General features: G+C 44.2%; 3 protein-coding genes across 11 annotated transcripts in view; 1 reads left to right on the top strand and 2 right to left on the bottom strand.

The window, feature by feature from the left end:
• The window catches only part of ets1 (v-ets avian erythroblastosis virus E26 oncogene homolog 1), a 33,972-nt gene extending 25,059 nt beyond the window's left edge, over positions 1-8,913 (bottom strand). Inside the window, exons 1-2 of one of the 3 annotated variants that reach the window (XM_084020412.1) lie at positions 8,781-8,913; positions 5,810-5,957 (exon numbers count right to left, since the gene is read on the bottom strand). In XM_084020412.1, the coding sequence (XP_083876538.1) occupies positions 5,810-5,957; positions 8,781-8,849 (217 nt within the window). In that variant the 5' untranslated portion in view covers positions 8,850-8,913. The remainder of the gene's footprint in view (positions 1-5,809; positions 5,958-8,780) is intronic. The other 2 variants (XM_084020411.1, XM_084020410.1) reach the window with 2 other exon arrangements.
• Positions 8,914-22,677: 13,764 nt separating this feature from the next.
• fli1 (Fli-1 proto-oncogene, ETS transcription factor) lies at positions 22,678-54,466 on the top strand. 7 transcript variants are annotated; one of them, XM_084020404.1, is made up of 10 exons: positions 22,678-22,865; positions 24,627-24,738; positions 34,001-34,212; positions 34,598-34,749; positions 35,719-35,922; positions 42,411-42,479; positions 49,970-50,029; positions 50,792-50,851; positions 51,040-51,087; positions 51,209-54,466. In XM_084020404.1, exons 2-10 carry the CDS (start codon positions 24,673-24,675, stop codon positions 51,736-51,738), a joined length of 1,401 nt encoding a protein of 466 aa, XP_083876530.1. In that variant the 5' UTR covers positions 22,678-22,865; positions 24,627-24,672; the 3' UTR covers positions 51,739-54,466. The 7 variants fall into 7 exon arrangements, with proteins under 7 accessions (XP_083876530.1, XP_083876532.1, XP_083876529.1 ...); XM_084020406.1 differs by having other exon boundaries at positions 24,627-24,711; XM_084020403.1 differs by having other exon boundaries at positions 22,684-22,865; positions 34,595-34,749.
• Positions 54,467-56,219: 1,753 nt separating this feature from the next.
• LOC311020072 (ATP-sensitive inward rectifier potassium channel 1-like) lies at positions 56,220-60,455 on the bottom strand. Its single transcript, XM_084019875.1, has 2 exons — positions 60,316-60,455; positions 56,220-58,168 (listed from the first exon to the last, which is right to left on the bottom strand). The coding sequence occupies exon 2, from the start codon at positions 58,148-58,150 to the stop codon at positions 57,029-57,031; it is 1,122 nt and encodes a 373-aa protein (XP_083876001.1). The 5' UTR covers positions 58,151-58,168; positions 60,316-60,455; the 3' UTR covers positions 56,220-57,028.
• Positions 60,456-63,256: the final 2,801 nt, after the last annotated feature.

Here is a 63,256-nt window from a genome sequence, read left to right on the forward strand (position 1 = left end):
AAGCTCCCTCTCTCTCCTCGCTGTCTGCGGCTCGCTGGCACATCTGTGTTGTCTGCCTGTCTGTGATCCCTCGACGTAGTCGCTGCACCTGCTACTTTTCACCGAGCTAACTGAAAGGTTATTTGATTTAGAGCGACCCATACAGCTGTCGAGTGATGTTTGACTTTGATGCCCTCGCAGCAAGTCGCAAGAGTTTTTTTAGATTTCGACGCTGCGCTTTCTTTCATATTCGCTCCGAAATGATGACTTAGCAACGACAAAAGTGAGAAAACATCTCAGACAATGAATGTGGCCTGACAGGCTCGGTACTTTGTGCGAATTGACAGCATTTAGCGTGTAATCAATCTCATTTACAGACACTCACGCACACACTCAGATGGGTGACGGACAAACGCACACACACACACACGAACACACATATAGAGAGAGACAGCAGACAGTAAAACAGTGGGGTCCTTGTGGCCTCTGTCTAGTAGCTCAGTCTCAGCTCTATCTGTGGTGGATGATGTCTGAAGGTGCCAGAGGCTGGATGCACTCCTGCTGAGATCAGAGGGTTAGCTGGGACAGGAGTGGTGTATCCCATGTGTGTGTGTGTGTGTGTGTGTGTGTGTGCGCTCTGCTAAATTGTGTAAGTGCACTGGGAAAGTAGCGGGGCCTCCCCGAACAAAGGCTCAGCTCTTTTCTGAACAATTAGCTTCGCTAAAAAGGACATCTCTTCCTCCATTAGCGGCACCACGTGCCCCCCATCACTCCATTGTGCAGATAATTCAATTATCCCCACCCCCCTCTGAGTCTCTCTGCCTCCCAGACCTCCCTCTTCTCGTCTTGCCCCCCCCCCCCCCCCCCCCTCCCCGCTACCACCACGCTCTCAGATAAAGCTCCACTCGTCCCTGTAGCTGAGAGGAAAGAACACATCAGTCTGCGGTTTTAATTCCTTTCTCATTGAATAAATGAAGGTTGCGCATCACAGTAAGTAGCAACACTCAAAAGATCAGTTCACTCTGAAAAGATAATTCTCTGGCTATGGTAACGCAGCAGCTGCTTGTTACACTCCATCAACTGTTGAATAAACACTCTTTCTATTGAATCACAATAGGGAAGGATTGACCGTCACCTACTACCGGATGGACGCGAACCGAGTGAACGACGAACGCACGTCGGAAGGCAAAGTACGAGGTGTTCACTCTTCCCGGCACCGGTGTACACTCATTGCAGTTAACAGTGTGTGAATATTGCTACGCTCACAGTACAGACATTAAACACAATGGGAGGCCTCTCTTAGGATTCATTAAAGCGCCACCTTTCCCGATGAGCCGGCATCTGTTGCATCACCGCCCGTCAGCGATTGCATGTGTTTCAGAACTGCATGTTCTCCAACTGAAGTGGTCTGAAATTAGTCACCGCACCACCAAGAGGAAGTGAGCGCACGAACCCTTCCCAGAAGTAAAACTCACAGAACTTTAGGAAAAGAGAGAAGTTTGCCCGGTGGGTATTTGGATGCTGCCTTTAGAGCAGAGCATCTTTAGCAAGGAATGTACGGGGGGTTTCTCGTCTGTCTTGGCCAAAACGTTGCACTTGAACACACTGCGAAGAGTTCTAACTGTCATTCTGCGCCTGCATGAGAGGAAATAACTCCCCGCATCAGCAGGTGGCGTTAGCCTGTATTCATACAAAAATGGAAAACTGAAGACCTAAAACTGCAGCATTTGTCCATTTTCACACCTTTAGCCAATAGTTATGTATTGGAATATAAAGACAAGATGAGGAGCCTTCTGTGTTTGCCCTCTAGTCTTGATTCATTTCCTCGCTTCCATTTCTCTTCTTGTGCCCTGATTTGCCGATCGGGGTGATTTTTCTCTTACCCACGGCCTCCGGTTTCATCCATGCCCAATCGGCCGAAGCGCTGCCAACAGGCAGACTAGTGCCACTCACCGCACAAACTAGCGACACAAATGGTGGCCGACTGACTTTCTGGTCTGTGAGGTCAAGAATTCATTTAGAAAATCATTCTTTAAAAACAAAAAAAAAAAGAGATTCGCAAAAAAAACCATTCTTATAGTTGAATAGTTAAGCAGCAAGCAGTACTTTGAGTTATGCTGTGGACATTCCAGAGTCTCTACCGTAAATGTCAACGCACAATGCAACCACTTCTCAGAAGTCTAATGTGGAAACTCATAACAGTTCACATTTCTAAAAATACCTCGGCCTTTGCACACATGTACAGTGTAGTAGTAACCGATTACCTCGTTCCTCTGTTTATTGCTGAACACGTCTTGCCTCAGAACTGTCATCGCACTATGTGGTTTTAAATCTAGGACCATGGCAACGGTGTGGCCCATTCCTCCACAGTTGTCTGCCGCTTTTCCGTGTTTCCACTCTTGTTTTGTTTTATTGTCGGAGGGGGAAGTGTGCGGCGGTCTGATTAGCATCACTGTTTCCTCCTTTCCCATAACCCCCCAGACCCCCGCAGGCTGCCTGTTTACTTTTTGTTATAAAAAATGGGCCTGCGCCCGTGAGGACGTGCCCCTCATCAGAGACGAGGACCCCCCCTCCCCCAAGGCTCCACATCCCAGATCCTCCTCCCCCTCCCCTCATCGCCTCTCCTCCCACCAACCCCAGTCTCAGTCCTGTGACTTATCCCTCTCCTTATCCGTCTTCTCTCCTCAAACTGTATTCCGCCCACTCCTCCTCCCTGCTTCCCAGCCCGTCCCCCTCCTCTTCCAACCGTCCAGCTGTCAAATCACATCAAATAAAACAGAGGCCAATGGTCCCTGAGTGCCTGATCACAGCTGTGTCTGCGTGTACTAAATGGGAGGGCATGTTTAAATGTACAGTGAACTCATGAGTGCCTGGGAGTGGACATGTGTGTTTGTGTGTGTGTGTGTGTGTTTGTAAGTTTTTACTGAATGGGAGGATGCTGTAATACAATACACACCAGAGTGCAGGGTGTGAATTTAATGAATGAATATGCGGAGTGTGCATCACTGCAGGATGTTGGTGGAGTGCGTATGCATGTGTGTGATATCTGCGCCTGGATTTCACTGAGAACGTACACACACACACACACACACACACACACACACATATTTATAGTGACTGTGCACAATGGGAGTTTACAACAGGCTCCCGTGGTGTGAGTGTTGGATAGTGAAGAGGAGTTGGGTTAGTGTAAACACCACTATGGCATGGCTGTTGTCAGGAAGCCGTGTGTGTGACATTGGGCTCTGGGCCAAACATGCAATGGTCCTTTAACATCCAACATCCCCGCCTCACATCTGCTCCCTACCATTTCTTTCTCACACTAGCACATTTCATAACCCCCAATCGGTTCACGAAGAAGTGACTCAAGCTGAAAAAAGCTGATGTAACTTACCCACTTTAAAAGTTCAATAAAATATTATGTCAACCCCCCAAATCCAAAACGGCGGATTTGAGTTTGTGAGAAAGTTAAGAACGTTGTCAACTTAGATTACTTAAATGTGGTGCTTAAAAACATTTTTGTAGCTTAATCTTATCTTGATCGCCTTGTAAATATTGTGCTCGGACAGTATTTTGAAATGTCTGATTAATCTTGTTAGAATTTCAATTTCAGTCTTATTTCACAGAAAACATAAGCACTATTTGCAGGATAAATACATATCAAATAGAAATGCGTGAATGGGAGAAAGCTACAAACAATAATCAGAATCTGTACCTCCCTTTGGCTTTACGGAGCTTTACAGTGAGTTTCAGCTCATTGCTTAGCTGCTCTCATAGCATCATTTTCGGCTACAGCAGGGAGCTGCTCTCAACGAAAAAAGCTCTAAACTCACCCACTGTGCACCAACTGCTCGGCACCAACATGTAGACATACACAGTTAACATAGTCGGTGAACATAGTGGAGCATGGAGCAATTCAAAAGCCAGATATATCCCTCAGCAGTTGGTGGAAGCCAAAACGGAGCCAAAAGAGAGCAAATGCTGAATTTAAATTTGCTTACAATTGCCTGAAACGCGACTCCATATGAATGATGATTCCTCCATGTGTAAATAAGAAACTAACATAAGTAAATGTTGTGTTCACAACTTGATTGCCTCCAATTGACCAAAAAATCACTTAATGCAGCTTTAAGGAATATAATAAGGCTATTTCTTCCTTATTTACACATATTTGTTTTCATAAATACATTGTTGCTGATGAGTTTAACATTAACAACCAAACAGCATAAACTCAGCATGTCCCTACTTCTGAAATCATCATTATATTCCATTATATTTCAGCATTTTTGATTAACTCAAATGTGTCCTTGATTATACATTAAATGCTTGTCCGCTGTTAGTGAGGAAAATAATCATAATTAAAAACTGGCACGACCTCAGAGGTAAAAAAAAAAAAAAAAGAGAATGGTATGCATATGTGACTTCAAAGAAGAAATCTGTGAGGTACCAAATCACTTCCACAGCAGGAGGAAGCTTACATAGCCGGGCCCCAGTCTCTAATTATATACAAATTGAATGAGCGTTCTAAAATTGCAAGTGTAAAAAATATTCAAAGGGGAGCCATATTTCCAGTTTGACAGAAATTAGTCAAACCAACGGCTGCAGGGTGAGCGCAGACTCATAGCGATGTATAACGGTAGCACACAAAAAACCTCAGCCGCTCTGTATGACACCACCAACAAGAGCTAAATGACTCTAACAACATCTCCAGGTGGCTAGCATGCTCTCAGACCTGTGCTCTGCATAGTGTAGGATTTCAGAGGAGAATGAGAAAAAAAAGGTCAACGCTCGGTCATTTTTTTCCACTCAGCAATGTTTATGTCAACGGTTTAGCGCTGGGAGCAATGAAGTGAGGGCTCCAAAGGAGTGTGTCTCTGGCAACAAACATCAGCAAATCCCATCAAATCCTGACTCCCTCGCTCTCTCTCACACACACACACACACACACACACACACACACACACAATATACATATGCACACTCAGGCCCCTTCCACCTCTCCAGGGACCAAACCAGAAGCTTGGGAAAAAGATGGCCGCCCTTTGGCCCCCACTGTCTTGCCCCCTGCATCCAGCTCAGGGAGGTGACGGAAGAAAGCCTGTGCCCCCCAGCACCCCTACCCTACTCCCGTGGCGTGCGTCCCAGTTCGCCGGCATCAATCACTTTTGAGAAGGAGAGGAGGCCAGAGTCATGCACAGGCAAATGCACTGGAAGGAATGTTCCAGTTTAAAATAAAACTTGTATGAAAAAAAAAAAAATGTCCTCAGAAGAGAAAAGAGGGAGGGCGAGACAGAGAGAGAGAGAGAGAGAGAGAGAGAGAGAGAGAGAGAGAGAGAGAGAGAATTGAGAAGGGTTATCTGGTAAAGGCATTGCCCTCAGGGTCAGCATGGCCAACATCCCTTGTGCAGCAGACGTAGAACAACACGCCAAGTGGAGGCTGCATGTGTGTGTGTTTGTGTGTGTTTGTGTGTGTGTCTGTGTGTGTGTTCTAAAAACGTTTAAACGCGTGCGTCAACACCGCAGACGCAGATGCTAGAGTGTAAATGATCGGCCATTTAGCATTCCAGTTAACACAAAGTCTTTTCTTTTTTTTTTTTTGCTCTCAGTTGTTTATTGAAAATGAGCTATCAACTGTCATCCAATCGTTATATATTGAAACATGTACAATATGAGCAAAAGGAAGGTAACGTTTTATTCTTTTATTTTATACAGATAATATATTTCTTTACAAATCCAATACACACGATAGTATTAGCAGTGGCTGAATGTGCATTTTTGCCTCTTCTTCCAGTACCTCGCACCATATTTGAGGTCTGTGTCCATGTCTTACCTGTAGGGCACAAGTCGTGTCCGTTGGGCACCTCCTGCAGGGGTATATCCTGGGCGTAAAGGGGCTGTGATGGGTAGTACTGCTGCTGAGGGTGGACCACACCTGGGAGGTGGGGGTGAGGGCCCACGGCCACCCCTCCACCATGCCTCTGGAGACAGACAACACACAGAACGGTTAAGCCGGAATGTAACGGACTGCATGGCTACAGTGAATTCATTCTGTATATTTTAACACTGTTGATTTACTTCAGTGTGCTTGGTTTTCACTGCTTCAGTTGAAGAGGAGTCTTAACCAATAACACTAATTGATGTGCCTGGGGATATATTGCAAGATGAAGCTGAAAACAACAGATCAAACTGTGGCTTTGGCCGACAGCGTAACCTTGGATTTTGCTAACAACATTTTTTTTCTTCATTGTTTTCCCGCAGTGATAACCCTCCGGCGGCTAAATTTGACTCATTCAGTTTATCTTTTGCCGTGTTGATTTATCCTGCTTATCACAGAAATGTTCACGTAAGAGGCTGCAGCGAAAGGGAAGTCTAAAGTCAGCACTTGGCAGGGCAGCCAGAAGAGATATGAAATTCTGTGTGGATACAAGAGATAGTAGGGTGGAAGATAGCCACTTGGCCATTTTTAGTATATCAAAGCCTCCATTTGACAACAAACAAGGAACTCAATAGATATTGTTGGGAGCTTCTGTTTGAGAGCGGTGTGAACAGGGGATTGGTGTTTTCTCACAAGAGTGTGTAACGTATACAAGATCTTCTAAGTTAAGTGTGTTTTTAATAAAATACTTAAAAAAATATATTTGTAATGTGCACAAAAGTATACATCATATGTGTAACTGACAGACTGGCTACCAGAGTGACTGCCAATCTGATAAGGAGCCCCCTGTTTAAGCGCTGCAGCATTTATCAGTAGCCGGCCAGCTTTATGGATGGCAAACATGTCCAGTGGATCAGGGAGGCCAGTTTACGAGGTTCTTTAGAGGTTTACGTGGGACGCTGCCTCCTCCTATCAGTCCAGTCGGCAAGGGGGGAGAAATTAGATAGGCGTTGAGGGAACCACGTGGATTAGACAGAGACATGGATAATAGTGGAGATAACATCGACACACCACCATACCGTATGATTAGTTCAAGTGTGGAATCCTTTTCCATGTAGTCCAGGATATAGTCTACGACAACAACCTCGACGGGGGCTTGTATGCCTTTTCAATTTCAACTAGTAAACAAAACCACAAAAACATCCGTATTCTCCATTTTTGTTTGTATCTTGTGTCAATAATAGATCGATATTTGCATGATATTGAGTGAACTCTCACACTTTTTTTTGACTAAAGAGTGTCATTCTTTCTATTTCATAACCATTTAACCAGTTTTGCAATATAGGAAAATACAACCTGCTTCAAACAAATAATGAATATTTAAATTTTGCACACATGCATTGTCCCAAGCATAGTCGTGCATGCATTGATTCACATTAATTCAGTCATTCCTTCATTCATGTTTTTTCTCCTTTTATTTAAATAAGAATTAAGTAAGTAAGAAGGAGCTGCAGCGTCGACAGTTAGCAGACAGGTGTAATTAAATGCACCTGTGTCTTAAAAGGAAAAGCCCGGGGGTAATTGATAACGTGTTATGCGTGTTGAATCCTTTGAACGGCTCAGAATCGTTATGGAACTGAGCTGCCGTTAGTGTCGTTAGTGACACCTGTGCTTTTTCCCCTGCAATCTCCGTAGCACTGCATCACTATACGGCACGCTATGTGTTCTTAGACTGTATTATTAGAAGAAATCTGAAGGTTTGACCTCACGCCATTCTGCTGAAGATGTGTTACTCCAGTATGGAAACTGTGCTGTAAAATATCTTATAAACAAAGATCAACTTTGCAGTGAGGTGGCTTCTGGCATTTTCTGTTTAATTGCTCATCGGCTGCTTGAAAGCCCTGATTTTTTTTTCTCTCCATTGTTTTCTGCATAGTCTTTGTGAAGCATATAAAGCACTGTCAATCACTAAACCGTAATAACAATAAAACACGTTGGGTCCTGCTGCTGTTGGCTATAATAATTCATGTAAATGTAAGAGAATAGAGCAAGAGAAGTGATCCAGGTTCACCTTTGACCAAGTCTGCCCTGGTATACAGTAGCCTCATTTCCAAAGGCAAGCCCCACCACCTGAGCCAATTAGGACGCAGGGAGCTGTATCCTTCTATGTTTTCTATCAGGTCGGGGTGGGGTTGCCATTTGCATATAACCCCGGTCTCTTATACTAATGTGCCGGCACTCTGCATACAAATGGAGGCATTTATTTTGCCGCTCCTTGGCCTTCACCCTTCGAAACGCTCATCTGACAGGAATCCCAATGTTCCCGGCAACCACCGTCTCTGACTCTGTGTTCGGCTCCCTCATTTGGAAAGCGTTTAGAGCGACGGCGCCCTTGCAAACAGACTGCTGCGCGAAGCGGCTCGGCTGAAAAAAGCATTATTCGGCGGGGATGGTCTGACTCCAACTTGATCGGTTAGTGGCAAGGTTGGAGGCCAGCAGGTCCCCGATATTTACAATATCACTCGCTAAAGAGAAGTGCATGTTGGCGGCGTTGGTGGTTGCGCAACGCAGCAGAGTTCACGAGGGCGATTTCGCAGCCTTGCAGGGAGAAAAAAAATTGTCTTGATCAACAGTTCTGTTTCCTAATGTTTGACGAAATCGCAAGGAACAGCGTGTACAGATACAGGCGTAACTCTGGTGGACCACGCTCAACAGGAAAAAGCTTAAGATAGAGCGTGTTCCCCGTGAGGTGATGGAATCCAGAGTTGCACACACTCGTACTGCTCATACGCTCCTGCACACATTCCTGCAGCTAACACACACACACACACACACACACACACACACAAAAGTCATTCCTGGCTGGCTGTGTGCCAGGTAGCTGAGGCAGCCTTAACATGGAGGTAATTTACGAGGGAGGTCTTACCATTGCGCCCAGACGGTCACAGGGGTGAAGAGCCGGGTAGGAAGAAACTGGATCCACGTAGTAAGTCATGACGGACGCTGTGGACAGGAGAAGCAGGGCCTGCTGAAGGGATCAACACTGCAAACAGACGGGGCAGGGAGGAGCAACCTATCTATCACAAGCTGTTTACACTTCGTGTGCAAGTGTGTGTGTGTGGTATATACTACATGTGTGTGTGTAGGTGTGTGAGAGACAGAGGGGGGAGAAGGAGGGAGAGGGAAGGGGGTCAAAAAGAGAAAGAGAGGGCAGAGTGAGACATTTGAGCTGGGTTTCAATAACCCGCAGCATCGATTTCCACAGTTTACAATTGTGGTTTGGGGCTTCTTTCTTTTTTGAAAACACGTCATCCCATCCAATCTTTATCTGATTTAGGTTCTGGAGCTCACAGGAGTGTTGGTGTTTCTTTTAAATCAAACATTGCTGAGTTTGAGGTGGAAAAAGAGGATTTGAGCTGAAGCAAATCCATCCATCTAAAAACTAACAATTTCCATCACTTCTCTCCCAACATATCACTCCCTTCTCCTTATGCAAAAAAAAAAAACCTGCCTCCTCCTCTTCTCATCTGCCTCACCTCTTCCTCCCCCTCTTTTTTCTCCTCCTCTTCTCCTTCCCCTTCCTCCCCTCCTACACACTTTGCTTATCACTTAGCATGGTTTACTTGAAGCAGCATCAACAAAAGAGAGTGGAAAACCGAGCTGGAGGATTACATTTGAGGAGGAATGGTGTGTATGGGCAGTGGCAGGTCCCATCCTCCTCACATTCATATGTTAAGCAATTTGGCAAAGCTAGTTTGTGGCAGCTGCTGACAGACTGAGGGGAAGATGCGTCTGCTGCTCAATGCTTGCAGATGTTCATCAGCTCAAACTGATTCAGATGCTCTTGTTCCAGAAAAAAAAAGAAAGAAAAAAGAAAGTGCCCTGACACAAAGTGGATAATGTGCAAATCAGTTCTGTCATTCAAATGCATGCAGCACCTTTAGTCTTGTACTTAAATAACATAGTGGGGTGAAAACAGTTTTTTTTTTAAATCAATGCTGCATAAAAGTGATAAGCATTCATTTGACTCTAATTCTTCATTTTGGTATATAAATAGATCCTATTCATACATCATATTTCCAAGACTCAAGCCCATAATAAATTGAAAAATATTGGAGTCAAGTTCATTTTAAAACGATTTATAAAAAAGTACATTCAATTCTGCTGCAAGCAAACACGTTTAACGTGAAAAGATATTAAACGCGCGTCTCATGAAAAAAAAAAAAAAAAAAAAAAAAAAAAAGAATTCCCGACGGGAGAAACAGAAACTTTTTTTTTTAAAGGCACTTTTTCAGCCTGATGCATCAAAGGACATCACACACAGCTGATTCAGAGTTCATTTCGCTACTATAAAACTTTCCACTTACCGACCGCGGTGTGAGAAGTTCCCCCTGTAGACCGGGAGCAGCTGAGTGTGACAGCTGAGCGGTGGACTGCAGAGATGCTGTACCTGCTCAGCAGCGAGTCCCGCAGAAGAAGGAGCGCCGTGCACACTTTAAGCCCCGCCCTCAATCACACGGTGATCCTCTCCCAAAATGCTCCCTTCCTCCGCGAGCGTTTTTTGGACTCCTCGTGCACATGTGGTTTCCACATGCGGCACAGGTGTAAACTTGTGGAGAGTTTGAACAACTTCACTGTGATATCTCCCCCTCCCCTAAAACCACGTGGGAGAATTGATCCAAAATCAATCATCCGTCAATCGTCTTGGATGTGAGACAATGAACTGATTCAATTATTTAAATAACCCTGGAGTCGAATTAAGCTTGTTTGTTTTGCTTTAGTCTCCCAAAAAGGAAAAATAGCAGGAAAGAGGCAGGAAAACATGACACGGCGAGGGTGCTGTGATGGTTCATAACAATGGCTGATCTTCCTGTCATGTTGTCATCGGAACAAACAAACAATAAAGTAACATCTGTGCGTGTGTGTGTGTCACACAACTGTTTAAAACACTTTTTTTTTTTTTTTTGGACACTCGCGTCAATCACTTGTATCAGTCGAGCCTCAGATGGGTTTGGTAAATATCTCCGGGTTTATTGTCCCTGCATGGTGGACCTCCGAAATCTGGCGTTCCAACGAGACCGAAGCCAACCATTTGAAGAAGTAGTTTGCCGTTGAATCAATTTGTTTCAGGTCTTGCCAGAATGCGCCTGAGGAACATCTGCTTCTTGAATATGTATTTACTGTACATCACTGACCGCCATATCATCCTCCCAAACCCAACCGACATGCCGATGCGTGTGGGACGCTGATTAAAGCTATGACAGAAACGTTGACCACTCTTCTGCGAAATGAGAAGTCCCCCCCCTCCCCTTGTACAGTGCAAGATCTACATCCAGCTGCTCTGATGGAGGCTGGTGATAACCAAGTAAGAGCGTGCAGATTTATCTATTTGCCTATTTGTCGCTTTATTTGTTTATTTATTTTCCACGCTGCAAGGTCACAGGCTTTCCACCCCGTTGCTACCTAATAGCATAGAGTGCAGTCTCTCTCTCTCTCTCTCTCTCTCTCTCTCTCTCTCTCTCTCTCTCTATCAGCTTAACACTCAACACTTGCGAGTCATCTGAAACACCTTGTGACTCCATGATAATTCCGTGACCCCCAGTGCAGCATTTGTTTGAATTAGAAAGTGCACGGTTCAATCCTCCTGACAGCCACTGCTCTTAACAGTAAATCTTAAAAGTCTTGGGCTAAGGAGGCATGTGTGTGTGTGTATATGTGTGTATATGTGTGTAAGTGAAGAGCTGAGGAGGGAGGAGGGGGAGGGGTCAAGTCCAAGGTGAGAGGCGTGAAGAAGTACCATAAGGGGCTCAGTGGCAGGCAGCCTGCATTTTCTCAAGACCGCGTCTGAATCCCTTCGCGTTCTGTGGGCCTCAGCGCCCCAGGGGCCCCCAGGGGACACAGATGGGCAACACGTCGAGGGCAAAAGGCGAGGCCATGACTTATTGCTATGTGGAGAGAAAAGCACGGGACGAGCCCCAGCGATGGGACCCCAAATTGAATAAAAAGCGGGGATGAATGCGATCCAGATCCTCGGCTGATGCCCCCGCAATGCTGTTTCAATTAGCCGGCTCACCGGTTCAAAGGCGAGCCCCCCGATACACTTCTGCTCTGCATGAAGCCACTATCATCCCGCTGCCCCCATCGCCTTTCACCTCCCCCATTACGGTACCACATTTTTGCGATCAGGGCCTCCGTCCATGTGCCGACTGGTGCTCATGTTTCGCATTATACAGATAGTGAACGCCTTGCCACCACTGCCAGTAAAAGCCATTAGTCAAGAGACCTGCAGGGGTTTATGGCCCATCTCTCGCTTGGTGAAGTCTTACAGTTGTTCTTGCATCTACACCAGCATCTGATCTGGGTTCTTCTCTACATGGATATCGGAAATCTTGCAAATAATGCTAAGTTGACACGATGCCGCATTCCTCACCTAAGACCGAATCTTGAACCGTATATAACTAAGACTCTGAAAGGGCGACGGGAAGGCTTCCTGACAGGTTCATTCTCTTCCCTTCAAAGATACAGTATCTGGAGTCACGCAGGGGTCATGTTATCCTTACCATCTGTTGAGAAGTGACGATCCCAGCATGCACTTCTGGATTCAAACCCAATTTTAAGATTTTCTGGAACGTCTCTGAAAAACACTTAGAGATGAATCATTCGAGGCTAATGGTTTGTCAATGAGCAAATACGCTTTGAGACACAAGTTCCACAAACTAAATGTTTTGGAGATGAAACATGAGGGAATAACAAATGGGCCTTGTCCTGTCGGACCTCGCGTCGCCTTCGGGACGTTGATTGATTTCTGTCATCCGAATGCTTTATTTAAATCAGTGCACCGAACCCACGGCGCTGTCTCTCCTCCGCTGGCTTCCTGCAACTCCAGACTGTGAAATCCTTTTGTCTCATTTTTCTCATTTTGGATCTTCCAAAGATAGCGCTGACAGGTGATATTAATGGTCTTTTATTAGCATCGTCCTGATTGCTACGGATTTTTTGGAAGCGAGAAATAGAGAGAAAGAGTGTAAAAAAAAAAAAGAGAAATGAAAAGAGAGAATATGGAAGTTCTCCGCCCACCGCTTCTCACAGGAGATCGCCTCTCTCTTTGATAGCCTGCCCGAATCTGTTCCCCCCATAGAAACTGCCCTGCAGATGTTGTTGCTGTACACGGACTACAAAGAAGGAGCCCTTTATGAGGAGAACATCTATTTTGGGCCGCAGTGTTTCCGAAGCCGTGGCGCTCAGCGAGAGACGCGCAGGCCTAATCTATGTGCCGCTGAAAACTCTGTTTTATTCCCTGCCCGTGATATTTTTAGATTAAAGCCCACTCCTAATGAATAAAGTGAGGATGTAATATTTTATGACAGTATCAATATGCCATCGCCGCGGTGGTCTTGGGCCCGATAGAGCCTGCGTTGCTATTGGCATCGGCAGAGAGAAAGTGTGTGTGTGTGTGTGGTGGGGGGATATGAGGCGGTAACCTCTGTGAAATAAAGAACATGGGAAGGCCTTTGTGTCAAGCCTGACTAGATTCATTTAGGAGTGCATGTGACGACGGATCTCACCCTCGTCCACAGAACCGTGACTTTTTTGTTGCGCTGTTGACTGCGAGGCAAAAGGTCTTTGGGGCAATATTAGCTTTTGATATTATCTTTAATTAAAGCACCGATCCCTCAGCCAAGTTGTCCAAACAATTCTAAATAGGCCCTGTAAATCAGACAAACATCCTCAATATTTGATGGGTCAAGAGTGTGCACTACAGCCTCCAGATGGTTTGTGTTTCTCAAGCGTTTCACGAGGGATGGTACGGGACAGCGCTCTTCTGTTCCGAGTGTGCCTCCCGACAGAACAAGTTCCTGCGAGCCACATGCCGAGTCGTTGGGTTCCTGCCCGGGTCGCTCTCTCTTTCCTCATCCGTCTCCTCTTGTGCGTGGGTTGATCCGTAGGCTACGTGCGCGCATGTACTGCAGCTTTTGTCAGTCAATGCCCGTGACCGACCGACGCCACTATCGAAAGTAACGCTGCACATTTTTAGCCTTTGGTGAAGCAGAGTGCGGATTTGCATGTCTTTTACATCACACTTCAAAGACTGGAGGGAACAAGTGTCCTTTTCAAGCCGAACGCCGTCTTAAATGAGTGCAAAGTCAACGTGGCTTGGCAAAAACAACGCCCTTACGCTGATCTTTTATGGGGAAATAAAAAGAAGGGGAAAAAAGATGAGTCTAGTAAGATGAAAGGAAAAAGCAGGGCGAGGAGGGAGGGAGAGAACGAGATGCTGAGTCCAACGGTTGATAAGCTGCTGGACTGGCGCCACCCCCCCCACACACACACACACACACACCCCACCCAGTGGCCAGCTTGACCCTCTCCCCTCCCCACCACCCACACACACACACACACACACACACACACACACACACCACCACCACTCCAGTGGCGTCTACCGCTCGCTATTCCTCTTCATTAGTGTTCCAGAACGAGATGCTTGTCATGTAATTAGCAGAGGAGGTTTTCTGAATGCCTGCGTAACAAACACTCATTAGACAAGTGAGAGAAGGCTAGAGAGAGAGAGAGAGAGGGAGAAAGATGGGAGACAGAGAGGGAGAGAAACATGACAGAAACAAAGAGTTGATAGCAGCAGGACAAATAGAAACTGACACCACGAGGGGTGATATTTTGGACCAACTAGTGGCATGAGTGGCAACTAATCGGTCTGGACAAAATTCTAAAAATTTACCTCAGTTACTGCCATCCCCATTAATAGTCATGCACCCTGCAACAGGCATGTAGACCAACCACCCAGTTTCCTTGCAGCGTCAAACATACTGATCAGTCAGAAAGGTGAATACCCCCACACCCCCCCTCCCTGATTAAAAGGCACAACGTGGGATACTTAATTAATATGAGTTCATCTCATGCGAGTCGTAATTATGGACCTGGTTGAGCCCTTGTTGCGTTTCAGGATTCTCCTGGCCACTTGTTGGGAGACGGCGGTATCATTAGCTCCTCTCCATCCCCATTGTGTTCACACTGATAACGACATCAGCGCGCTAGTAGGACCTGTCGGCTTTGTTCAGTGCATCCAGGCTGTGATGAGGCGTGAGGTTCAGGCAGCTTATCAGGGCGATGAGAGGAGAGAAGGAGCTGCCTGTCAGTGGCTGGTTCTCGACAGAGTCTGTCTTGTGTCCCGTGTCTGGTCTTAAATACTTCTATTATAACACCTCCCAACCTGTAATGCTTTTTAAAAAAACAAAAAAAAAAAACACCAGGTGACAGGTGAGGTGCAACAAGTTTGACGAATACTCAACAAAAAAATACACTTTTCTTTTATCTGTATTACGGAGTTTTGTGTACTATCCTGATGTGAGGGCCCAGACAATCTGGAGCTACAATTATGGAACAAGGATTTATTTATCTGACCCATGTCTACACATCACCTGTATCCTGAGCGGATTCTGGCTAAATGAAGCCCACAGAGATCCACCTCTGCCTCAGTCATCTGGAGAATGAAACAGTCTGTGTACGTGACCATGGAAAGATGATTTATCTACGAGCATGCATGCATTTGTATTAGGATTAGATTGCATGGATAGTATTCTGTACACACGTATTATTTAATGTAACCAGCATGTTTTAAAGCCTTGCGATTCCATTGAACAAATGTAGTATTTTCGCATGCATGCTGTGTTGGTTGGATCACTCTTAATGAGAAGAAACAGCAGGATGGAGATGGATAACCTCCTTCAAGCAGCTCTTCACTGTTCTCCTCAGTTTCACAACAACAACACTTCCTTGTTCCAAACTCACATGTGACTGAAATAACCAATCAGAAGTTCGGGGGACTATTTAAAAAAAAAATGCTGGTCAAAAAATGTAATAATTAACTTTGAAAACATTATGAATACATTAAACTTAAATATATTCTAAGCCTTACATGTCCTCCTCTCTCTCTTTTCACACGAGGAGCAACAAGTAACTTCTAATGAAGAGAACATAGCAACGGTCTCATTTCAGAACATAGTCCCATATGTATCTCTCTTAACGTCTGCTGGAGCGTTCAAACAGTGAGTCCAAGAAGTTGATGATGCAAAGGTGCACTGGAAGGTCTGAGGGATGATCGTAAAATAGAACAGGGACTCCGGGAGAGCCCACATCAGATCCAAAGAACTCCAATATGTCGAGTGCGGGCACAGTCCCTGCTCCATGCAGCAGAAGCCAGGCCTGACTGAAGTGCCCGGGTCTGGTTCCACTCTCCAGGAGGTAGATGAAGATGGCAGATTAGAGCTCTCTGGTGATGGGCACTCTGCTTGCAACACACACTGCATGTAACATGGATAGCAAGTGGCACAGTCGCTTTGTCAATGCTGTTTTTTTTTTTTTTCTAAATGTTTCTAAATTGAAAATAGACACGGTTGGCACAGCAAAAGCAGGTGTAGGCACACCGGTTGTAATGAATGAGCTGGCAAAGAGGAGGCGAAAGCGGGGCATTTTTATTCTTCAAGGCTGGATGAGAGTTTCAGAAATCTTTCTTACAATGGTTGAAAAAAAGAGTCAGCGTGAGTTTGCCATCATGTAAAACAGTATTTCTCTGCAGCCGTGTCAGGAATTTTTGTCAGGTCAGGTCCAAGCTGGTGTCCGAATTTCTCCCCGTACTGTACTGCATTACATTTTGGTGGGAAGGCAAGGGAGTATTTCGGCCCAAAAGCCATAAAGTTTGGACTAAATCATAGTCTTTCTGGCTCAGGAAGGATGCACATAAATGCAGTGTAGGGAGGCCTTCACTGCAGATAAATCTGCCTCAGGTGAGGTCATCGTCTCCACTGCCATGTCAAAGTGTGGGGACCAACTCCTGGAGGATTCAGCTCCATGCCCGTTAAATACAGGTGGAAGATCAGTGTTCTTTGTTGTCTGGGAGCAGTCTGCAGCATATCGTACGTTCTGAAAGAGAAACCTGAATCTGCACTATAACTAATAACCACAGCAAATTGCTTATATTTCCCAAGTTAGTCAGCAGGTGAGCACCCCCATCATGCCCTCAGCAAATTTGATTCAAGACATGCAAGACAAATGGTATTTCCAAAAGAGAGTGTTTACCGAGTGCACTGGGATAACCGAGTCCCCGACTGGGGTTCTCTCCCCTCTAATACTCCCACTCCCTCTCTCCCTCCATCTTTGTCTCTCACACATGCACAAGAAGCCACGCAATCTCTGGCCCATGTCTCCAAGCTTTCACTCCTAGTCTCATGCGCTGATTCCAATTTCCAACCGCCCACACCTCACTCACCCCCTACTCCCACTCCCACCTCTTACTGTGCAGAAACGGGGTTATTTTTAGCACTCGGTTGATGGTTCAAGGATGTTAAGTCCATATTGTGCCATGGATTTTCAGGGAGGAAACAGGCTGTTTCTCTTTTTGCCCCCTAACCTCCACTTCATTTCCTTCGCTGCATCCTCTCTTTCCTCCTCAGAAGCCCTCTCTGTAAAACTCTTTTTCTCTCATAGCAGAGCCTGGGCCTCTCTCTAACCGCCCGACCGTCAACGAAACCCCGCCAGGCCCTCGCCTCCCTCCCTCACACCTACACAATTCTCTCATTTTCTCATTCTCTTTCTCGTCTTCGTTCTCTCTCTGACTTGCAGAGAGGTGTTTTTCTTCCCTCTAAATGCAATCTGGACCTGTCACCATTTAGACTGCTCACCCACTCTGTTGTCTGTCTGCGGATGGGAGATGCTTTCATTACGGCACCTCACAGTAACAGAGGCTTACATTATACAGTTTGAGTTTACAGAACATCCACAAAAACAACATTCTCAGACAACACTCCTATACAATATTTAGACGTCCAGACAATAGATGTCGATACTCTGGTGTTGTACACATGTCACTACCGGAAAACAATCTTAGAGATCAACATCTAACTTCTTAGACAATATAGTATTTTGTGTCACTTGTGAAATGTGAGATAACTTTAAGTTGAAAGGTGCAAGTCTTCCAACTCAAAGGTTTGTTACTTGTTGAGAAAAGTTTCAGCCTGAGGTGACAGACTGCTGCTATCACCCTCGTTTCACAGCTCAACTCTGCCCTCTATCACTGGATATCTGCAATGCAGGTACGCTACATATCAAACTATCATTTTTTTAGCAGTAGCACTTTTAAAATAAAAAAGAAATCCTGAAATGCTACATTTGTTCATTTCCTGTCATTTTGCCAAGTCATTTCTCTAAACCTACTTTTTTTTTTTTTCTTTCTTAAAGCTGACATGTTGAGGTCTTCTGTCAGAACGCAATCAGGGAGCTGGCACGGCCACCTACCGGCTTCTGTGCGTTTTTTCGCCAGCCGTCTCAAATAGCCCTCCACCATATGTTAACACTTTACTCCCCAAATACCCATGATGACAGCGTTGCTCTGTCTCTTTAAGACCCGGCGTGGAATGCTGCGGTTTTGCCTAGGCGTTTGGGGTAGTGCCCTCACCCACACATAAACACAACCCTAAAAAGTGACTGTGACTCACTCTCCTTCTCGCTGTCCCTCTCTTTCATTCTCAGATGCCTCGCTATCCTTCGTCCGCCCGTGTGACGACGTTTCTTGCATTGTTTGTTGTTGTTGTTTTTTGCGACCTGTGCTTTTCATTTTGCTTCACTTGAGGGTTTTCAAAGAAAACAATGTCCTGCCCTCGTCTGGCTGGCACTGTTTCAGAGCACAGCAGCGTGTGTTTCCTGTTTTACATGTTTGTTTGTGCCACAGGTGAAAATGGGGGAGGGTGCTGTTGTCTTTGGCCTCAATAACCCCACAGCTCGGGGTGGGAAGCAAACATATTGCAGATATGCATATACAGTATTGTCTTCGGATAAACACAAGTAAAGGTATCCCTTCCTTAAATACTTTAAGACATTCTTTTTAAATATTGAATGAGAAATTAGTGAATCATCACTGCTTATTGATAATGTCTCCCATTCCAAAAAAAAAGGATGCCAAAGTCCTCAACGAGTCGCTTCTAGCTTGATCCAGAGAGCCCTCCAGTGGTGAGAGTTGGCAGCAGCTTTCCTATGAATAGGATCAATAGGCAAGCTCCCTTTATTAGATCCAGATTTGACCGTCTGAAGGCACAGATGAATGATTTTTGTAGTCTGGTGAGCAGCCCACATCGAGTTCAGCCTGTCAGACATGTCTGGGGGGACGTGGGGGAGGAAAAGAGAGACGCGGGCCTCAAAAGCCTTGAGAATGCGGGACAGGGGTAAACCCTAAACCTGAGAGCTCAGCCTGGGCTCGCAGCCTTCCAGGGAACAACACTTTTCTTATTGAGCCAGTGGGCCAGACCCAAATGAGAGGTGACAGCATATTCATTTCACTCAGTGTTTTTCTTTAAGGGCTTTTTAAAATGCTGCTGAATGATGAGCGGTCAGTGGATTTATAGTTCGGGGGATGATTTAGGCTCTCTAAATGGCAATGCTTTCCTCCTGCTTGCCCTGCTTCTTTTTTTTTTTCCACAGGAGCAGTCATTTTCAGAGGCTTTATTACAGCCTCATGATGTTCATGTAGAGATGACCCCCCCCCCCCCAACCATGGCAACCAAGATTGATTTAAAATGGAAAGCGAGCACCTTGTTTCCCCCATGCCCAGTCTGGGATAGAAGCAGGGTGTGTCCACACTTACTGCTGAATCGACAGAAGATAAGTGGTCAGGGAAATCCATGCGTACACCCTCGGAGAGAACATTCACAGTGTTTTGTGGCGTCGTGAAAAGTGATTATACACGGACACAACACGCCGTAGACGCACGCCAGACGCTGACCCAAAATGCATTCTGCCCTCCCTTTTTGATTAGGCGCATACCAGAACATATTATATGTAACGACAACATGCGTTTCGTCTCGACACCACATGTCTCTCCGCAAATACGCACCCTCCCAAAGCCTTCATCTCAGCACAAACTCCCGGAGGGCAGGAATACCAAAGACTAAAAGGGGATGAGGTCACACAGTGGATGCATCAGTGCTTTGCTCTTGACCTGATGAGTGGCAACACACATCGGGAGGCATTGGGAGGTCGTTAATTTATAGGGATGCTATTACCTTCATAAATGCTCGCCCCATAAAACGACTGCCTCGCTTTAATTTAATACTTCCCCTTGCAAATTATCACGGCACACACAAGTGGGCTGCAGTCTGCGCTCGGCGTGGGCTGTTTTCAGTGGACAAATTCTTTGGATCTGGTTGTTAACATCTTGTAAAGTTGGGGCAAACTGTCACAACTCTTTTCCAATCTCTGTTTTATCGCAAACAAAAGCAGCTGTAGCCGTAGCATCATTGCAGTTTCTCTAAATGCAGTCCTTTTAGCGTGGGTAACCTGATCTCCTGTTTCTCCATTAGGCCTCTGTTCAAAAAAATAATAATACAAATATTGAGAACTTCCACTCTTTTAGAACATGAGCCGCACATGCTATTTCATGTCTGGCCCATGAGCGCCTCGGAGCTGGCGTGAAACGATTTGATACTCTGCCCTGCCTTTCCCTGGTGCCACACTGCCATTTTCTCCGTCCCAGAGGAGCACAAAATAAGAGAGAAAGAAAGAAAGAATGAAAGGGCTGGAATGGGACCGATCTCCATCTCCACGATCATCTCTCGGTAGCCCCTTCAACTAAATAAATAACTCATTACAGTTCAGAGCAAGGAGCTTCATTTACTCCAGGCCGATGTAATCGCAGATGTCTCTGGGTTGCCCACATCATTTCAAATACGAGTGTTTTTTGGTGGAATCCCAAGAGAAGGAGCTCTGAAACCAGCGAGGAAAGACTGGCAGCAGACTGCATTATGGGAAACTGTTGGTGGCAGATTGTTTGGCCTCTCTGCACAGACAGAAAGTTGGCTAAAAAAAACAAAATTACAAAAGGAGATTGTCAATAATAATAATAAAAAGCCCTCATGAGGCACAATCACCCCACAGCCACATTCCACATTTACTGTCGATACCATAGCAAAAACAAGAAGTCCCGAATGGTGCAGGATGTGATGAAACTAGCAGAGAATTTGCAAATATATTCTGTTGTCCCCCCCAACACCTTGAAAAGTAGAAGAAAAAGAGTAGCCACATAGGACAAAGCAATCAATGTGAGAAAGAAACAACAACCTCTGATAACTGACACGCTGCTGTGTCAATGCATTGTGCTCCCTGCTATAAATATTAATAAACATAGTGTGGTTTGAAGCTACAAACCAGTGGAAGACATTTTGAAACATGTTACATCCAAAAGTCCTTTTTCGTAATTTCACTGCTAATACTGTTTCCTCTCTTTCTCAATACTCAACTGAAATGTGATTTCACTCAATATGGGATGTTTTCAATGATGGCACATTGTTGTGGTTTTGGACATTAAGGTTCCCACCAAAATGTTTTTGGTTGCTACTAAATGTCTCTACCTTCCTTAATATTAGTAAATCAGCCCACATTAAATATTTACTTCTTTTCTTTTCTTTTTCTTTTTTTTTTTTGTTGGAGAATTTAATAGTTGCTGTTCAAATGTGTTAGAAAACTTCTTCCCCCGTATCCTGAGGAAGGCAACACAACAGGCGCATGAATGCCATTTTGCAGTATAACGGATGTTGGGATTTCCGTCCATTGTTTCGTGCTGGGAACACTATTATCAATGTTGTTGTTTTTAATCATCGCATTAGGAAGCGGTGCCACAAACAGAAGGTCTAGCCGGTGATGAAAGGCGACCTTTTTAACAGATGACCCCCCCCCCCCCCCCCCCCCCCCCCCCAACACTGTAAAAAATATATAAAAAATATGTATTAGCCTATGTATAATTACTATTTATTATAGTTATTCTGTTATTGTGTCGCTTTGAACGTTTTCAGGTTTCTTTTTTTCTGTCACGTCATCATTATACCTCAGTATTTGACACTGTCACATGATGATTTTTTTTTTTTACAACGTGCACGTGAATCCTTAATTACAGTAGCATGATCCGACATGTCACTCATCTTTAGCGTGTCTTATTGGCGCTGCAATGTAAAAAAAAAAAAAAAAAAAAAAAAAGTACAGACGACTTCTCTGTGAAACACAACATTGATGAGGCTGTAAAATGCTATGGTTGGTCGACTCTCCTCGCCGTGAATCGCCCCACATCCTTTGGGGGGGGGGGTCTTGGCCGAAGATGAGGGCAGCGACGTGAAGGAAATGAAGTTAGTGAACTGAGTGGGGTCAACTGAGCAGGAAAAGACAGAGGAACTCGTGCTGCTCGTTGTATTCCTGCGGGAACTCGTCACCAACGAGGAAGGACGTAAACTCCCGCTGGTGGCCGATTATTATTAAAAAGCCCAGTGTGCTGATCCACGGTCAGAATATTGTTGGGCACGTATTGTCAGCCCGGCTGAAGGGAAGGTGTGAAAACCATCCAGCTCTTCATATTTCACCAGCTCTGTAGAATGTGCTGTTCTACAAACGGAGGCCTGCATCCACATAAACACACTTTGGTCACTAAGATGACTTTTTTTATGCATTTATTTTATTTATTTTTCAATGATGGTTGCGGTGCTTTAGGAGTCCTCTCATTGTGCCGTTTCCCCAGACGCACCACATGCATGTGTTTTATATGAACTTAATCAAAAATGAGTCACCACATCGAAACTAACAAAAATATATATTTATTTTCTCCCCCGACCAAAAAGACTTTATAAAGCAGCTCCCTTCTCTCTCTCCCTCCCTCTCTCTCTCCCCGCGTCCCCCTTATTTCACGGTTCAGTGGCCTCACACGGCAGGCAAGGGGAGGTTTTCTCTCGCTGCTCATTGGTCGCGGCTCTCCCGTCTCAGCAGCATTTCCATTCACACACCCGGCGCTCCTTTTCAGCCCCTTTCAAAAAAAAAAATAACTCACTGTCATCATCATCATCGGGAAAAGCGGCTTTGTCTGGACGGGACTAATTGTTTAGGCGGAGGAGTTATTAGATCGAACAGACAAACAAACAAACAAACAAACTGATCGAACGACCGACAGAGAAAAAAGAAACGACAGGTGAGTGAGAAAAGCAACATTTCCTGCTCGGCTGCAGGCAGAACTGTGCATAGGTGTGTGCATGCGGTGGCGAGATGAATCATGTCCACTTGTTGTTTTGCTGTTGATGCAATCGATCGAGAGAGAGAGAACAGAGTGGATATTTCGGAATGGCATCGATTAAATCTCAATTTGCACGTTACTGTTTGTCCTATTGCACGATTCATTCAAAGGTTTAAACTGAATGTGAGTTCTGCTATCGAAAGAAAACGACTCGTGTTGGCTTATTGTCACTTCTGGAGGGGGGGGGGGGGGGGGGGGATTTAATCGTTTGCGTAAATGTGAAAAAAAAACAGCAAATGGAATGCGAATTAGCTGGAAATCAGTTGGCTCTCGTTTATGATGGATACCAGCGAGGCAAGATGCTTAAAATGTAACACTAGAGGGGTCCCGGCCCACGGGGCTGTCTCGGAGGGAGGTTCACGCCGTTATTCACCAGTCCTCCTCCGCCTAATTGGCTGCAGATGCGGTATCCTATGCGCTTTTTACCGCGTGGAAATTGGATGCATTTAGGGGGGGGAGAGAGACTTTATGAGGCGAGTCCTGCGTTTGCTTGCAGAAGCCGAGAAGACAGAGAGAGAGAGAGAGAGAGAGAGAGAGAGAGAGAGAGAGAGAGAGAGAGAGAGAGAGAGAGAAACATTGGTCCTCTACTAGTATTTATACCGTGCCACGTTCATATATAACCCACCACCACCGTCTTGGTTCATTTATCATGGGGCAGGAATTCAAAACGTGAAGGTGAAATTGCGAAAAAAAAAATAAAATAAAAAAAAGTAGTGCAGGAATGTAGGAATTTCTTTTACATTTGTATTATTATGACACTGTCGGGGGTTAGGGCGGTAAGATAACAAGTGCGCGTGATCCGCATCACTAATTTTCTTCAGGGTTCATAATTGTATATTATTTATTATCCCGACATGTCAGAGCACACATTGCTACTGAACGTGAGCGTGACGTCTCACAGGCCCCAATGAGCTATATATATATATATATATATATATATATATATATATATATATATATATATATATATATATATATGTGCCACTGCCTTCCTAATAATTGCACAGGGAGGGAAGGGCTAAAGACACCGTCCTCTAAGTGCCCTTTCACCCTAGACTTTGTAAGCTGCACTTATTAAAGCGAAAAGTGTTTCAATATGTGGTAAGCTTCAGGGGGAAGACGTGATGGGGGTTGGGATGGGGCCCTCTTCTTCGTCTTCTTCTCCTCCTCGCTGCCCCAACTCCTATAGGGCGACTTGCAGTCATTCATCCGTGTCACCAGTAGGTTAGTGGCGTATAAGTTGGTGTTGTTAATGCACGGACAGTGGGTGTTTAAATGGTATCCCTATCTAATACCTCTGACCACTCTGGAGAAAAGAAAATGAGGCCTCTATGAATGAATCAAAGGATCATGTGTGCAGTCAGGCATACAAGGGGGTTGGGGGGCATTAAGCAAATTTGACTTTCTCCTTTATATCGGTGGATGTGGTAAGCCATAATGTGGAGGCTGACAAAACCCACGGTATTTTTTTTTTTTTTGGGGGGGGGGGGGGGGGGGTCAAGTGCAAGTGATGTCTTGATGGAAAGGAGGAAAGGATTTGTGTCGCTTTAGATTGCAGCAAATGTCCCATTCAAATAATACATTTACAGATAAATCATTAGAATAATGATAACTACATTAAGTGATTAATAATTCCGCGGTTTTATTCTCCTTTCCCAGGGCCCATCGGACACTGAGCACCCTTGGGCGTGTCTGCCAAGTAGACATGTTTCAAACTGTCCCTGACACGTCGTCTTACGTCAAGGTAAGACACCACCGTCACTTCGTTCAGGTAATGTTGGAGGGACCGACTGGGGGTCCTTTCATATTTTATTTATTTTTTCCTTCATTTTTTTGTATGCTGTTAAATCATATCATATTTTTCAACCAGTCCATGCAAAAGTAATTCGCATTCATACTGCAGGTCAGAGACGAGTATATGCAGTTATTTACATTAGAAACAAATCGAATTAAACGTTTACAGTCCTTATGAGGATTTTTAAAATAATACTTCCTTTTGTAAAATCCTAACACACTCCAGGCTTATTGCATTTGATTGCCACCTTGTTCTCCGCCCTGTGTTTGTGCTGCAGAGTCGCTCGTTGAAACGTGACTGTGTTGTGGTCTATTTGAAGTGCCAACATCGATTCGACTTTTGTCGATTTCTCTTCTTTTTTTTCTTTGTTGGTCTTTAAAAATACTGCTGTTATAACTCATTATTGCGTTTGACGTCTCTCTCTCTCTCTCTCTCTCTCTCTCTCTCTCTCTCTCTCTCTCTCTCTCTCTAAGTAAATAAAGCAAACAGCGCACATCTGGTTTTCACATTAAAAAAAAAGTCAGACATGGCGCAGCATGAATACCTGCAACTGCTACATATTTTAGGCACTGAAACCATAAAATATATTTTTTTTAGTTTTGTTTTAATATCAACCGTAAATGACCATATAATGTCACGTAATTTCAAGTTCCACGTGCCCTATTTGGTTAGTCGGTTAATTTCCCCGCGTGCACGACCATCACAATAACCTTCCGAGAGTGACTGCTCTGATTGTTCCTCGCTAAAAAAAAAAAAAAAGAGCAGAGGGGAGCTTGGTGTACGATCTTCATAATCAAGGTATTTTTCCAAGGGCGACTTGTTAATGTTTGAAAACGTATTTCCCCAATTTGAATAAGGGCCCCTTTCATCCAGCTATACGGCGTTTGTGCAGAGAGAGCCGGCGTTTCAGGGCTCGGAACAATTCCCGATGTGTTGTGAGAGAGTTGAATAGCGTGGAATGTTTGAGGAGAAAATATGCTTTTAAATGAGTCGTTCTGCTCCTTAAAAAAACGAAAGAAGAAAAAGACAGGAGGCCAATGAGGGACAGACAGAGACTCGTGGGACTCGAGCGTGGAAGGAGTTTTCAATTTGACAGTGCTTGCATATAGCTCCTTTGATTTTGCATGCTAGATTATTTCTGTTTGTTCTTATTCCAATAATGTTTTGTTTTTTCCTTCTTTATCGTGCCCGGATTCAGAGGTAGCGTGCATTTTTTTTTTTTTTTTTTTTTTTTTTTGCGTGCAAGTGCTGCTCTCCCGAGCTCAGCCACATTCGGGAAGATATTGGTCAGAATGTGGCACGCCTCAATACAAAAAAAAAAAAAAATGAAAGAAAGAAATATTCACTCATTCAAGCAAATCTGCGGCCCAACATTTGGTTTTGTTTGGTTAAGGCCAGGCGAGACTGGAACTCTCCAATAAAAATAAATCTCAAATTAATTATGGCCTAGAGCGAGGGGCCAGACAGTTCGTGCTTATGTGTGCATGCAGACTCCACTTCTTGCCCTCAGTATTTTGACTCGGGCTGTGTTTTAGCCCGAGAGAAGGAATGATGTGAAATCTGCTGTCTAATAAACAGCAAAGTGAGGAGGGATGCTGTTATTGACTGGGGCTGAATAACACTGATGAAAGAGGTGCAAACCTTAAAGTTTCATACATGTATATATGTTTATATAGAAAGCACAGGAAAAGGAAAAAATGGCAGGGACAACTCCACATGACTTGTTTTGGGAAAAGTCAACAGCCTTGAAGCTGAATCTGTCAAGAAAAAGGTGCCCTTTGTGTTTCCCTTCGGACCGATTGTTTTCACTTGTTCGACAAACAAACTCCTATTACTCACCCTCTCTGAGACTGTGACCAAACGCTCTCCACGCACTCAAATCTTAGCAGATCTTCATATAAGCTGAAAAAGAAAGGCAGGGCCTAACAATAGTGAGCCTGCTGAACATAAACTCTGCATAGTGTCCGCCCACCTCTGGCTGGTTGCCCCAGCGGAGAGAGGGACGGAGGAGCTACTGGCTCGTGGTGTAAGGAAGAAATGTCTGGCTGTCTAGTTCCAGCGTCAAGCCAGATGTTCTGTGGTTCACTGTGTAAACCAACTTGCATCTGTTTATTGGCCTTCCAAAATGTTTGTTACCGCCGTGTTCATTATGGTCTCGGTAGATGCCGGACCCCCAGTCTTCCTGATAAGTTGACTGGGATGGCAGGAATATTGAGAGCGAGAGAGAGAGAGGGAGAGAGAGGGAGGGAGCGGCCTTGTCTGAGACGAGCTGCTGTTTGATTGGAAAAGCAGACTTCTCAGGAAAACATGAGGGTTTGGTGTCATTTGAAAAGCATCCTGGAAATTTGCAGAAGTATTTCATGACACTGCATTTAATGTATTTGCACCACCTAAAGTCATTTTGGACTCTACGGAGCCGTGTGTTGGGGGGGTAAGCTTCATTTTTTTTGTTAATGGAACCCAACGCCATGAATCCAAACACGCACATCACAGTGTAAAAGTAAAAGAATGGGGTGTTTTAAGAGATGTGGTTCTCTTACTGGTCATAAATCCCTGCACGGTGAATCACCAGCTCGAGGCCAAATCTTAAGCACCTCTTTAATTTGGAACTTTATCACTGATCTCCTTTCAATAAAATGCTTTGTGAAAACCTCAGACGCTGGAATGTATTGAAAAACAAAACCAAGAAAAAAAAAATTGAAACCAAACCAGCCACTGAAGAGTTAAACAAGGTGTCTCCCTTAATTACACGAGTCTGAACTGGCCTCAGGCAGGAGAAGCCTTGACCCTTAGCAGGATCCAGATGTGGTGGTCCCAAGGGTGGGGGCCCTCGGCCCCACCAGACCCCCAACTAGAGAGCAGACAGGCCGGCCCTGCTGTCAGTCGCTGCCGGGGCTCAGTCTCTGTAAGGCAGGACCCAAACACTGCAAAAAATGTCCATCTTCACCATTTTAATGGTATACAGTGTGGCTAATGAAGACACCTTCACTTTAGTCTGAGGTCAAGTTGTTTCCCATAACATGAGGTTTTATTGATGGCATGGCCTGCTCAAAAATAATCCTGGAATCACTTGAAATAGTGCTATCACTATAAAAGTGGGTGTCCTAAATCTAATGTATCTCATTATATTTATATATTGTGTCATTGATTTTAAATAAGAGTGAGACGCTGCTGTGCTGTGGACGTTTTCTTGCAGTGTTATTGGTCTGGTCACGTTCAGAGCTGGCTCCACGTCTAGCATCTGCACTAAAATTATGCTTGAATTGATGAGGGCAATTTCATAGGGCAGACGAAAAGGGGGGTAAAATACCTATGTGGGGGTGGGGATTAGAGGGGGGGGGGTCTCTTTTTCAGTCCAGGCGAGTATGGAGAAACCATTGAATAATAGAAAACACAATCATAACAATGATGATAAAAAAAAAATGTATTACATTTGAGCCCCCAACCTTTGCAACTGCGCCCTTGTTGGTGCAGACTGCATTTTTCATCCATTCGTTCCTGCGTTTAACAGCAGACGCACACGTGTAGCGCAGACCCACAGACTGTAGTGCGGTCAGGAGCTGAATGCTTGGCTTTTTTTATTAACGGTTTCAGGAAAAACTTCAGAGAGTTGTAACAGAAAGAAAGAAAGAAAAAAAAAAGACAAGGTGCCTGGCCATAGGTGTTCATGACCCCCCTCCCCTTCCCTGTTTGGATTTAGTGCTCCATCAGCAGTAAGAGAGAAGCATCTGTCCGAAGATAAACTTTATTTCATGTATCGCTTTCACACCGTGAAATACGGGGCGAAAACAGAGAGCGGGCTGATTTACACAAGGATGGATGGAGGCATGACCAGATGCGAGTCCGAAAAGTGTAGGCGTGAAGCGAAAAACACGCGATAACTCAGAGAGCGCCCCTGCGACAGTAAAACCTCATTCCCCGAAAACCTCAGTTAAACGTTGTGTAGAAATAATTCACAAAATAGAGAGAGAGAGAGAGAGAGAGAGAGAGAGAGAGAGAGAGAGAGAGAGAGAGAGAGAGAGAGAGAGAGAAAGCGCGTCCACGCCATCTGTGACACTACCGGGGGGGGGGGGGGGGGGGGGACGCCAAAAACACACAAGCCCATTCCACGGCGGGCAATGGCCGTGCGCAACGCAGGCAGTCATCCTGTAAATATTTCCGAGGCAGAAAAAAAAACATAACAGCGGAGCGAACACTCAATTGTTTTCCCTGCTTATCTCCCTGGGACAGTATCCTGCTTTTTTTGAAGGCAGGGCTTTCACGGTGACACACAGCTTCCTTCTCAACCTTCTCAACAGCGGTGACTTCACTTCCCAAATTTAGAGGAAAGAAAAAACCCAATCCGGTAAAAGTGTCTCTTGCTCTCTCGCCACATACCGGGGGGCTGGAATTAATTCAGGAGCGTGTCATGTTTGGGATATTGTCGGGGTCCGCTGAACATTGCGCAAAATGGACGGAACTATTAAGGTAAGGGTGGAGAACGGGGTGTATGGGGTTTGTGGGAGACTGCTTTTTCGGAGTTGCGCCTCCTTTTTTTGAAAAGCAATGGGTTGAAATGCCCCTCTGTGTCGGTCTGTGAGCTGGGACCTCCAATCTGACGACGATGAGCGGCGTTTCTCTCTGGGTCTGAAAGCGGTAACAAGATTTCCTTCTTTTTTCACCCCCCTTTCTTTGAAAGTATCCACTGTCCTTTTTTTCCTTCAATAAACGGTCTGGTTGTGAGGATACGCTACGGCGTGGATTCGAGGGCTCACGCTTTGGATTTTGGGGACCGAGCGCACGGTTACGCACGTCAGGAAAGGCAACAATAAAATAAGGAGTGGCTATTTGTTTCGGACAACACGAAGAACGCTATTTTATATAGGTGTGTGTCATCCACGAGTTCATCGATGTGGTTTAGTCTGGGCAGCGGGGATTGAGCAATAGGGATGGCTTGGATGTACCGCTGGATAGGCTGTGTGGAGCTGCGCAACGGCGGTGTGGCGCATCGCCCTGCTCGGTCCGAAGATCCCGTCGTGGGTGAAAAAAAGAAAGAAAAAAAAAGAGATGCGATGATTTTGCTGTTCACACAAGAAATACTCTTTCTCTGTGTCGGTGTTTGGAACTTGTCTGCCTCCGTTGCACAGACGGGTTTGTAAAGGAAAGCTGTCATTTGGCAACTTCTCAGTTTGCGACACTTTAAAAAAAAAAACCCACAAGCTTCACAATGATGCCGCGGCTTGCTCCTTATATAGTTACACAACTATTTTGAAACGGTATGTTGGGTAGCGGAGCGCTGGTCTACATTCACTTCAGCTACTGGTCCGCCGACACTCCAAGATTCCAGATGCATTATGGCTGCAGCAGCCAGATGTTGAATGGCAAGTCCCCCTATTGGTTCAGCCCGCGTTCAGTCTGTGTCCTCCGGTTAAACAAGTGGAAGGTCGGAGGAATGCAGCGTCCGCATTAACATGCGACGCGTTTTTTTCTTTTTTGGAAATTTAAAGTAGCGGGTTTGCGGCGGCAGGGTGTGGTGTGAGTTTTGGATGAGTGCAAACGTTGGCTAGACAAAAAAAAAAAAAAAAGTCAGGCTGCATATATAGTCCTCTTAAATTCAACATTCAGGACTCACAGTCGATTGTTTATTTTTGTATCGGGATGAAAGCCACGCAGCCAGGACGTTAGTGCCTCAGCCTGGATGTTTGCAACAAAGCAAAAGGGGTTGTGACAATTAATGTAATCATAATTGAATCCTTGGGTGTAAATGACTGGCTGCTGTGGCTGCATTCATGCTCGCTAAAAGAAAGGAAGGGCTCTCTAGCCATGAGAGCTTCCTGCTCCACACAATCTTTTCCTGACAGGTTTCCTCTTCCTCCTTAAACAAAAGACAGGAATGCCCCCCCCTCCTCCTCCTCCTCCTCTTTCTCTCTCTCTCTCTGGGTGGCTCCTGTTAGATGGCTGTGTGTGTGAACGCCAAACAATCACACGTGCAGTCTGGACGTGGAGCTTATTGCATGTATCCACTCATGCTCCAGACGCGTCGTGACGCACGTTGGAGAGATGGACTCTGTCGGTGTAAACAGAACAAGAGGTGGCTCCCAGCAGGTGTCACACTCGCACAATGCTTATAATAGCAGTTTTGCAGCTGAGCTATGATTTATTTTTTTGCCCTCCCCCCTCCCCTTGTAACGTGGCCTTCCGCATAGATGTATTGTAAAAATAGATCTTGTTTGTGCTTTCAGAAAAAAACAAATATATATATTTTTTTACCTTTTTGGTCCTCCAGAGGAATTAATCTATTGTCTACGAATTCTCTGTGGACATTGTGAGGGAGACAGAAAGCGGCCTGTAACGCTCAGTATGTGTGTTCCACACAGATACAGGAAAGAAAGCTCATCCTTTCAGCTTCTCTTCATGCAGAGTGGCGTGATCCTATTTTTAAAAAAACAACCCTCTCTGCAATCTTGATAGGCACACACCACTTGTCAATCATGGTTTCAATTGCGCAGGCCCGATATGTCACTGTAAATATAACGTGCAACAGTCATAATAGCTCAGTGAGCCCTTATCGAGCCGCAATGAGACATTCCCTCACTCTTCTACACGCTATCATCCACAGACTGGCTGGTGTGCTCCGCTCAGATAGCGAGCCCCGTTGCCAGCGTTCAGGCTGTGATGGATCCACTGATGAAATCACTGGAAAATCTAATTCTGGCGAGAGGTTCGGCTTTTAACCATCAACCTGAAGTCTAGTACTTTATTGATGCAGTAAATGCAGAAGTTTGTCTCCGTTTTAAATGTGATGTGTGGAAAAGACAAAGCTGTTCCTAACCGTGTGGAGAAAAATGAAGTTAGTAAAACCGAAGACAGTTGTCTTTAATTCCAGGATGTCTACAAGCTGCCACACTGTCACAAATCTTCGTATCCATTAGTTTTCTTTGCGTGGACACAGTCAGCAGTGTGTCTTTGGCATTACAACAGAGGGCACTGTAGTGCAATTACAAATTAAAACTGCGTTCCACTGCAAATGGTGCCAACATTTGAGGTAATTCAAGGTAATGAGTGAAGATTTCACCCGTCACTTTCTTTCATTAGATCAGTTTTTGTGCCTGCAATGGTTTCAAATACCTATTAGACTTATTTCAACTCAGTTATGCTGATGTGTCTTGTTTTAGAACTCAGATTAATCGAAATACAATTTATTTTCAAACTTCAAAGAAGCTCTAACTGCCATACAAGTCAGCACGTTTGTGAAAATTATAGTTCAAGGGAATTAAAAAGGTGAGGTCAAAGGAAAAGCATGCTGTATATTTTCAACTCATTGTCCAAATTGAGTTGGTGAAAGAGCATGTTTAGGTGTATGCGTGTACAGCGTATACAGCGCCATACATTATTACACTCACCCTCTAGTACCAATAAAAAGTTTGGCTGCAAGAGGAGACATTTATCATCCAAACAGGGATGAGTGAAAACGTTCTGCTTGCGTGACATGTCTTAGAATGGAATGGCGCTGTAGTTATGTGAGATCATGAGGCTTTTGCTTTTCATAAAAGCAACATTTCACAGAAACGGCTGCACGTTGGAAATACTGATCGATGAATATCAAGTAGCTTTTTCCCCCTGGAGCAGATATGTGGCATTTTGGAATGAAATAATTCAGTCCTTGGGAATTAGACACGTCTCCGCCTAAGCTGTGCCATCAGATCCTATCAGATCCAGATGTGCATCAGACCCGGGCCTAATCCCCATCAGAAGCATATGACTGTAATAATTTCTCTTGATATTCTTTTTTTTTTTTTTTGAGTACTTGTTTGTTTGATTGTTGTTCACGAAGATGGATGGAGCTATTACAACAAAGAGCTGAGTCATCAAGTTATCGCCAAGAAGCGTCCACGTTCCGTCCCACCCACAGACGGTGTGACACGGTGACATTGACTGGCTCTGTTCACTGTTAAACACTAAGCGTGTTAAAGTGTGACCCGCCGACTACACAAGCCTTGCTTTGCTTTCACGCCGTCGCACGTGGAGCGTGTTGGAAACCACGTAATATCTTGGCCAGCCGCAAGTTTCTGCGTTTGTTTTCTTTAATAAACTTACATTGCTCCAGCAGAGCCACAGCAGAGAGGGTCAGTGTAGCCGTGACCCACCCCCCTGCTTCTGTTGAGTCTTCAGCTGTGGAGGGAAGCCCAGCGCTCAGACAACACAGACACATCGGGGCATGTCTGAAGGAATTCATAATAGTTAATAGCATTTCTTTTGGTTTTTATTTGCGATTATTACTGGTAGAACAGAGGTATGCATTGACTGATAATAAAAGTCAACCATGCGTTACAACTCTGTCTTACTCCACTCCGGGCGATGATTGAAGTCATGTTAACATCAACAGGAAGCTACAGTTGCTACATGGGTTGTGGACACAAACTACTTAGGATGCCAGACAGCGATATGACCCATAACTGCACATAATTGCTGTAAACAGAAAATACACAAGAGATTGAAAATTTGACGTTGCAGGTTTCCGGGTAGTGTGGAATGAGAGGCCTGACTTGTATCTGCTCATAAGTTCTTATCATTCTTTATGACGTAGCCACGTCTTGCTGCTTGAAACGGTTTTACGTTTTTGGAAATACACATTTTTTTGCCTTCTTGCCAAAAGGTTAGATCAGAAGATCTTGTACCCTTCTTTTAAATATGAAACCACAGCCAGGACACAGCTAGCTTAGCTAGCATAAAGAAGCAGGGGTAAACAGCTCACCTAGCTCTGTCCAAAAGGAAAACTAACTGCCTACATCAACTTCTCAAACTAGTTAATTAACACATTATATTGAATGTCTTTAATACAACTCCCCCAAAAAAGTGTAACTTCATGTGCCAGGCAACCCGGCACAGACTCCAGGAAGTCACTGCGCCTATCCAAAAAATAGCACATAACCCCATGTAAAACCACCCATAATGCGCTAATTAGTGCACTTTGGAGGTGTTGCTAAGTATATTTTATTACGTTTGGATGGAGCCTGGCTAACTGTTCCCCCCTGCTTCCAGGCGCTATGCTAAGCTAACCATCTGCTGGCTGTGGCCTCATATTAAATTGGACAGACTTGAGAGTGCTTGTCCATTTTGTCATCTCACTCTCGAGAAAGCAAATAAGGGTGCTTCCCCAAATATATAGTGCTTTAAGTTTATATAGGACGGAGCAGATACCGGCATTGTAAAGGGAGTCAAGAGAGACATACCAAGTGTATTTTACTTTCATCCATAGGAGGCGCTATCAGTGGTGAGTGAAGACCAGTCCCTATTTGAGCCTCCGTACGCTGCTGCTGCCCCTCTCCCTAAGACAGACATGACTGCATCTGGCACACAGGACTACGGCCAGACCCACAAAATCAACCCCTTACCCCCACAGCAGGAGTGGATCAACCAGCCGGTGCGGGTCAACGTCAAGAGAGAATATGAGCACATGAATGGATCCAGGTATGGCACGACAACCCCTTCCTGTGTCTTACATTATCCTATTCATATCCATCTTTATTAGATATATTAGACAGTTGGTGTTCATCACTACAGCTGCTAGTGTAAATGTTTCCATTTGTCATTCCAAGGGCCATTTATTTACCACGACTAACCTTCAATTATTTTTGCTTCTAATCTTCAATACACTTGGACAGTTTAGGGCTTATATATCCCATGCCAAAGTCAATGACTGGAAAAGATAAGCAACAACAGCCAATTTATCTGCTGCTAACATTTTTACAATATTCCCTGTGTGTGTGTGTGTGTGTGTGTGTGTGTGTGTGTGTGTGTGTGTGTGTGTGTGTGTGTGTGTGTGTGTGTGTGTGTGTGTGTGTGTGTGTAGCAGGGAGTCTCCAGTGGACTGCAGTGTGGGTAAATGCAATAAGCTTGTGGGGGGTAACGATGCATCTCAGATGAACTATGGAAACTACATGGATGAGAAGAATGCCCCTCCCCCCAACATGACCACCAATGAGCGTAGAGTCATTGTACCTGCAGGTATGTAACAATGAAAAAAGTAAAATCTGACATTAGATAGATTCGCTTGAAAATGCATTATAAATCGTTGGTATCAGCATATTCACTACAGGTGCTAATTGTTCTAGGCTGCGATCACAGACAGAATTGCTCTCCTGTTTTGGTATAATTTTGCCAATGCTGTAAATGTTTTATGAGCTATTTAGCTGGTTTGCGGGGTAAAGCATTGTTCCAGTGTTTTACTTCCCTCATGGGAGCATGGCTGAGTGCATTCAGGTAGAGGTGTCTGTTTATCTGCCAGACCCATATATGTCTCTAAGTTTGATCTTTCAGTATGTGAAATATCACAGGTCAGGGAGTAACAAGTGCACTTTCAGTGTTACGGCTTTTTCTAAAAGTAATTTTAACACGCAAGTTGATTACGTCGATACACGTAAGCCGGCGAGCCAGAGAGAATGACTGCACTTTCCCAAAAATGAGCACATGTTATTCATTTCATTAAAATCGAATGGAGCCTTGGTGAATTTTTCCATTGTAAAGGCAATTCAAATTTAAGTAAACCAATGTAAACGTCCACTCATTAATCAACCTAATAGGAGCTACCACATGGAGGCCACTCCTTAACCACAAGTGGTAAGTTTGGAGTTTTCAGACTCAGGTCACGTAATACAAGTAGTAAATGTGATGCAAAACATACTGCAGATTTTTAACAATCGCATGAAGGGATTTCTGAGTGAATACTACTCCGTGAGAGAGTATTTACCTGAATATGAATCATCTGGCAAATCCTATTCATGCGGCGAAAGCACGAAAAAGAATATTTACAACTATCTGAAGGTCTGCTGCTGATAGAAAATTCTGTTTCCAATTTGTCCATTTCTCCCCCTGCCTTCACCTTATTCAGATATGAGGCCCAACTCTTGTCTTCCCCTGGTGTCGGTCCAGAAACAGTTATTCTTTCGCCAATAATCGTTCTCTCTCTTCCTGCAGACCCCTCGTTGTGGTCTCAGGACCATGTGCGCCAGTGGCTGGAATGGGCCATCAAGGAGTATGGCCTGCTAGAGATCGACACGGCCATGTTTCAGAACACAGACGGCAAAGATCTTTGCAAGATGGGCAAGGAGGACTTCCTCCGGCTCACCACCATGTACAACGCCGAAGTACTTCTCTCTCATCTCAATTACCTCAGGGAAAGTAAGTAGACCTTGTGCACTTGAAGTATCCATAAACAAAAAGGTGAATCCAGAGATAATCAGTTAATGATTTAATGGGAAATATTGGGCTCCAAGTTCTTTGGCAATTGACTGAAAAAAAAAAAAGTTTACGTAGGTAATCAGTTTCTGGATTGAATAAGAAGTGCACTCCTGTACACCCTGCTGTCTGTGCTTGAGTTGAAGTCTGCCCTGGCTATCATCCATGCCAAAGAATAGCAGCGAAAATCGAATTTCAGTCCAGACACAAGCCTCTTTTCATTTACTCCTCTCTACTTTTGGATAGAGAAGCGAGAGTGAAAAAATGCCAAACCCCAGCAAACTACATGACAGTTGTTTTTTTTTCGTCTTTTTTTGTCACCACACTATACTCATATTACTGTCAATAAACAAGAAAACCTGCCTTTACTGGAAACTCATTTCTCTGTAATGGCTACCCAGTATTAAAAGCTTGGTTTGTGGAAACCTAGGGGGTTTCTCTCCCCTTCTCGAGATAACCATCGACTACATCCCCCACTTGACTTTGCTGCGCCTTATTCCACATGGTCCGAAGAGATGAAGCCCAGGTGCATTGCCTCAGGAACCACGCTAGGCCCGTGTGTTCAGCACAGCAAAGAAAGTTGATCTGCAATTTGCAATGCAGGCAACTAAATTTGAGCCTCTTGCCTTTGAAGAGTTCCTCGGTGCAATCCTGCTTCATATGTTTCGGCGGGGAAGCGAAGCCAATTTTCTGAGGCAGTATGCAAATTACATTTTGATATAAGATGTAACATCTGGCACGGTCGCTGGTTTGAATACACAGCGATGTCTAGTTCAGACAATAGGTATGTCCGCTATTTACTTTGAAAATAGGCAGATCAGGAGTATCTGTTGTACGTACAGAGAGAACAGTTTGTTCCCCGTCTTTGAATTCTGTTTGCCATCCTGCGCTTTAAAAATAGTGAGAGCCGCTTCTGCTGCAGAATATCATGACACCACGTTGGGTGGAGTGACTGATGGCTCAACTAAGTCTAACATTACTCCCAAAAAAGTTGCGATGGGCCTCCGCGTGATGTAATGGGAACTGTATTTTGTGGGTGTCAACAGTTTTCTCTGTGCGCGGCGTCTGGGCAGAGAGAGATGCTTGTCATGAGTATAACAGCCTCATTGTGCGGCGCTGCAGCGGGTGGATCCGTCTGACCGCCACTGGGCACACTCCACAGAGCAGTTTTCATTATGGCCACTGGCTGCGTGACTTAGCCACAGGCTCAGGCGTGCTGCACCGCGACTCTGCCCATTGCTGTCCTGCTTTTTTTTTTAAACGTTTTTTTATTTAGACCGTGTGTGTTTTGGAGACACAGGAGATGTCTCGGGAATCCTCTCTACTCGCCGGTCGAAATTGCTTTGGATCTGTTCCCAACAATCAAAAAAGACGAATGCTCCCATCCCGTCCCCGTGCCTGGACCGACTGACCTGTTTTTTTTTGGGGGGGGGGGAAGCTTTGACAAGCGAGTGGTGTGCATTATTGACACTGGGAGCCGAAGGGCAAGAGGAACCATGTTAGTAAATGAACATCTCAGGGAGACTGAGAAGGAGGAGGGAAGGTTGAGGCGGGTTGAGGCTTTTATGCGAACCCTGCAGGGCTGTTGATTTGGAAACTAAAGCTGCGCTCTCTTTTCCCCCCGCAGCACAAACAAACACAATCATAGTCGAGGAGTAACCCCCGTCCAGAAAATAGACCTCTGGCTTCACTCACAAGAGTTGGAGCCGAGCCGAGCTTCCCGAATACAGAAAAGGAGAGAGGAAGGGAAATACTGAGCCAAGCCCTGGAAGCATTAGTGATTAGAGGTCATGTGATGTCTTCCTCCAAACCCCATTCACTGCTCTTCCATATAGTACTACTCCAAACAAAAAGAGAAAAAAATGGAGGGTCCCAAGGTCCAATCATTTCATACACATCTGTGTGCATCATGTGTGTGCTTGGTTCTGTTTATTGAACCTCTGATTAACATTCCTCGGAGTCATTAAGCCCCGTACGTGCACTTGGCGCGGGGCAGGGACATACTTCCCCACCCTACAGCCATACCATAACAAAACATTCGTGCCACGTCATGCATGGAAATATCGCTCAGGCAACCCACGCCGGTGCAACCGCGGGCACAATCTGCACATCTGTCTGGCTATACCCAGCTGCCTGCAGTAACGAGGGTAGTTGCCCGTGCTTTATTTCGGCCTCATTGTTGGTCACTTATCCAGATTTTTATAAGTAATGGCCGCCCGCACCCCAATGTGCTTTCAATTTGGGGGCGCAATTTGAGAATTTGTTCAAATTAGTCTGTCAGGGAGGGACCGCGGACTGTTTGCTTTATCGCACCCATGTAGGTCGTTTTGATACCACATGTGCTGGAAACGGAGCGGAGCGAAAACCTCAGACAATGAGAGACCGCATCCTCCGACACACAGGGATGTGAGACGAGACAGGGATGGATGCGAGGGGAGGACAGAGCACCGAGAGCCAATCTTAGCGTGGATCTGAAGAAACATAGGAGTCAAAAAAGTGGATGACGGAATGTATCCTTCACTGATTTCACAGTAGTTATTTGAGGACAGGAGCAGGAGGGTGCGAGCAAGAGAAACAATAATAGAGAGGGAGAAAAAAAAAGGGAGTCGTGGTAGGGGTGGGCTATTTTTTTTCAGAAGTGCGTGGAAACGGTCCGAGGTGGTCATGATTGAGTGTCTTTGGAGAATTGCAATAGTTCTGTTTCCCAGCTGTCGCCGTTGCTTGTGCGTCTGGATGGATTTACAATGAGTGAGGCGAGAGAGAGAGAGAGAGAGAGAGAGATAAGTCTGGGCTTCTGCACTGCTGCCGCTCACTCCAGAGTGGGGGGACATTCTCGAGCCCTCAATAGTTTATACAGACCATAAACATCTGGGCTCGAAGGCTGAGTAGGGAAAAAGGAGGTCTGGAGAGCGCTCTCTCTGTCTCTCTCTTTCTCTCTCTCTCCCCCTTTCTCTCCTCACAACATTTTTATTGAGCTCCCCTTGCATTAGTTCCTTCTATTGGCAGATTATCACTGGTGCACAGGGGCTCAACGGCCTGGCTCCGTGCCCTTCACTGTTAGCTGTCTGCTGTGTTAGCCACCATTACAGAGCAGTCTGCGGCTGCTCCCTCGACTGCCGGAGTTCAAGCACTTAGCACTACAGGAATTTATGTACATATCACATTAGCATAAGCGGAGGTGGATAATAAGCAGTTGCTATTCGTGTAAACACGGGGATGAGCTCAGCTGTAATTGAAGCTAGCTGCGTAATAGCTGCGCTTGCAAGCCTCTCTCCCAGTTAAGGATGCTCATTTGGGGCCATTCTGCAAAACCGTGGATTTTCAGGCATGTTATTTCAGAGTTCCTTCCAGAACTGACACTTTCATGCGGCGATTGGACTTTTTTTCATTCTTCACACATCTATTTCTGGCACTTTAGCATGCTAAGTTATTTGAGGTGATGTAGCTTGAAACACTTAAGGTTAGGGAGGGTTGTTCGGCCTTTGAAAGAGCGTCAAAATCAATGCTGATGATCGGTCGGAGACGGGATGCGAGCGGTAATCACTGCATGGAGTTCACACACTTTGTTGTTCCAAGCCTCCGACTAGCCTCCTCTTTAAAGGGTTGTGTCGTAGCTTTAACAATATCACTCTACGTTCGCCTTTGTTCTGTCATTTAAGGATTTAAACAAACAATCCTTGTTTCAGTCTTCGCCCGAGTACCGGTCCAGTATCCTTAGGGATTAGGTTCATATTGGACAGTTTAGATGCGCCTAGTCACAGACCAGCGACAACTGTTTGCTTTTAAGAATAAAAACAAGGTCTTTCTCTCACCCCTTCTTGGTTTCTGTGCCCAAACCAAACCAAATCTTAACTACAGCGGTAACAGAAAAAAAAGTAATTATGAAATATTTTTGTAATGTTATAAGAAATAAGAAAGCCACCAACAAACAGTGCAATGAGACATTACTGAGTTTTGTTCCGTAGGGAAGGAGTGGATACTTTGGCATTTTGTGGCTCAGTTTGTTTGTTGTCTTTATTAAGAAGCTGATCTCCCTTCACCTGATGGAGTGGATGTTAGGTTGACACAGGGGCTGGAGCTGCTCTTTGTAGCTGTAGCTTATTTTAGTTTGAAAGTCCCCACTGCTTCTGTCTTGTCTCGCTCCCTGCCTTTGTTTGTTTTATGCCATTTTGAATTTCACCTGTTCCTGCTGTCACCTGTCCTCCATTATGTCCCTCCTGCTCTTGTGTATAGTCTATGTTCTCCCATTTAGGCTTTTTCAGTTCATCTTCTTCGTTTTTATTCACCTGTAAACGGCCTGCTTTTTGGACTCTCAGCTCCTCCGACACTGCAAATAAACTCTAATTTTAAGAGTTGGGACGCCAGCTGAAGGCAGTGACAAATGATCCCTCTTGGCGTGGGGAACTTTAGTTTGGAAATATCTTTCATGCATTAAAAGGCTAGAATGAAGACAGGCAGTGGTACTTATAAAAAGGATGACTTGCCATTGGCTCCAACCCATTTAGCCGCCTTGAGGTGGCGAGATGCCCAAACACTGGGTGACTGAGACCCTCGGTTTGTTGACAGAGCTCCGACCACATGTTCGAGGCAACGGTATCGTATAGCTTTGCAGGAGAAGCAGCAGGGGCCCGATGGAGGTCAGTCGCAATGCCAGGAGATTTCAATATTACGAGCGTGCAAAAAAAAAAAAAAACTGGAGGACAGGGGCTTTTTCAAAAGAGCCATCAGTCATAGGAAGGAGAGAAAAGAAAATTGTTTGTGGATGTTATGTAATCTCACAGACTCTGAGCAGATGTGAGTGGAGAAGGAAAGAGAGGGTGAGGGTCTTAAAGGCTGAACACTGGCCAGTCCTCCCACTGTGCTGTCAGATTACCGGGACATGTTTGTTTTCTGAGAGAGGAAGAAGCCGTCCAAATAAATAGGCAGCGCTGCCAAGACTCCCTCCACCAAACTGTCAGCTGTGGGGTCTCTCTCTCTCTCTCTCTCTCTCTCCGCTACTCCCTCACTAACTCTCTCTCTCGCTCGTACAGCAGCCCTAAATTTCTCTGTGGGATGATTTGAGGTTTTCTCAGCAATGCTGCCTGTTTGCCTGTCTGGGTCAGCCCACATATGTGGCACACAGCAGGAAAAGGGTTAACAGCCCCGTCCTCCTCCCCTTCTCGCCCTCTCCCTCGTTTTTTTTCTGTCTGTCTGTTCATCTTTCTCTTACACTTTCTCCCTCATTCCACAGCTCTTGGTGGCTCGCTTGCCCCGTGTGCCTATACGCTCTGCGTGTGGAATTATTTTTGTACGGGGAGCTGCGTTTGATTGCTGTGCAGGGACCCTGCCTCATACAATGGCTCCCCTGTTCTGAGGCCCCCAGGTTTCTAAACTAGACCCAGAGCCCTGGGGGTGCCGTGGAGTAGGTAGAGCTGGGGAGGGGTGGGGTGTCGGGAGGGTTAGAATACATTTGTGGAGCTCCCCACAACCCCCTCAGCCACCCCCTAAAAAAACAGACCCCTAGTCTGCCACCATGGGCCCCTTCACCCCCCAACCCCACCTCCAGCAGCACAGTTAGGTAGGGATCTTGCATCAAATCGCAAGAAAAGCACATCACAAATTTAGTCTTGCTTTGGAGTTTTTTTTTTCTTTTTTTCTTGGGGTTCTTTTTCAGTGTGCCCCATTCAGAAAAGGTATCTTCCTTACTCAGCAGCTCTCCATCTCCCGTCTCGGTGCTAAAGCTCCACACTCCCCACGCAGTAGCTGCTCTTGTGTTTTCTCTGTGCATTTTTGGCTCTGTTTTTCCACTCGCTGATTTATGCCTGGGGGCAGCTAAAATTAAGAGAGCATTTTGGTGCCGCCCAGGGTGCCTGAGTAAGTGGAGGAATGCAGCGCAGAGTTCTGCTCCATAAGGTGAAATGAATAGGCAGCCATACGCAGACTCTAGCCTCTCTGACTTTATTATCCAGGAGTCAGGTTTGCCGTTAAAATGCTGACAGGGCTTGGTTTTTTCCCCCTCCACGTTAGTACTGTGCTTGATTTGCATATTTGGTACTAGATTTATGTATCACGAGTGACTTTCTTTCTGATGATTCTTTTTTTAAGACAAAACAGGAACACAATACAAGAAATGAAAAGGGTTCTATATCGCTGCTTGTCAGAAATGGAGCTGAGCCTTCTACTGCCACCTGCTGGCTATTGTGATGCACTTTGGGCTTTTGTCACAGACTTCAGGGTTGGGGTACCTCAGAATTACAATTTACTTATAGCTTATTTATTATTATATTTATTACAACAAATATACATCTGTAAATATTCTACAAGATAACTTATTCCAACAAAAAAATATTCTGTACAGTGGTTGATGTAGTAGTAGAAAAAAACTAAAAGACTGGTGGATGAGACATTGTTTTGCCTTACTATGTTCTTTCTTTCCTTTCACTTCATTACAGGTAGCTCATCATTATCCTACAATACGCCATCTCACACTGACCCATCCCCACGTCTGGCTGCCAAAGAGGGTAGGGACACACATACACACACACACACACACACACACACACACACACACACACACATATAAATGTATTATTTATTTTATTTTCTGTGCTTTATCCTAAAATTTTCCTAAAAAGAATTGACAAGATCTTATACAATAAATTAGTCAATTCTGCTGCCAGAATACAAGCAGATACACACAGAGTGCACACACACACTTACAGACCACTCACACAAGTCCAAAGCAAACAGAGGCACCGTCTGCCACTGACAAAGCTCTGTGCAGGTGCACCTTTTGTGTTGTCGGAATAATACGAGCCAAGCTGCTACGGCAGGCCGTGCCATTCAGAACCGCTACCTGAACGGCCGTGATAACACATAGCAGCTCGGGGTGTCAGAATAGAGGCGCGTTCACGGGAAGACAAAAGCAGCGGGCTGATGAGTTCAATCCAAAGCAGCGAGAGGCGAGAACAGACGGGTTGAATGTGGCGATTGTGGGAAAGAAGCGGGACGTGAGGTGTGTGAATGAGGTTGTTTGTTAGAGAGACAGGCATCGGGGACAGGTGCTGAAGCAGGCGTGTGTGCGGTAAACACAGCAGAAGGGCCGATTGGAGTGGAGCGGGAAGAGTGTGTGAGTCTTTAGTGGATTGATGGCAGCGAGGCGGGGAAAGTAACCACACAACTGTGCTTGAAGGGACTTTTGTCATCACTTTTCATTTTGCCCTCTCAACACATCTCACACTACAAAATCCAACTCTAGTGGTTACACTGTTTATTACGAGATCGCTGTCACAATTATGTTCATGTTATATATAAATATCTGTAATTAGTTGAGGTTATTACATTGACATTTTCTCAAAGGCACATAAAAACAAATTAGAATAGGTCACATCAAATTGTGAACACGATTTTGGTTCCATCCAGTCAGGGCAGGGCCTCTCTTTGTGGAGTTTTCATGTTCTCCCACCATAAAACATATCGCCGACCGGATTGGTCGAGGCATCAGGTGACTGAAAGGAAATAAATTATCCTAACAGGAACAGCAAAAGGAAGCCAGGCAGGAGGAAGGGCATCCGCCATTAAACATATGCCGAATCAAATATGCGGATCATAAAATCACATTTCTATATCGGATCATAAATTAAAGACATTAATATGGACTTTTAATATGACGTGAGCGGTGTGTCTTAGCCAACCAAAATGTACTGAATCCAGTTTGATCATTCCGCAAACTGGAAACCACTGTTGACAAATCTGTAGTAAAATATAAATGCAGCAGTCGAATGAGACCCGCTGCGGTGTGTGAAATGTCACGGCAGTAAAATTCTTGTCAAAGCCAAGCGGCGTTCGTAAGACGAGGGCGGCTCTGGCTGATTGTGTCTTTCCTCTGGATACCTTTTCACTCCACAAACATTATTTTGTGCTGACACGACACCAGACGAAGGCTGCGCTGCGTATCTGTGAAGAAAAAAAACAAAAAAGAGGAGGGGAAAAAAAAGCTACACATCCTTTACATCGGCTATATGGTGTCACCACCAGAGACAGGAGAAAGGACTGGAATAACAGCGATAGCCTTGCACACAGGATGAGGGGCCCTATCAAGGCAGGAGGAGAGGAAACACTACGTCTGATAAGTGTTGGAGAATGCCCTCTGCCTCTTCCTATCTGCCCCAGTGGTGAGCGTTAGCAGGCCGCGTACTTGTTCTCGCCCCGGCTTCAATACCACGAGACCAGTGGGCAGGCCAGATAAGATTCTGCTCGGTCACCCCCCGACCCCGGTCTTCCTGGTTCTCAGCGCCAGGTATTTGGACTGGCAAGACTACGCGGTCACTCCCATCAACAGCATTTCCCTTTCACAAGAGGTGACTGCTATTATGGGCTCCTGTAACACCGACTGTGCCTCTCCTTGCATCCCGTGATCGCAGCCAAAATCCACGGCTTGTGTCCGTGTTTTTCAAATTGAAACCCACCCGACTAAAAATGAATCTTTTGTATATTTGTATTCATCCTAAATGAATGCAATGTATTAAACACAAAAACTGAGACCTCTATTGACCAGGTATGCTGAACAATAAGCACATTGTATGCTTCATTCATAACGAAAAGCCTGTTTTGTTTGCTAGCATGCCATTCAAATACTGCACTCAATTATCAACCACTGTGAAAAGACCTGTAACCAATTAGATGTCTTAGAAATCAGCGCTGAGCTGTAATTGAAATACACTGTATTTTATTTTCAGTACAATACAGTAACAATGTTCACGGCATGTTTAGTTAATTTAATTGTGTCTTGAATGAGTCTTGAGAATAAACACATTGCATCTGGGTTCAGAGTCTTTATTTTCAGCACGCTGCAAAAGTGCCAAAGGCTCTAGATAATCGTTTTTTTTTTTTATACTCAGCACATCAGCTATTTATTTGATGTTTTTGTGTGTCAAATTATCATACAAAATTACCATTTAAGGAAGAGTGTTAGCTTTTGAAAGAGATAATGTATGTAGTTATTTGTGTGCGAGTGTTTTGACAAAGAGAGAAAATTATGTTTTAGCATAAACTGGAAAAAAGAAGAAGCTTGAAACCCACATTAAATATCACAAAATGTTACTTTGATGCAAAATGAAGTGAAAGAGAGTTGGGCGGGGGGGTTGTGAATCAACAATAAAAGAAGTCCAAATGTTCTCGGATCAGCATTGCCAGATGTTCAAGTTCATATTGCCCTTCAAGACCAGTCAAATACCGTACGGGCTCTTTGGGGTAGAGTAAGCACGGGCATGCAGCAGGAGACAACCCGTAATCTGCTCCAGACTCTGTGGTGTAAAATGCAATGTTATGAATAAAAGAGAGCATATAAAACATGGAATGCAGCAGCTCTGAAAGGGTGTGTGTTGCTCTCGGTGTGTAAAGTCTATGTCTACTTTCTGCCTGTGGTTAGGCGTGAGTGTGTGTGTGTGTGTGTGGGAGGGGGGGATTGGCTCCTCTATGTGAATTGTTTGTGGTATTATCTTGGTGTTAATGTTTGCGTATGATACCATCTTCGTACCTTTTTGTTTTTTGGATTTTTAGCTTCTGTCTTTGTTGCTGCTTTGAAATTTTGGAATGTTATAATTCGCAACAAGGGCACTCGTATTCTCTGCTGAGGAAACATGATGATTCACCTCTGTGACTGTATTTATTTTGCTGCCAAGTCACAGTGGCAATATGGCTTGAAGTGCGCCATTATGTGCATTTGTGACTTTCAATTGCTCCCCGTTCGCATTTTTCGAAAATGAAAGAAACGATTAAAATAATAATATTAATAACATCGCAGATAGCTTGTTGCCCTGATTTTTTCCCGTCGATGCTCCTCTCTTCGGTTGCACCCACTGCACTCGCTGTGTCTAACTCCTTCACGGTCATCCTCCTCTCGTGGCTCCTTCCTCACCCAGATGGCTTTTTAAAGCACCTGTATTACTGGTATTACAAAGAAAAGGTTTGCCCTGTCTGGGTCTCTCTCTCCCTGGCTCAGACTCCAGGTTAAAAACAGTCCACGACTCAACTCCCTCCCTCCCTCTCCTCTCTTTCTCCGTCTATCTTGCCCCCTCTCCACTTAGTTGTTCTTTCTCTTCCACCCTTGCCTCTCTCTCTCTCTCTCTCTCTCTCTCTCTCTCTCTCTCTCTCTCTCTCCCTCCCTCTCTGTCTAGTGCTCGGGCCTTGTTTTGACTAACTGGTCCTGCAGTCAATGTCTCCCAGGAGCGTGCACCACACCCCAGACCAGAGTGGAAACTGGCTCAAGTCACAGTCAGAGCGAGGCCTGGAAAAATGAAGGAGGTGGTGGGGGAGAGAGGCGGCTCTGTGTGTGCACATTAGGGTCCGTGTTTGCGTGGCCGTCCCGCCCTGAGTACCCCCGACCACTTTGGGCTTTGTACATTTTACATTCTGCTGCCTCTTCCGCATTTCCACTTCCCTACCATTCACTCACTCCAAATAGGCCCACAACGGAGTACCTTTTTTTTTTTTTTTTTTTTTTTACTATTCTGAAAACCTTGAATTGTCTCCATTCTTGCTTAAAATGCTAATAAAAAAGGGAAAGTCGATTCGCTGCCAACAACAACACCGAGGGAATCTAAAGGCTGTGGATGAGCCCACATTGCCGGGCATCTCCTCCAGCCAATGCCAGCTGGGTTTCGCTGCCATTGTTTTCTTTTCAAATTCCAAAGTTGTCTTTCGTCTGACTTTTATTATGTTTCTACTGCAAGCCTGTTCGTGCACCATTCTGTCCATCCTCATCTTTCTGCATCTCAATAATGTCTCTCTTTCTGTGATGCCCTCACCTTCTCTCTCTCTCTGTATCGTTCCTTCATTCGTCTCTGCTTCTCCCCCCGCCGTCTCTGTTTGTAACCCCTCTCTGCACGTATGGAGGTAGCCCCGTTGTGTTTTTTTTTCGGGGTGGTGGAGAGTCGATGGAGAGGGGGGGCTGGCGGTGAGCAGAGGGGAAAAAAGGGCCAGTAAAACAAAGAGAGGTTGTCTGCAGGCGAGGCAGGCAGGAAACGCAAGTCTCCCAGGACTCTCCCCCAGTCGCTGCTCCTTGGCTATCCTGCCGGCCCACACCAGATTGAACCTGACAGCCCCGCTGAGCCACGGCAGCCCGCTTGTTATTTGTCCCTCTTCTCCCTCCTTTTTTTTGTCTTTCTCTCTATCACTCCTTTCTTTCATTCTTTTGATCATATCTTAATGTATGCACTTTTCTTTTGCTTTATTGGGTGTGCATATCATTCATTTCCCCCCATCCTTGTGTTTTAACCCCACCACTTTGACGCTTTGAATATCCCGGTTTTCAGGCATGGTGAGTCTTAGTCGTCAGAAATGGGCTCTTTTTGCTCCAAAGCCAGGGGTTAAAAGTTGAAAAGTCAGAAATTAGCAAAGAGACCAAGAGGTCCGTGAGCAGCAGGAAGTCTTCCCATTGGTGGGTATTCTCCTCGTAAGGAAAGGGAAAACAAGGCAACAAAACATCCTTTGGAACTAGCATAAGACACATAAGTGGATTTGAAGTGTTTTTGCATTTTCATTGGAAGATTCTGAAGTTAGTAGAACAATGAAACACTTATGTGGCACAAACATTGTCTTTTTTTTATGGTCGCTAGATGTGAATTTGTCCTGAACCACAGGGGGGCACTGTGGTACTGTGTTTGGAGATGGCAATGCTGGTGGGAGCTGATGATGAACGTGGTGTTGATGTCACTAGACGCCCCTCTGGTGCGGCTGGATGAAGTTATGAGTCGAGATGAGACACAGATCTAAATCGTGTGAGGACGTTAATTCATTTCCGACACATTAATGCTGAAAACCACACCGCTTTTATGATAAATCTTTAAATCTTTAAAACCAAATTGATGGGCTTTTCAAATAATTAACATAACTCAGATCTATAAAGTTTAGATGAAGACAGGGATGTATATTATGCTGATTACAGTACCTTTTCTTACATGATTGCCAACTTATCAGCATGTGAGTTATTTGACTGCAGCACGGTTGAGAACAATTTGCAAACACATAAATATTCATGTCCGGCACCTACGCAGGCAAACACACACACACACACACACACACACACGAGAAATGTCAAAACATATTCAAATGATTCAGGTTGATAATTCCTGATGCATACAGGGTAAAAACACAATGCTAATCTAATGTTTGAGATGAGGACCCCATGCTCTTGAGCTACGCTTCATATTTGCACTCCTATAGTTGCAGCAGGTTTGAGTCTTGCACACTCTCCTTCTCTGTTATGTTTTTGCATTTGCGAAGACAGAAAAACTGGTACTGCTAAACTATAAGTGCATGCCACTCAAAACGAAATGCCTGTGTGTTTGGTTTGCTAAAGGATGCCAGTGAAAGGGCACACCCATTTATTGATCACCGGCACCCAGAATGCACATGTGAAAACACTTGTAACTAATTAGATGACTTAGCAATCAGCGCTTGGACACAATACATAGGATTCAGGTTTGCTCCCCATAATGAAGTCAGAGGACTTTTAATTGAAATTTAGCCTACTATGTTTTAGAATACAGTGACAATGTCCACTGTCATCTTCAGTTAATGGAATAAGAGGGTAAAATAATATAATACTAGTAATAGATATCAGCATGAAACGTACCCAGTGAATTACTTACATTACTGTGATAGAGATAGATAGATAGATAGATAGATAGATAGATAGATAGATAGATAGATAGATAGATAGATAGATAGATAGATAGATACTAAGCACATCAGTTGGCACAGGAGCTTTTTATTTGGTGTCCATGGGTTAAGCTGTGATGCAAATATACCAGTAATGGAAGACTTTTTATATATATATATATATTTTGTGTATGTTTTTGGTATTTGTGTAGAGTTTTGACAAAGCGAGCACTTCAGCAATAGTGTTGTAGCAATTGCAATAATAATAAAAAAATATATAGCAAGGATTCAAACCACCAACTTTGATTGTCAATAACGCCCCTTCTCTAAAAATCTGCCTGGGCTGATGGGAAATGGGATTGCCTCTTGACCTTCTAACAGCTGGCTTATCCCAGCAACAAGCACTGTCATCGCCGCTACTCTGCCCTCTGGGAGAAACTGCTGACAAAAAGATTTGCAGATCACGATAACACTGTGAATAGCATGTTGCACACACAAAAAACAGTGTAAACCATATCTAGCTACAATACGTGTTATATTCACCTGTATTCTGGCCGCCGATTGAACTGTTTTAGCCTGCAATAATACAAACCATCCAGGGTCCTTGGCCAGGTGTGCTGCGGGCGAACGGGGGGGTGTTTTTTGTAACGTTGCCAGGTGAAAGGATACATCCTCCATTTTATCTGCTTGCGTCAGGGTGATTGATTGTTACTGGAGGCTGGCCAGCTTCACACTGGTTTGAACGGCAGACACACAGAAGGTAGAGCTCCTGCAAACCGGGCCAGTTTGGCTGTTTGTCAAGGTTTTTGTAAAAAAAAAAAAGCCGCTTGTGTGGGAAGAGGGGTGAGAGTGAATATCATGTGTAGGCATTGTCTACGTGTGTGTGTGTGTGTGTGTGTGTGTGTGTGTGTGTGTGTGTGTGTGTCTGCTGTTGTTCGTTATTTTGCATCAGTCCTTTTATTTGTGGTCTGGGTGTTGCAAGCTGCTCCACCAACTGTGCTCTGTTGAAGATTGTGCCATCTACTGTGTTTAAATGATCACAGCGAGCCAAACAAAACCACATTACCACATCCAGATATCCTGTGAGGAGCATTGAGAGCCGTGTTTTGATAGATTTATCGATGCCACTTGGTGACTGGTCTCCCTGTTTTTGCTGCGACAGTCGCAGTCCTTTGATAGGCCGCGGCTAACTGTAGTCACATAGACACAGGGACATTTAGAGATCTCAATTTGACTACAGAATTCAGGGAGGAAAACAGCTACAGGTGTATTGCCCACCCTCTTTAAACAAAATGGATTTTCCCAAGTACTCAAACCGTGTCTTCTATTCTTTCCCCCTTTATGTCAGACCCTTCATATGATGCTGTACGGCGGACAGGATGGTCAAACAACATGCACAGTGGCAAAGGTGAGGACACAAGAATGATTACACACTTTTGACATGACAATTCTAGTAAGTATGCATGGCTGTCACCCTGTGTGCTGAACGTTATCATCTGGCAACGCAATTTCTGAAACAACATATTTGTTTAAACTCGAAGACATATACACAAAATATCTTACATTTCTTTCTATAGTCTTGCATGAGGTTCAACGCTTCATTCAAAACTATAGAAACTCTGATGTGCTAAGTACAAACTGCTATTATCTAGAGTCCTTGGCATTTTCATTAGCATGTTGTATGTGTATATAGACTATGAACAAAGAAGGCAATGGAGAAACAAACACATTTCTATGTTCAATACTCACAACAGTATCAGACACAATTACTATTTTCTTGTATTGCCCTACAAGAAAATACAGAATATTGCTGTGCACAAAGAGCAATGAATCCTATTTATAATGTTCAAGCTGCGATTTCGAAATCACATAATAGGTTAAAGGTGTTTTTACAGGTTATTTGCAAATGCTTTTTTCAACCTAAGACTCCATCAGACTAGGGGCAGCACCAACATCCACAGAGTCTTGACGTGTAGGACGGACTTCTAACGATTACAGCTGCTGTTGTCAGAGCAGAAACTGTTAGAAGTCAGTCCATTCGCCAACTACTGCCTTATTTGCTTTGGCCTTCAATGTGTGTAGCCTGGTTATCTATAGCCACCCTACTTGTCATGTCTCTCGCTCTGTCTCTGTTGTCTTCCACTGATTGTGTGTGTCTCTCTCTCTGCAGGGTCGCCAGTGGTCACTCAGAATGTGACCAAGTCCACTGAGCAGCCTAGACCTCAGCCAGGTAATGGCTGACCTGGTTTCTTTTGTGAGCTTAAAGCCAATATGTCAGCATGGATAGCAGCTTCCCTTTGTGCCGCTCTGCTTGTGGCAATTGTTTTGTTGTCTCTGTACTAATAAGTGTGTTTCACATACTGTTATATCACCACACAAACAGCGTGGAGACCAACAATGCTCTCCTCTTGTCCACAGATCCTTACCAGATTCTGGGACCCACCAGTAGTCGCCTTGCCAATCCAGGTAAGAGTTGTAGCACACTTAGGTCCCTTTTATGCAGAACTCGCTGGATAGATAATGGGTTGTCCAATGATGATGCTGAGATTGATCACTTGTTTGTATGTGTGTGTCTGTGCACCAACAGGTTCAGGTCAGATCCAACTGTGGCAGTTCCTCCTGGAGCTTCTGTCCGACAGCGCCAATGCTGGCTGCATCACCTGGGAGGGCACCAACGGCGAGTTCAAGATGACCGACCCGGACGAGGTGGCGCGGCGCTGGGGCGAGCGCAAGAGCAAGCCCAACATGAACTACGACAAGCTGAGCCGTGCGCTGCGCTACTACTACGACAAGAACATCATGACCAAGGTGCACGGCAAGCGCTACGCCTACAAATTCGACTTCCACGGCATCGCTCAGGCGCTGCAGCCGCACCCCACCGAGTCCTCCATGTACAAGTACCCCTCGGACCTGGCCTATGTGCCTTCCTACCACGCCCACCAGCAGAAGGTCAACTTTGTGTCCCCGCATCCTCCATCCATGCCCGTCACCTCCTCCAATTTCTTTGGACCCACCACTCCATACTGGAGCTCGCCCACTGCAGGCATCTACCCCAACCCAAACGTCCCCCGCCACCCTAACACCCACGTGCCATCCCACCTGGGTAGTTACTACTAAACTCCACACTCCGACCAGCCACTGGCCATCTAAAAACCCTCCCCTTTTTCCCGCAAAAAGAAAATCCACAATTGCTGACCTGCACTCCCAATGACGCTGAACGGATGAAGACTCGATAGAGGCGCTTGTCCTCTGAATAAACCTCCTTAAAATGAAGGATGATAAAATTGAAGGAGATTTTTTTCTATGTTTTTTATTTGTAAGAATCTATAAACAACTGGATATGATGGTCCAAAATGGAATACTACTTACCTTTACCAGACTAGCAACTATTTGTTTTTGCTTTGTGGCCACGCCTGTGCCTTTTTTCTTCCCCCATCCTCTTGATGGCTGCACCTATGGGTGTCCTTTCCAAAAACCTCCCCCTAACCAAAGCAGGACAGGAGAACAACTCCGACTCCCTCCTCGCCACGCTACAGGACCAGACATGGGCCTATTATTTATGGGTCTCAATACATCCTCCTCAGTACAATATGTACATTACACCTTTAAGCATCTGCCTTTCCTGCTTGTCTACAGTCTCGTTGGGGTTTCTCATCCCACTGTCTGCTCGTCTGTCCACCTGCATCTCATTATGTGCACGCGGAAAAGGCTTCTGGAATTCGCTGGACAAGAAGGAGCTCTCGAAGAGTCAGACTTTTTCTCAGCACTGAATGAAATTTGGCAACTGGAATATGCCATTCACAATTTTATTTATCCTCCAAACTGGAAGGCTAGAGAAGAGTTAAAACGCCCGGAGAAGGACGCGCTGTATGTTTTGCTGGCCTGGGTCAACTTGGTAAAAACCACCGAAAGAAAAAAAAAATGCTTTTTGGTGTGTTGTGTGCCGTGTTCAAGATAGGGCAACATGCCTCCAATGTGCTGGGGAGGCTCAAGATGTAATTGAAGCAATTTGCAAGAATAATTCAACCCAGGTCAGATGTTTTTCAGGGGGCCACACACTAGGCTGTTAAATGTTTGCCATGTTGTTGCCTTTCAGCCATGCTATTTCCAGATGTTGCTCGACCATGTCAGTATTAATGTGAATGTCTTCTGGGTTGTGAAAACACACGTAAAAAATCGGGGGTGACACCCTGCAGCAAAATCAAAATTTGTCAGATGTTTTTATTTTCCTTTATTTGCTGCACCGAATCCAAATCATGAAAGTGCCTTTCTTTTGTAGATATGAGCTCATCAACGCAAAAATACACAATAAGACTGTATTTTGTTTGGATGTTTTGTTGTTGTTGTTGTTTTTTTCCATCCAAAGTGCCTGACAGTGTATCCAGTTTTACTACACCATGAGAAACCTTACCCTCACAGTGCCTTAACTGCTGTTTTATACCATATATTTTCTTTTCATTATAAGACAAAACAGCATTGCATTGTCAAATGGCAAGATATGCAATCATCATCTCCGTGGCTCACCGGAAAATCTGACAATTTTTGATTTTGAAGTGCACTCTGTCAATAATGGCTGCCACAGTGTCTCCTTGTTCTTTGTAGGCCAGTCGGGACTGTCTAGGTCAGCACAGAGAAGTGGCTTAGCAGTAAGTCATGTTAATAAGACAGTAGGTTGCATTTTACCAGGGCTGGATCCCAGTTTGAGAGCAGCATGTGTGTTTGAATGTTAGTTTCTCACTGATCTAAAGTCCAGCAAAATGCACACGAATCTCAAGTCCGAATTTCATCACCATGTCATAGCATCATATCAAAAAAACATATCCATCTTCAGGTGTTCAAAGCTGTTGATAGCAAAAGAAAAAAGTATTCCTTTTTAGAGTAACTGAAATGGACACTTGAAAATAAATTACTTGGGACTAAGTAGTTTATCGGAGAACAAAAACCAATAAAGTATGACGAGATGAAACAAAGAAATCCTCAGATTCGCAAACGCTGTGCGTTTGTCAGACCTATTTTTTATTATTTTATAAGCATCAGTCAACTAGGCATTAAAGCAACTTACTGTATAAATTATGCAGAGTTATTTTCATATGTGACACAGTATAAAAAGTCAAGAGAATTAATACGAGTTGACCTCGGTCAAAAATGCAAACCTTTTAAGTCCATTTCTGCTAAGTAGTTTGTTCAGCATTTTAAGCATTTTTTTTTTATATATATATATATATATATGTACATTTGGGCAATACATTTTTAACATTTTGTGATGGTTATTATTTCTGAAATTCGGTTGTAACACCCTAAGTGTCTTGTATTCCCAAAAAACCACAAATGCCTGCTTGAGTCAAAACCCAACTGCCGGGGATTCCTTTACTTCATATGCAACATGTGATTATGATGGACCTTTTTCCATTGTCAATCACTTTTTATGCCAAATAGCCCTGGAATTGATTGCTTTTCCTGTGCGTTAAATAATTTCAGGTATGTTATGCAAAACAATACAAACACAGTATTAATACCCACAACCAGCTTCTCCTGAAAGTTCATAGCTTTAAAAGAACAAATAAAAAGGGAACATTTTCATCATTTGTAGCATAAAGAAATTATTCTAATGTACCCTTAACTTCCATGTTCCACAAGCATTATCAATGAAAAGGGATCTGTGCTACTTCGTATATGCAATGTATTTTGGATATAAAATATATATATATATATGTGTATAATTTTGCAATTAACCAATGTATTATTATTATTATTATTGTCATTCCTGCAATGTATGAAGTAATACCTTTTGAAAAAGGGCTTTTGTATAGGAAAATGTGACAAAATAAATGTTTTTACCTCTTCAGTTCTCCTCCCTTGCCTGCCTGTGGCCTCTCCAGATGAAAACACAGTTATTGCATTTTTTGTTTTTTTGTTTTTTTTGTTATTGTGCTATTTTTGAGAAACCAGATGTACAAACGTAGTATAATTATAATGGTGGCTTGCACATTGCGTCACAGTTCTGGCAGCTCATTACACATTATTTCTTTGTGTTTCGCTGGAAGTATTTACACCTGCATTGTTATCTGCATTAAGATAAAAAAAAAACAAAGCAGGCATTAATTCTAACAAAACAATATCGCACTACATATTGTTACTGACAATGACTTGTAGCTTTCCAACCTAAATCCACACGTTTAAAGGAGGACGTGGCTGTTACAGTTTGTAGTTGGGGAACTTAATCCTGAAAGGCTTGTTATCTGATTGAAATATAACCACATTTGTACACAAACTAACCATGACAAGGTATCAAATGTCGTGTCCTGTTAAGAGAACACACACACAGTTGCTGGGATATTAGTTACTTAATACAACAGCAATCATACCTTCACAGAGGTTATAAAGTTCAGTTTTTGTTTTGATTGTTTTTATTTGCTTTTAACTGCTAAACCTAATTTAACCTTTTCATCACTGGAGTCTGTAGTTTGCGGGTGCTGTTTAACACTTCATTTCCCCCCACCTTGATTCCTGCATATCAATGATGAAGATTAGCATTAGTACCTGTTAAACCAGCAACCGAATGCAATTAAATACTGGTGGAAGGGAAAGGAAAATGAGGGGAGATGCACCGTTTTTGTGGGCTCTCTTTTTGTGCTGTCATTTCTCGCCACGACGATCACAAGTTCCATTTTGTCACCGCAAAAAAAAAAACGATGATAAACCGTGTTTACACCTGTTTCAGTTCTGTCTATCTCTCCGGTGTTTGAAACAGCAGATCATACAGGGTCACAAGCTGTGAGCGAGGGAATTGCAGGTGCAAAAATCACCAGTTGGTGTACGTCAATTTGAAAGTCTCCTCTGTATTTCAGCGAACACAGCTTGAAATGATAGGTGTTGGTCATTTAACAACCGGTGTGTACCCATGTCTGCGTTAAATGACAGCCTTGCAAATCGCTCCCTTAGTTTGCACTTAGACAAAAATATCCATCACGGACGCAGCCAACGGCCATCAAGGGACAGTTGAGGATTGGTTTTTCACATTAGACTATGTCTGCGAGGCATGTATCATCCTTATGCTGTTTAGTCATTTCACATAATTTGTCAATAATGTTCACAATGTTTTGCCTGAGCCCTGCTTATTACTACGCGGTTCATTAGGGAGATCAGTCTCCACCCAACCTATGAAAAGGTTCATCTGCAGTTATTCCTTCGAAACAGAGAATTCTGGTTTCGTGTCTGGAACCTGCAGGCAAACTCACGTGCGGCAAGCAACACCTCTTATCTCCCAAACACTTCCACTCGGTTGTGTTTGGATTTCTGTTTGCTGTCACAACTTCACTTTGTTTATAGATGAAAAAGCCGCGATAGGGGTGGGCACCTGTCATCACACTGCTTTGACCTTTTTGATCACAGTCCTTATTTGACATGCAGGCTTGGTAAGGTACAGTAGAACATTTAAAAAAAATAAAAAAAGGACACAGACATTTTATTTTTTTATGCAAAAATAGCCTTTATTTCAGTGTATTCTTCCCCTGAGATCAAATACAAAAAAAAAGACTTAACAAAGACAAGTGATACTAGTCAGCGCTGCATGCAGGCATATTTTTAAAGTAAGTGTATAAGTGTTTCTTGAGAGCTTTGTTCTCTCACAATGTCTTCACTCGAGGAGAAAACCACAACTACATCTGCCCACTGTTTGCATAGAGCGGCCCCCAAGCCCAACCCCTTAGCTAGTGCCTCAATGTCTGAATAGTTAAGGGTGCTCTAATGGTTCAAGTCCAAGTGTCTCTTTGTGTACAGCAGCCTACAGTAGCATGAATTATTGAAAAACCCCTTTATCTTTTTTCCCACCCGTGACAAAACCGTGGCCCTGAAAACTGAAAAAAACTGGTCCTTCAAGTACTAAGATTTATACGCAATACATCAATAACAATACATCGGATTCATTTTTTTTTTCTCTTCATACTCGGTAAACCTGATGTGCAAGGCAGGTAAATTAGAAGCAGTCATCTTCATTTTAAGCAAGAATATGTACAATCCATGTGTAATCATTGGTGAAAAAACATTCTATTTCTGTTGTCGTATTGCAGCCTCACTCTCTTGCCTGACCTGGCCTCACTATTGAAAACAGGTTCCTTTTTTTGTCAGCAGACAGTGGAAGGTGTGGTTTTACATACAAATACATCACAATAAGTGTCCTGGCCCACCGACGGCTTTCTTATCTGTGTTAAACACAATAGAATAACAAATAAGTGGATTTTCTCTACTTCATATTTAAATGCTTCAGCAATGCGGCGTCTGGCATTAGGTAACCCCGCCCGACTCCAGCACCTCTTTGACCTTTAGAGACTTGAGAAGTCCGTCAGTGAGAGGCATTACCCTCTACCATTTCGCAGTTTCTGCCACTCACTGCAGCGCGCCCATTCCTTCACATCTTCGTGACGCTGGGGGGCTCGTTGATATCGATCACATCGAAGCCCTGGTTGTCCCGCCCGTCTCTGGAGTGGTGGTGGTGACCCTTAATGTTGTGGAAGCAGTAGGCGCAGTGCGCCGTGGCCACCGGCGCCACCTTGGAGAAGTTGGAGAAATCCACTCTGTACTTGCCCTCCTTGCTTCTTGAGATGATGGGCAAGAAGTTGTAGCCCCACATGATCTCCTGGGGAATAAAGGAGGTCCGGACTTGGCAGGCGGAGCTGGTGGACTCCGCCGTGCCGTCGAGGAAGACGACCAACTCAAACACTTGCTTGTGGAGCGTGTCCACCGCCATCTCGAAGAAGGGGCTGCTCTTGTCGATGATGTGGTAGAGCGTGAGAGGACACACGAAGAAGAGGTTGTCCTTCCCGGCGTCCACCATGAAGTCAATGTTCACCTGGTCCATGATGATTGTCTCCCCATCCGGCGTGTTTGTTGTCCTCAGCAGTTTGCCGTAGACCTGGCTTCCAATCATCAGGGTCTTGCGCAAGTTCGCCACTCTGATCGACAGCGAAAGAGAGCCGTTTTTGGGACTGATGACAGCCATGTCACTGAACGAGATGGTCTTTGCCCTCTTTTTGGGCAGAGAGATTTTGGACAGGATGACTCCACACATGAAGCAGTTGATGATGGCTCCGAGGAGGGACTGGATGATGAGAAGGGCAACGGCGCCCGGGCAGTGAGGGGTGAGTGCTCGTCCACCGTACCCGATGGTTGTCTGGGTTTCAAGGGAGTAAAGAAACGCCGTGGTGAGTCCCACAACGTTATCAACACACGGGGTGTGGTCCGAAGTGGGGTCTTGCCACGTCAGGTCTCCATTGCTGCGTGCAATCCAGTACCACAGCAGGCCAAATATAAACCAGCTGAGGGTGAAGGAGGCGATGAAGAGGAAGAGGACGAAACGCCAACGGATCTCCACAAAGGTGGTCCAGAAGTCAGCCAGGAAGGACAAGTGATTGCTGTACTTTATGTTCCCGTATTCGATGTTGCAGCGGCCGTCTTTGGTAACCAGTCTGGTACTGCGTCTGTTTCGCTCCACCATATAGTTCTGGAAATGTCTGTTCACGAAACCAGACATTTTCTACAAGCCCACGACCTATAAAACAATAAAACAAGCATCTAAGTACAGAGTACAACATTAGTCATCAACCTGCTGTTTGAAGCATTACTTTCCTCACTCAACTTTTGCAGCTCTAACAATGACAAAAAAAAAAATGCTGATAACTATCAGACTTGACATGGCATTTCAGGACTGTCTCTATCATTTAACCAGCCAGCCAGTTGAAGGCCTTCTCAACCTGACAATCACACGGAAATAGCCTACTGGAATTCACTAGAATGTCAAGATGACACTGCCAGGAGGTAGAGGTGTACAGGAGGATACATAATGTATTTAAACAGTCAGTGGTGTATAAGCTACAGTTTTGTAATGATTTAACCAAAAAAAAGGTAAACTGAGGGGAACATTGTTATGTGATTTCATTTTGGGGTATTTTGAGCATAATTTCATAATTTGCCTCGATACCGTGAATGGTGTTCTTGTTCTCCTGCTCCAAATGCTGCCCTCCTCTTCCCATGGTTACTTCACTGACTCTCACTCTGGATTCTGCATGTACAGCCACATATGTTCCAAGCTCCTCTGAGCCCGAAAGGCTATAATCATGGGTGGATGCAGCAGCACAGTAAAGACCTGAAAGTTAACAAGGAACAAAAAAGCTCCCGATGAAGAGCAAAATGCTTCCAAATTAACTGAAGCGTATCAAGCTCAAGGATCAGCTTTGTTTGCTATTGCTCTCAATCTTGCAGAAATAAACGTGGCATTAAAATAATTTGGGCACAGGCAGCTGTTCACCGGCATAACTATCTTTGAATTTATCCTAGCTCTGATTCCTCATAACTCTGGTGCTTGATGGATGGTAACTGGCAGCATTGGCCATGCAGAGGTTTCCAAACAAGTACGTCCTCTGTTCTTGCCAAGTCATCCAAACTACCCATTTGGATCGCGGTGTGCTTGTTAGTGAGTGTGAAGTAGTACAAAACGATCAGTGCAGGGAGTTTATGTTTTTGTTTTCAATCCTCAAAGCTCACATCCAGTCATTCTGCCAAGACGAAACCTGATAATCACCCCATGTGGCTTGTTTGCCAGCCTTAATCCTTTTGGAAGGAAACCTTATCATTAGGTCGGCAGGTTTTCCATACAAACGATGTGCTGAAATAATTTCAGGTAATTAGTATTTTGATTGTAAGTTTGACAAGGTAGTGTTATGCAATCACTTTGCATTGGAAAACAGCTTAGTTTAGGAATGGAAATGGCCAATGTGAAGAAAGTAACATCCTGATGGGAATCCACAGAATAATGGACACACAGCTTTAACCAGAATGACCCAGAGACAGTGAGTTTCAAACTCAAGAGTGATCAGTTTAAATGTAATAAATCAATCAAACTCTAACAATCACTGTAAACGCAATGCTTTGTGAGGACAATGCAGTAATACATTTGTTATTTTCCTTTTGAATGAGCATTTAATGCTATTCGTTGGCAAACTTTTGCTAGTCGATATGCACCAGCCCTGAGTCATTGCAATAAAGATCTTTCAGGTTTACAGCTTGGAGACTCTACTGTTGTTCCTACATTTAAATTTACCTTGAACACCTTCTTCCTGCATTTAAAATGCATACCTCAATACCTACTTTAATACAATAAAACAATAGTAGAAACAACTGAAAGCTATAGTGAGGTATAATGCTGCTTCTGCTGCATTAATTGCTGTTAGGAGTCACAGATGAAGAATGTTTGACTTTATTACCTTACGTATGTTACTTATATTATTCTTACCTTTATATCGCCGCAACTGTGTTAGGCTTATTCTACAGTCGGTTAAGAACAGCTGTGTTCCTAATATGCGTTATAAAAGCGATTTGTGATGGTTACGTAATTCCAGCTACAGCAGGGGTTTAGAAGTACTTTTGATTTAAAAGGAAGATTACTGTATCTCTAATGAGCCATAACGCCTTATTTTCAGTAAATGCTTTCTTTCATCACTGAGTTACATACCAGCTTCATGAGCTAAGGCATGGAATTATAATGTATTTGCCACTCCCTTTCCTTTCATTTATTCCTATTTCTTTTCAAGTGAATCACGTCTGAACTACTAACACTATGACATCACACTGACCATTTGTGATCAAGCTGATAATGAATTGCTTTAACACAGAAGTGGACTTTCTTCGATCCAAACTCACCTCTGTTATTTGAAGTAAAAGCAGTTTGATCCCCCCAAAAAAACAACTGAATGACGAATTGCAAAATCCAGCTGGAACCTTCTCTCGCCGTGTCTCCCTTTCTGGTTCACAATGCAGTGAGACAGTTTAGGTGTGTCCTCCTCCTCCTGTTTACCACCACCTGTGTGCCTTTATACTGTCCTGTCTCCGTGTGCTGGAATCATCCAGGTGATGTTTCCGCCCACAGAGACATCAAGTGCCCCTTCCGCCCCCAAACACACACACACACACGCACACACACACACCACCCTTCAGTCTGTAATAAGATGTTTACCCCACAGACGCCTGGCACCAAAGGCCAAGCTGACCTCTGTGCGCCACACTCCCAGCACAGTCGAAGGTTTTGCTGTGGATTAACTGGTGTGTTTTTGATTGGCGTTGCAATATTTTAATTGAAACATTCAGAAGTGAGTGTTGACGATGTAAATGTGCTGTATCTGTTATTATTCTGGTCCTCGGCGTCTCTATGACGAACGAGCCGTGTTATATTATTGACTGTAGACACACTTTTACTGCCATGTTCTGTGGAAATCTTCTTCCTTCCCAGAAGTAGTTTCCCTCTCGAGATGATTCATTGTCATCTGGAGGAAGTTTCAACACTTTTCATCATCTGATTTGTGTAAATAAAAATCTTTGTATCTGTCTGTGTTCCAGTCCATGAGAGAAAAGGTCATATTAGTCACATTTATGTACGTATTCCTGCACTTCTCTGAAAATGTTCGCCATAAAAGCACTTTTAACAAACCCCGGTCACAGTGTTGTCACAATAATCGAACATTGCTTTCCCTCTCTTTCCCCACGACCCGCAGAGCTGTGTTGTGATGAATTGGCCGTTGATCACAAATAGGCGATGGAGCGAGAAGGCAGAAGCTGAGGAGGGATGAAAACGAAGACGCTCTAGATCCAGACAGATAACTGTCCGGGGTCGGCCAGAAACCGAATCACTTCACGAGCCCGAGATGTTCTAAATGCTTTTTCAACTCCATTGTTCTCAGCACCAACAACATAAAATGTGACAGAAACGGCTGCAGTATTACCTTACATGCTGCAGAATGTGTATTCTATTGGAAGCCACAATACATTACTGTTGACAAACAACAAGATTAAGCTTCCCTGTTTTGTTTGTTTTTTTCCCCCACAGTTTTGTAAAAGGATGACAAGCCTTTTGTGTTTGAGCTTTATTTATTTATTATTTTCACAAGGTGATTTGCCTGTTTGTTTCATCAACACCCTCGTTTTTATTATCCTTTTGTATCAGACAAAAGGCCTGTGATTAGCCAGCAGCAGCACAGCTGAGCGTCGGGCTGGTTTAGCAACTTAAAAGCTGCGGAGGCTCGTTGCTAATTGACAGCAATGCAATTTGAGACAATTACTGCCACTGAATATTCATCACTACAACAACCACGGATGCGTCCCCCGGATTGGCTGATGGTGTTTCACTTCAGATGATAAATAAAAGTGATCACCAAACATTATATTATATTTTTATTATTTTTTGTCTATAACAAAAAATAAATCTAATAAACAGGTGTGTGATTATTTGTGATTTGTGGGTCTTTCTGAAACTTCTGAGAATGTTTAATGTTAATTAATCAACAAGTCAAACTCATCTCATAATGGCTCATAATGGCATCACTGAAGGGGTGTATACTGTAGTCATATAATTATTTATTTATGGCCACTTGGGGGCAGCAGAAACAAGCTGTGAACAACGTTGACATATTATCCTTTTAATGTAAATTGATATGGAGTTTCTGTTCACCTGACAACTTTTAGCTCTCTTTCTGGTCTCTACCGACTCTCGAGGGGAATGTTCACCTGTTGGTTGCTAAATTTGAGGATCCACTAATATGTTGGAGCGTTTTGCATTTTTGCATTTCTTGGGCAATGAAGTCAAGATCAGACATTAAAGCACGATGATCAGTCAGGGAGTAGATGATGGTGGAATTGATAAAGCTTTTCTTTTGTTAAAGAAACCCATTGATCTCGTTCCTCCTGTCATTCATTCTGGGTTTATTTTCTTTAGTTTTTTTCTTTTTCTTTTAAGATATGTTTAAAAATACCTCAGTTGCAAACCACATCTGACTGCTTCTCACTGCAATACACTGCAGTCAGAATTAATTATGCAATGTAGCCTTGAGCACTGAGCTAAAACCATTTAATTAATTCTGGTGTGAATAGAAATGAAGCCTTTGTTTTTTAACTTTTGATTAGCGATTCAGGCGTGTTGCTTTGCAACGCATAGTTTTAACATTTGCCACGTGGCATCATATTCTCTGATTCACTTCATTTGAACTGAATAGATCTGTACCATGGGGATGGCGGCTGCGTTGCATGTACTGTGTTTAAGTGTGTGAGGAGGAAGGGGGTTGCGGCGATGGTTGGCATACACTGATAGCAGCCGTTTTATCATGTTGCTGAACACTCACATTTTATATCCATCATTCTCACAGTAAAAAACGGTGCTAAATGCAGAAGCATCGCAATCCCAAGCTGTGCAACGTTCTTGTTAAGCATTTGCCTCTTGTGACGATACAAACACCTGAGAAAATGTCCGTGCGCTCTGCTGCCTTCAAGACCATCTTGTGTGGAAAATTCTGAGATGTAGGCACGATGTAGGGGGAAAAAGCCTGCTATGATGATAATGATCCTGTGATGTGTGCATCCTGTATTGATGCCTTTGGCAACATGTGCATGTCAATAGAAGACACAGAAGAAGGCTAACAAGTTTTTGGAGATTTTCCACAACAGGACTTGCTTGTTCAATTGGGCTCATGGAATCATTTATGTCTTTTACCATATCCTTCTTCATCCCTGCATAACCACAATTGTTTTCTAAGACTGTCATAACCTATTTCAGCTTTATGAGCAGATGGCTGGGATGTGCAGTATTTACAGTAGG

The sequence above is a fragment of the Eutrigla gurnardus genome (assembly GCF_963514095.1).
Source record: "Eutrigla gurnardus genome assembly, chromosome: 10".
NCBI classification, from domain to species: Eukaryota; Metazoa; Chordata; class Actinopteri; order Perciformes; family Triglidae; genus Eutrigla; species Eutrigla gurnardus.

Coding starts and splice junctions, on each gene's coding strand:
- fli1 (XM_084020403.1), top strand. CDS start 24,673: ATGTTTCAAACTGTCCCTGACACGTCGTCTTACGTCAAGGTAAGACAC. Junction 24,739..34,000: donor ACCACCGTCACTTCGTTCAG/GTAATGTTGGAG, acceptor TTTCATCCATAG/GAGGCGCTATCAGTGGTGAG. Junction 51,088..51,208: donor TAGTCGCCTTGCCAATCCAG/GTAAGAGTTGTA, acceptor GTGCACCAACAG/GTTCAGGTCAGATCCAACTG.
- LOC311020072 (XM_084019875.1), bottom strand. CDS start 58,150: ATGTCTGGTTTCGTGAACAGACATTTCCAGAACTATATGGTGGAGCGA.